Below are 72089 nucleotides of genomic sequence, written 5' to 3'. Positions count from 1 at the left end.
TTTTAGCACCAATGACTCTCACTAAAACGACGTTTTAATTCCCCAGAGAACATGGATATAAGAGAATATAATTATTAGTATATAACTCATATCTATGGTATCGTAATTGTGAAGTTAAATGACTTTTTAGTCAGCGTGTGCCACTCGGCACGTGACCAAGACCTTAATGCAAATTCCCAATTATCACAATAAAAAGGGTGAAACAGCTTGTATGATACGAGCTTTCAAACTAAATGGTAGACCCAACCCCAACATAGCAGGGTTCAAATTTTGAGTTGGAGCCGTTAGACTGCTCTATAATTTGATATAATTTGTCTCGAAAGCAGAATTACACTGCACTGTGAGTATTTGTTAAATAATCACGCGCGATTTTAATATTTAAAGGAAATGCTTTACGAAATAACTAAGATCAGTGTATTTGTACTCGTAACAAAAAGGAGAAAAGATTGGGCTGCCTCTCTTCAATTTTGTCCAGTTACCAAAGTAAAATCAAAATTAAATTCTCCGACAATGCACATAGTGATATATTGTATATGTCATTCCAACACTTACACTTGTTCTTTTATTTGTGTTGCAATTTTAATGACCATTTTAATTCAAAGCTTGGATTTGCATCCTTCATTCTCCAGTACGTTTGAATTTCTACATACATCACAGTCAGTAATTAAAGTTGTGTGTTAAACGTCAATACGAAAGCAAACAATCCATAGTAAAAAAGATATTTAGAGGGCACATATGTATCTTTCGTCTGACAGCACGTATACACCACAGTTATCGTAAATTATATAAACATATAAAAAAAATCGAAAAAAAATAATTATTTTTTTTAAGACAAAAAAAGAGAAAAGAACTGATAAGTGCGGGTAATCCATGCGCCTTGCCTCCTTTATGTTTCGATATCTTAAAAATTTATTATTCTTTTATCTATTATAACACGTGAAAACTACACCGATGAGTTCCATACATGTCATAAACTTACAGCTGGTCCTGAACATGCATGAAGTATTTGCCACTGGACTTTAAACAACAATCAATCACACTACAACTTATAGTATATATAGTTGTGAAATACAAAATGTATATTATAATGATACATTTAGATAAATAAATAGAATACAAATACACACTACTTTATAAAACTGACACAATCTAAAGGAATACTCTCTAAACTATATAAGTAGAGAAGCGAAACGTTTCTTTTGAATACTAAACAAACTTCCTAACAGTTCATGTTTTTTTAATGGTTTTACATGCGGCGCTCAAATATTTTGCATGGTCTTTTGGTATAGTGTTTAGACATATATGATATTGTAAGAACCTTTAACGTATAATAGATTCACATTCGTTACTTTGCTCAATATAAAAAAAAAACATAAGCATTAATTTATATTAAAAACTGAAGGTCAGACATCACTAATACGTGTTCATTCATTCTTTATTAAAGTTTAGACCTTTTTATAAAGAATGATGATGAGAGTAATTGTAAAATATAATAGGCATGTACTTTCTTACGTTATGGATCATTGATTTTGTTACCTGTTGACCCGGTTGATTACTAGCACGTGCCATTGAACTCGACCGTTTTAACTAAAACCAAGGATTTGTAAAGTTATACAAATCCTTGCTAAAACGCCATATATATATACTTTATAGCTTGTTGTTCGGTGTGAGCCAAGGCTCCGTGTTGAAGGCCGTACTTTAACCTATAATGGTTTACTTTTTAAATTGTTATTTGTATGGAGAGTTGTCTCATTGGCACTCACACCACATCTTCCTATATCTACAAAGTATATACAAAGTACTATATACATATTATATGGATAAGAAAATAAATATTATAAGGATATATTGTTTGAATGAAAATGTTTATACGGTGATACTTTAACACCGTCCCGACAGACTGAATGCAGTCTATGATCAGGTTTCGGGATCCGGGAAGTCTTTTTTCGAATTTCCGAATGTCGGGAATATTTTTTTCCAACTTTAATAGAGTTACTCGCACGAAAAAAAAAATAAACATACCAAAAAAGCAACAGCTTCAACGGTAAACTAGGACATATATCAACAGAAAACGAATTAAAGAAACTGTCATGCATAAAACAAAAATATGCATGACTGTGTTAATTTGCCTCCGCTGCATTTCTGTGGATTGTCTCATTGGCAATCATACCACATCTCCTTAACTTTTTTAGGTTACGTTTAGGATTTTCCGTTACTAATCTTCAAATACAAAAAAAACATTTTTACCGGTGTTCACAACATTTCAAGGTTAAATTTATGGCATACATTCTGGTGTGTATACAATTAACGTACGTCCTTGCATTTAATTATCAATATATATTTATATAAACTAACATTTATTAAAAAATAAACAACATATATATATATAGACGAATAATTTATTAGTTCCTCAACAAAACAAGAAAAGAAATAAAGAATTAACACAAGATTTAATCTTTTTTTTTAATTAATCAAAATATACTTCAAATTCTAATAATAAAATACATATATACATGTATTAATCTACAATGCATTATCGAGTAGAAGGGGCGCAACTCGTGGTATCAAACCGGTATACTGAACGGATCTAAACTGGGTCTGAAAATTTTGAAAGTTCTTTTGTATCCATGGTCTGTTTTGGTCTGACACGGTCTTAACGGGTCTAAACAACCCGCTAGACGATTCAGTCTTTTCCGTCTTGACATACCTTAACGAACTGATTTACCAGATGAGGCTATCGATCTGAACGGCGACTTAACGATCTTAAATATCTTGACGATTTTTTCTAGCGGTAAATCCAGTCAATCAAGATGTGATCAGACCAAAATGACCGTTTCAGACTGAAATCGTGCTACTAGTGAATATAATTACCAAGAAACGATCCGCAAAGAATATATAAAGAACTGTTTTGAAAAGAAAAAACAGTCAGCAAGACATCGATTGTCGATTATGGAGTAAGAGATGCTGGCCTTTGATTAAAATTTCCAGTCATTGTTTGTTTCTACTCCTCTTCAATAGTTGTTATGGACCGGATAACCTTTGTACACCATGTACACATCTAACAACTGTTACAAAAATCAAATGCATTGTGATCAATGGACAAACTTTGATGGTAGAAATAAATCAATACATATTTCCAAGTTCTATTTACGAGTAGACTTTTTGTAAATGAATTTAACACGGAATAGTTTCGTTTTTATTTCCTCAAATCATTCTTTTATTTGTTTTTGCCACATATAAAGCATCCTCCATTTTAGTAGTGTATCCTTCATGTTCAATCAACAACTGTTCTTATGTTCTTATTCTCGTAAGTACAGTTGAGCTTATAAATTAATATTTACTCTGTGTACAGACAAACCCGTGCAATTGCAAAAGCTTGCAAACCTTGCAACACCTAGATGTATAAAATGTGTAAATGCAATTTGTGTTTCATAAAGTTTCAACACTTTCCTTGAATCAGTTTTGCATTTCATTTTCAGTTTCTGCAGACGGTATAAAATAAACTTAGTGTGGTTAAATTTATGCAAACCTCACCCCTTACTAGGGTGTTAATTATAAAAGATATTGTTTTGATTAAAATTGGTAATTGAAGGTCAATTAATATGTGCACGTCAATAGATTATTTAAACCGTGTAAATTGATATTGCAGGGTGAACCGTAATAAACATATTTCAGGCGTGTGTTCATTTTCCCTATTCCTTCAGTGATTAGAAACATTATCTCATGATTCTAATTTTCTGATACACATTATTTAGTATGTGCTGCTAGACCTTGAACACAAGTGTGTCTGTTATACTAAGATGTAAACACAATATGTGTTATGCATTTGTTATACAGTCCGGTTTTTCAAAACTGTATTTTCAAAATGCACTGCATAATTAAAACAGCTTTAAAGTGTTTCATTTTATTTTATGTTTGTGTCAATGTTCATGACTTACGAGTATTATATTTCTTGTGAAATTGATAGATGAGCGGTTTTTTTTTACAACTACCGAACAAAAGAATATAGCGTAAACGTCAATTAATGGACAAGCAAAGAAAAATAAAATTTAAGAGGCATCTGCATGTACATGTATAACTAGTTTGGAGTTAGAGAAATCATTCAATGCCATATGATTCTATTCAGATTTGTGCGTTTTTCGATTTACCAATACGTCAATAAGATAAAAAAGTAATTGAAGCCAAAAAAAAAAAGGTACATGAAATAACGTAATAACATAAGTTTACATGTGTACCTAGTAGCATTTAATAAAACAACATTTGAACTTATTATTACCATTTTTTTTCAATTGTAATTTTATGTTTATGTATATTTAATGTTACCTGATATGGAGTTCTTCTAAAAATAAAAATCATTTGAATGGGTATTTCTGGTGTATATCATGTATCACACGTGCTATCTATATGTACAATATACGGAAATGACACGGCTCGGTATTGTAAAGTTACTGAAGTGTATATCCCCGGACGAAGAATTAACTGGTGTGTCAAAACGTTTAAGTGTAATTTGTCATATTGTAAAGGTTTGAATCGCGCTCGTCTCTTCTTTTTTTATAATATGAATTGCGCCAATAAATGGAATTTGACACATTCCCCATTTCCATTCTCTATTTTATTAATTGTGTTATAATAACCTCGAAACGATTAACCTATTTACACCTTCATGTAACATTAGAATACTGACTTCAACTGTTAAATAACTTTATAATTACTAAAATTACTAAAATTTGAAATTATGTACTTTAAGAAAGTCTCCTTCTGTATGCCATGTTTTTTGTGTCAATTCTATCATTCCATCAGGTCCTTAATGCACTATTTTGTTCTAAGTGCATGCACTAAGGAGGCGCTTTGCGGTATTTCTTCTTGTACCTTTAAATACCGGAAAGGACCTCCTCGGTGCACTAAGAACAAACATTTCTATAATATTTGCGCAATTAAATGATTGTTTTATTGGCGCAAATGAATGCTGCAGTTTTTACAATGAAGTGATGCAAAAAAAGAATTGGCGTAATTAAGTTGTGGCGCAAATTAATTCTTTTTTAACGAAACTGGATATCGACCTTCAAAACATTGTGTGTAAACAAACGAAACAGTATTCATCTTTAACGCAATCTAGCCGGAGAATAAAAGTTTTTGCAATTTGTGTAGGATTTCAATTTTAGAATGTAATGAACAAGTAAGAAGATCGTTAGAAACCTTAAGCGAATCGGCAAATGAGCTATGCACGATGAAAGGGAAAAGTTTGGTGCGTCGATAAAAAATTTCATAGATGCATGTGATAATTGTAAAATTTCAAGTCTTTAAATAACATCCATTTGTAGAACTGATTATTTCGATCCTTCAAATATGTGTAAAATAATAATAAAAAAATATATTATTTAGTCTCTTTCATGTAAATACTGTAGATTTGTATTTGATCATCGATTGCAAACATAACGCCCAGTGACAAATATTTCATGTATTCGTACAAAGAACAAATCAACTTCTTTTAGAATACAATTGATTGGTTGTAAATGATTTGCGACAGAATAAGTGAAACTTGGCCAGAAGCTTACCTCTATGATAAAGAAATATAAAAAAGTAGAGTTATTTTTTAATTCTGTATTTTACTCATACATGGACTTAAGCACTTTTAACAATAAAAAAAAAAACAGTTTTAACACCGACAGCAGGAATCACAAGCGACGCTGGTTCCATAGATATCTTCAACGAATTTTTATATATCCCTGGCAGTTTTCGGTATATATCAGACTCTGACATTGAGGAGAACAAATACCATGGATGTGTTGTCTTTTTTCTAATACATTTAGATATAAAACGTTTACTTCATATAACGCCTCATTTATATAACATTATATATAATTTATTGTGTCAAGGAAATATTTGGATCAGAGAAATATTTGGCGGAGGAGAGAGAAAGACATATAGACTTATATCGCGGTATTTGGTCTCTTGTTGTTCATGTCAAAATGTGATGGGAGGAAACGTTTCCCTTTCGTTTTATATATATTCCATAATGATATTAGTTAGAGATTTAATCCGATCCAAACCAACAATTGGTTTTTTTTTTTTTTTTTTTTATCTCGCATCTTTTTATATTAAATCATTTTAACTCAAAACTATAATAATTGAAATAACTTTCTGAAATAAAACCCTAACATACTTGTATATCAGACGCTTAACAAAACGATATACCATACGATTGATGAAACGCTAAACGATATTACATACCATACGATAAACGAAACGCTAAACGCTAAACGATACCATAAACCATACGACAAATAAAACATTTAACGATACCATGAAGCATACGTTATACAAAACCCTCAACGGCGACATTTACCATACGATGAACGAACGATGAACGAACGCTGACCGAACGTTGTACGGACGCTATACGAACGATGTACGGACGATGACCGATCTCTATACGAACGATTACCGAACGCTGTACGTACGGTTCCCGAACGAAAAAAGTGTTAACTTTTACGTTACAGGGACTGTAAGATCATCTTCATTCCTGTATTAAGGAACAAAAACGATTGAATGGAAGGTTACAGAAGCTTTATGTAGCATAAATGAACAACATTTTATGTAAAGAAATCATCTACATATTTTTTTCTCGATAAATGCATGCTTGAATTAAGTAGAAACATCAGATCATTTCTGAATGTCAACTCAATATATGTATACAGCTATTCAATTCAACGACAGAATCAATTAAGGAAAAGATCAAAATCAGGCTGACTAAAAGCGTTATATTTAATCGCAGTACATCAATGTGTTAATTCAATTTGCCATAAAGAGGGAGTAAAAATATGCAAACAATATTCTTGAGAAAAATTGAAATCACTGTACCACTTGTTAGAAAATAAAAAGAACGATTAACACGAATTACAAAAAAGGGTTCCGGACCCTCACGACTCGGATCAATCATTATTACCCTAAATATGGTCAGAACGAAGTGAAAAGAAATATTCTTTTACTATTTAGAGGAGAAATGACTTCAGTACCGAATTACATTGCTTATTATAATTAACAGCATTAAAGAATATTAACGAATGTATAAAAAAAAGAAAAATCACAAAAATACTAAACTCCGAGGAAAATTCAAAACGGAAAGTCCCTAATCAAATGGCAAACTCAAATGACTAAACACATCAAACGAATGGACAACAACTGTCATATTCCTGACTTGGTAAAGGCATTGTCAAATGTAGAAAATGGTGATTGAACCTGGTTTTATAGCGCTAAACCTCTCACTTGTATGACAGTCGCATCCAATTCCGTTATATTTACAACGATGCTTAAACAAAACAGACATACTAGGTAAAATAGTCAAAATATGGGTACAGCAGTAATCACTGTGTTACAATCTCAAACCAAACAAACATTTACAAAAAAGCACAAAAAGCATCTATCAAATTAAAAAAACACATTCATTGCTTCGCGTGTCTGACGTCAGAAAATGTAAACGTCACATAGGAAGATATTTTGTCGTTCAATGTATATTCCAAAAAATTATAATTTCACATGGAGATTGGTGGTATACAGGGTTAAAAAATCGCAGTTCCACGATTCCATAATTTTAACAGGAGTTAAGTTAAAGTTAAAGTGCGTATTTTCATTTTTTTTCTTTTTTGTTTTACATCCCTCTATCTGAAATTCAGAAACTATGTGTACATCCTGCTCTAGAAATGATATTCGTTTGATACGTTTTAACATTCTGGAATATGTTTATGAACATGAAATATTTGCTATTTTTTGGAACTTGAATACAGAATCTTCTTTACAGAGGTAGTACTGCACTGTTAACAAATTATATACTATTAGATTACAATCCCTATGTATTCTTACATCTAACAGCTGTTCTTATAGTTGTAAACAATATTTGTTTTAATCTCTCACTCATTAGAAGATATACGATAAAATTCAGCGATGAACCTATCAATACACTTAGAATACGGTACTGCCGGATTTCCTCAAACAGTTTATACATTGTATGGTTTAAAGAATTAACAATCAGTACGTATTGAGTAACCTGGTAAAGGGTCATTATTTCGGACAAAACAAAAATGACACATATCATAACTACTGTAGTTGCCGATGAACGGTGTCTTTTCTTGACAACTGGATTATCGATCCAAGGCAAGTTATTTCGAAGGCAGGTTAATTTACATGTGATGTAGATTGTACACACAATTACAACAACGATCGCGAGGACATTTATTACACCAAGTGCGATATAAAAGCATGAAAGTATGTTTTCCATATTGCTCTTGACTTCTCTTACCACACAGCATTTACCCTCAACCTCCGCTAGGCTAAGAATATCCATTGTGATTATTGGAGTAAAACCAAGAAAACTGATGATAAACACTATAACTGAATATATTACACTGGTCTTGTTGTTTAATCTTCTTCTGGTCCATAAAGGGAATCGGAGAGCACAAGTTTTCTGTACACACAAGAAAATTGTGATTAGAAGAGATACTGAATGAAACATATACGAACATGCTTCAAAAACAAAATAATAGATGCAAGACGGATATTGAAAGATATACCACGCTGGCATGATATCTGTGTAATCAATATGATGATAATATGACTGATACGAAATTGCAAAATGAACAGTATACATAATTGCAGCCAAGGTATCTGACACAGCCAAAGCTGACAGAAGAATAGTTACTGGTGTTTGGTATTCTTTGCGCATACGTAGAAATATATATATTACGATGAAGTTTGTAACCACAATGCTCCCTGTAATTATGACCTCCAAATATACCGTTGTTCTATCAGGGATGTAAATAAAAGGTATTCCAAACGCTTCTCCGATACATTGGTAATGAACTTCTAAACCTGAGTTATCTTTTGAGAAGTCGTTAATATTGTGTACACTTATAAGGAATTGCCGATCGTTCATTTTGTAGCCAACCATATTGATAAATTGGATGAGTTGTTGATTGAAAAAGTTATTCTTTGAACTAAACATAATGCTATTTGGATGAACATGCCCTCTTTCAGGTAAACTTTCACCGATTACTAAATTGATATCTTTATCTGAACTGTTATTTAAAGTTACCAAAAAAGACTGCTGTCTGGTAAAATACATTACTTTCCAACAATTGGTTGAATTTAGAAAATCAGCAAACATATAATTATGTAGTTGATACTGTTCTTCTTGAATGATGTTTTGGAATAATTTGGTGCAATGATGAACTTCATCAATAAAGTAAACATTTATTCCTGAGAAGTAAGGAATTGGGGTCTTGTCTATAAATGTTATGTTGTGGATGAAAGTTGGACTACACAATATTCTTTGAATTGAAGTAACGTTCGGACAAGTCTCTAGTACTTCAGTATAGTTCACAAGTGTAATCAATTTGAAAGAACACTTCTTATCATAATGAAGTAGAATAAATATATCATAGTTTAGTCTCCCGACAAACGACTGACCAGTATTATCAAGAGGAAACATTTCTTGTACAAAAACAGAAGACATCGATGTTTTCATTTCACAGACCTGTCCTGTTCCTGAAAAAATACAAAACAAAAAAGTCAGAATTAATGATCTCACTTATAGGACTGTGGACCTTCCGCTGTTCCGTGTGAAGGTAGTTAAAATGTAACAAGAGAGATATTAAAAAAACACCAAATACTTTGTAATTTAAGAATCACTTGTAGTCGGAAATTTAGCTATATGTATTTGTCCAAGATAATGATTTCATCATATGTGCTCCAGATATGTGTATTTCTGTTTCATTTGAGGTGTTGAAACACAATCTTAACACCGGGGGATTCAGTCAAAGTATCAATTTGTTAGAAAAAAAATGGCAAAGGAAAATCCTATTCAAGACGTATTAAATATGCTATGGTTTACTATTAATCTATTGCATTTACTTATATTTAGGACGATGTGGTCTGAGTGCCAATGAGACAACTCTCCATCCAAGTCAAAATTTATAAAAGTAATCGTCATTATCAAGGTACGGTCTTTAACACGGAGCCTTGGCTCACTCTGAACAGTAAGCTATACAAGGTCACAAAAAATTACAAGCGTAAAACCATTCAAACGGGAATACCAACGGTCTAATCTATATAAAAAACGAGAAACGAGAATCACTTATGAACCACATCAACAAACGACAACTACTGAATATCTAATTCCTGACTTAGGACAGGTGCAAACAATTGCAGCGGGATTAAATGTTTTAATGGTATCATACATTCACCCTTATCTGAAACAAAAGTGTAACATCACAACATAGAAAGACAGACTATAAAATATCATTTGGAATGGCTTAACTCAATCAAAAAACGTAGTCACACAAATGAACATACACTGAACGAATAAATTTAAGCTATGATCATGATGATACAATGTAAATACAAAGTAAATAAAATTAAGGGATGAATAATGTTTACTTGTCTGTTTGTGAACTGGATTTCCAAAAAGTCAACTGTAATAATCCCGAGAATCAAAGAAAGATGACTAAATAGTACCAAAAAAATTCTAAGTCTTTGAGTGAATAAACCATACGATTCAGCACGTATGAGAAGACAAAAAATGGCGAATTGGTATGTACAACACATGAATGGATTGATAGGCTGTCTTAAGTATAAGGAATTCATATAGAAACAACAAACTAGTATCTATTTGAAATACTTTTATCTTTAAGTTTAACGATCAAAATTTGGCATTTTTGTATTAAAATACATATTGTATTTATCGATGACAACCTAGGCTTTTTTAATCGTTTGTAGGTAGAGGTATTTGAAGCCTATAAGACAGTATCATTTCCATATATCTTTCGTTTTCATTGTTATTGTGCTAGATTTTTATCTTACAGGTTTGTTCTTCTCATTGGTTATCATCAACACAGTCATACTGACATGCATGTATAGCAATATAAATACCTACCATTAGTATTTTCAAACATTTTCTCTTTTGGAAACAAGATCGATCTTTCGTTCGAATTATATCCAAGAAAATAATCATTGGTTGTACTAAAATTTGCACACACAAACATATTGGAAATGATCAAACTAACAATGTAGAGTTCTAATATCATTTTCAATATCAAAACTAAAAATTCCAGCACAAAAATATGGCGCTTTACTTTTGAATCCATACAAGTTTCATCATCAGAGTAAAGCAAGGTGTTGTCCGTTATATCACCGTCTGTCAGGTTATTATTTATTATTTATTCGAAATTGAATTGACCAACATTTTATCATTAATAGATTTCCTCTCCACTTCCGTTAGTCTCATGTGATTTACTATCTTTAGCTCATCAATTGTATCTAATGAGATTAATGGGATATTGTAATGAATAGTACATGTAATTTTAATAACTTCACATACCAGGTCTTATTTACGTTTCCCTGGCTGGTAACATATAGGATATGGCATTAGTAGAGCAGGACACCATGCAAATTAAAAAAAATATGGACATAGGAATAGGACATTTAGTTTAATAATTTTAAACATTTTCTTAAAAGTAAATTTAAAATTAATATACATATCGATGGCATTTCATAAATCATATACAAAGAAAATGCATTTATTCCCTAGGTAACGGAGATGTCTTGTATTATGTGGTATTGAATGTTAAGAAAAGTTTTATCTGGCACAGAATATAACTTTAAAATACTAAAAAACAAAACAAGTGTATTAAATGAGTTGTATTGAGACGACGGTATCAATAGCAAGGAGAACGTATACTGCAATACATCCCTAGAATACATTAAAAATGTTCTTCGATTGATACGTTTATATATGCCTTGGCATTTATTTGTCTTTTTGTAAGGACGGCTTAGCCTCACATCTTACAACAAATTAGACAAACGATCAGAATTGCTTATACCTTGAAGATAAGTATGCAATCATCGAAAAGGTTTTCATAAATTCTATATAAGATCTGAAAAATAACTAGAAGTGACTTGATCTGTTGCATTCCCATTATTTTAAGTTTTTGGCATAAGAAAATCAATACAAATAAAACATTTATAGAGCAGAATAATATAATCCTTCCAGCGCTCCTGATATTAATCCTCGATTTTAGAGAGGTGTCTGTTCGCAGCCCTTCTTTTTTCTTTGTAGTGTTTTGCAAATTTTTCTTATTTTTGTTGTTGTTAACAAGTTAATGTGTTTGTCATTGCTTCGTCCGTTCTCTTCGACTTATGAGTTTGTTAAGGTCTCTCTGGCATATTTGCCCAATTTTTTCATGACTCTGTTAACAAGAGGAACAGGGGTTTTCAATAAAAATGGTTGATGGAAAAGAAAAGTTTCAAGTCAAAACTGTCTTGGTTGAAGACAAATTAACCGGTATTCTGACGTTATCACTGGTTCATGACGTTATCGAATTGCACGTTCAGTTTTTATGAAACATAACATAAAGTTTAAAAAAAATCACTTAAGGATTTATTCTTCTGACGTTTTAGTTTCGTTCAAATCTCGTTCTGGAATTATTTCCAGAATATATTACACAAATGAAAAAAAATAATGAATTTAAAAAATGTTATAATCAAATTTAACTCTGTGAAGAAAAATTGTGTAATTGCAATTAGTAATTTTTGAGTGATCAATTTTAAAATTTTATTACCAATCAAGTCAATCTTTTTAGCCAAAATTTTGAGAAAATGTGTGTGGAATACAAGAAATGAGTTTACCAGAAACATGTACATCCCATATCCCTTTTTTTCTTTTCAAATTTCTTAATTATGTATTTTTTCAATCATTTATCACAAAGAAGTTGAAAAAATATGCATTTTGTTCTTAAAACAGAGAAAAATCACAAATTTACAAAATTGACAGCATGGTAAATGTGTCACAAAAAAAGCATGAACATATGATAACACTCTCTTATACTAACACCTACCTGTATTTTTTTTTTTTTTTATTTAAATTTATTCAGATTGGCCCACTTCAACTTTATTGAAAGTATGAAAACAAGTTTAATTGTGGAACTGTGATTTTTTTCACGATAATAGCCACAAAAGAGGTAAAAATTGATGAAAAATTGGAAAATCATTAAAATTAGGTACTTTCAAAGGGCCGTAGCAAACAATTAAGTGCGCCACCATATGATTCTTTTTTTCACCAATTATTTTTTTAATGTCATATAAACACAATAATCAGGTTATGGAAAAAAGTTTAATTCTAGAAATTTTTGGCTCCTCAGAGGTGTACATACTGAAACATATCATTTTGGAAAAGGACAGATTTTTTGCCGGCATGTTATATAAAACGGATCGGAAATTTTACGTATCAACTTCCTTTTTTGCTGTATATATTAAACATGTGGTTGGTTCTGTAAACAAATTGATGAAAAAAACAGTAAAACATGTCATTTTGGAAACAGGACATATTTCTTTCCGGCATTATATATTAACCTGATCAGAGCTTTTTTTGTATATATAAAACAAGGGTTGGTTCTGTAAACAAATTTCATGAATACATGTTTAAGTATTAACCAATGCATTGCAATACATTAAATGTATAAACAATAATTGAATTACTTTCAATCACCGTTTAATACAACATCTCACTCTTGAGTAATCAAAAACATAATATAAAATCATGTATCCATCAGCAAGCATCTACAGATTTATCCTGTCCAGTCACACATTGACACATATTATTGCATGTACTGAAGTGATATAAAGTACAATAGCAATAACCGAACTTCTGCAAACATTCATAACGGAAATTTTCTTATCATATAGCAAAATCAAAAGCTCAAACACATAAAACGAAACGAAAATAACTACCAGTTGTTGACTTGTTAAGGGCATTTCTTAATGTTGAAGATAATTAAATAAACCTGGTTTATTGCTAGCTAAAACTCTCACTTGTATGACAGTCCCATATAATTGTGTTTTTTTTATTTACAAAGAGACGAATTTAAAAGTTGTCAAATTATTAATTTTCAATTTCTTTTGCCAAGACTTGTATATACAGTTACTCTCAGTTAAATATGAAATTGTTAGCCTAGTATTTTTTATTATTTTTTCATTGAAATAGCTGTGTTCCTTACTATTGGTTCGTGTGATACAGTTTTTGTATACCTTCGATAGTGTGTATTGCCATTCATGATTTCGTTGGCCTTTTTCAAATCTGTGTGACAAATGAATACCCATTTGCCTCCATTAAGCGTACTAGTGTGACGGTAAAGAAAATGCCATCATAAATAACTTAATCAAATCGAGAATGTGATGCCACGGTTACAACAAAATTAACATGAAGAAGCTGTTGCGATGGTCAGAGCTTGGATGACGCACACTGACGTCGCAATTCATTTTCATGTTGCAGGCAGACTCGATGATTCATCTTAGGCAAAACGACTAAACAAATGAATACCCATAGCGGCAAACCCTATGCGACGTCACAACGTCAAAATCGCGCAACACGTCTTTTAAACTTCCACAGTCGTTTTTGGAGGCGGAAGTTCGGTGTTATGTGGGGAATATATATCACAACGAGGCGCACACAGTTAAAATCGTTGATGGTAACTTGGACAATTTGAGATATAGGGATGAAATTCGACACCGCGGTTTCAACATTTGTTTCAACAGGATAACGCTGGATTTCGCGTGGCATGGTTTTGGATGGACCATCTTGAACAAAACCATATTCGAGTTCTCCCTTGGATCTCTCTCCTAAAGATCATTTATGGGATCGACTTGGCAAAATAAAGCGGAAACGCTACAAAGTTTCCATTTTGGCTTTTATACAGGAGTTAATTATTCCCCCCAATCCAACATTATGACTTTGGTTGGATATACGCATCGTAGGTTGGAAGCTCTGGTAGCTGCGAGAGGCGGCCATACTCGCTATTACATTCTGCAAACTGAAATTCCGGATAATGACTTTGATCTGTCCGTATCCGCTAGGAACTTTCTGGGACGTTAATTGTTGTTAGTTTGTCACGTAGAACGTTAAATTAAAATGTTTTACCTATTTGAAATTGGTTTCTACTAAACGGTAAAATATCATTTTTGATTAAAGTGTTGTATCGTTTCTTTTGTTGACTAGTATATTTGTTTAAGTGACGTTTTGATTCTTGGTCATACTTTTGTATTTTTCTTTGTGACCATTGTATCTGTTGTTTCAGTTTTGGTTTGTTTGTGTCTTTTTATTTTTTTTGGGTGGGGGGGGGGGGGGGGGAATTTAAACTGTACTTATCAACTGAAGCAGGTCGTATTTGATAAAAAAAAATAGCATGATTTCAAATACTGTGAAAGTACTTTTATTCGTGGGGTACCAATTTTCGTGGTTTTCGTGGATGACGTTATCCACGAATTTAAGTGTCCAACGAAATAAAACAACCATTGTCCAAATCGAGTCATGGAAAGATTCCCATCGGTAGGTTTGACTTTTGATATGATCTAGAGAATTATTGAATAACGCCAAATCTGAGAATACTTTAAACATGTAAATAGCAGTCACAGAATACAACCGCATGCAGGATTATACCCATTTAATCTTTAATAACCTAAACTGTACAACTTTTGATCTTTTTATTCTCACAAAAAACATTTTTGAACGACGAAAGTCAGATTTCCGGTATTGATATGCCAGTATGATAAAGTGTTCATTTTATATCTTCATAGTTCTCATACATACGGGAAATAATAATTTCATGCTGGGCTTGATTTTGATAAGAATTATTTGACTATTTAAGATACGTTAAAAGCATTTGTTTATGTTACTGTTTTCTTTAGGTGACATGTACAATTTATGGTTTAATTAACACCTTTAATTTAATGGTTTTTAATCTGTTGATCACTTTACCATGGGTTAATTAGTGTTATCACTACGATTTACACAGGTCAATGTTTACTTTGCAATTTCCTTCAATCAACACTATTTGTAATCTTCGTTTCTAAAGGCTTTAATTTTTCAATTATTTTTTTTATTAGAAAACTAAAATCCACGAATTTAAAAACCCACGAACAAGTTAATATTGATCAAACCACGAAAATTGATATCCACGAATTAAAGTACTTTCACAGTATTAAATAAAAATAACATACAAATCCGTACCAGGTGCAATTTCTTTTACCTTCAATTCTATGCTAATTAATTAATGCAATCGGGTTTTTATCATAGATATATGGAAATATGTGAAATGCATGCATGCTTCTAATGAATAAAAACTATTTTTCGATAATCGAACTTCATTTTAGGGATTTCTTATGTTTATGTCCACATCCGTACAGACATTGTCCCTTGAATCTATCCATTTGTATATCCATCCAGGAAATTAAAAAAAAAGAATGGTAATTAATGAAATAGAACATTCGAAAATAGTATATGTAGTGTGTTTGTTAATTAATAGTTCATGACATAAAACTGCAAAAGTTGATTCAAAATAGTTTAGTTAATTTGTTAAAAGTCACTTTGACGTAATCATAAGTGTGAACAACAGTAATTATAACATATTATTTCTTTCAATTTTTATATAAGTACCTATTTACACATAATTTTAATAGGTTTCAAACAATGCAAACATAGAAAAGTTAGCAAATGTCTAAACATGTAATTATAAAGGAAACTCTCATAGATTTGATAATTTAAAGTAATGTTATTGCTATAAAATTTAAGTTTATGATTTCACAATTGACATGACAGTATCATTTATTTTGTTCTGTACCTAACAAAAAGGATAGTTCGACATTCTGACTAATTTAGTATAAGTAGAATTTACTATTTCTGAATTGAGTCAATTCTATCAATTCAAGAAATTTCTTGACCAGAAAATCGTAAGATTTGTGAAGTATACAATTAAACCCAATAAAAAAACGACAAAAGTATTCGTATAGAAAACTTTTAATTAAACCAAAAAAAGTTGAATTTTTATACACAGACATATTTTGAAGACTTTTATAGGAGTATTTAAATAAAAATAGGTATGAATATCCCGTTAAGCTAGTCTTTTATGCATCCTACATCTTAATTTTCAAATGTAAAACGTTTGCATCCGTATAATATTTTATTATCAGGGAAACAAAATATACAAAATATGAACACATTTTACAGAAACTCACAGAGAATTCAAAAGAACGATGAATATGTACGTCTGTCTGATGTTAGGTTTTGCGATAGGTAAGAATCATAAAATCAATATTTGCGCTAAATTTTTATTTGTATATATAAGATTTCTTGTTTTTGGTAATATTCCATTTTACAAGTTACACGATAAATAGTTGAATATTCATTTGTTTAAAATAGTTCCGATTTGAGGCATCTAGATTTTCTGATGACGAACACATTTTGGTCGTTATTTTGCCGTTCCCGTGCGAAGTTGACATAGTGAGTACAATGGCTTGCGTCTTTTTTTTTTAAGAAAGGTTAAGTCATTGCGCATTGCATTCTCAACTGTTTTCAAAAATTGATGAATTAAGCCACATTACGTTATAGTTAATGGCATTGTTCAGTTGTTTGATCAGAGTAATTGTAAACATGCATATGTGTGACAAAGGATGTCTTTTTAGAAATGTTGGGTACAGTTTTTAACACCAATGTGATGGAAATTTTCTCTTTAACTGACGATGAAAGCTTTTTGTTTATTTCTGTTTGACGTTTTTTCATAGTGATTGACGAAAAATATATTACCTGGACTATATAAAAGGAAAATCTACTTAAAATATTTTGTACATGTGTGCTGAATATTTATGACATATGTATGTATTGACAATATGCAACATTCAGCTGTTACTCGATACATTTTTTTAATTATTTTTTCAGTCAAAATGGCTAATAAATTACTACCGGAAGACAGAAAATACGAAATACCGTAATTGATTTCAATATTTTCGTCATTCTATTATTTGTTAATTGCAGATTTAAAACCAGTGTTAAGTCGAATAAATCTGTAAGATAAATTGAATCGGTTCAGTGAGAGTACAATTAAAACATAATTTTAAAATCTCAAAAGGAACGGTTCATGTTAGAAATGACACCATTGTATTTTTATTCTATTAGTTACAACGGTTGCATTATACATTTAAATAATGCTCTTCCATCAATGGAAACATGGTTGTCCTATACTAAAATAGCGAACAACTGCAAGCAAGTGTCGATCAATGATTCCGTTGATAAATAAAAGTAAAAAAATGTAGATTTAATAACTATTGAATTTAAACATTTAGCAAGTATAATATCAAAGACAATATTGGTTTAAATTGACATTATAACACTTGTTGAGATCAATTTTTAAAAATTCAACTTTAATTGGAACATTGTAACTTTTTTTAGGCCTAAAAACGAATCTAGGAGAATAAGTACTGTGTTTGATATGAAAGACGGTGAAATAGATTTCCTGAAGAGAGATACTCAAGAAAATATAGTCACTGGAAACAAATAACTAAAGTTTCCGAAAAAATTAAATATTTCATTATCAATGTTATATTCTAACACATTCACACAGTCTAAATAGAACATTGATTGTACATATATTCATTCAAAAACAAAGAGCCACTTAACGGAATACAAATAAAATTGAAAGTAAACATACGAAAACTGAGAAAAGACTATATATATATAATTAGGATATTTTATTTGACGAAAGTTACATATATAATGTGACGGAATTAAACTAGTTTGACGGTGCCAACCCTCCCTTTACCTTGAACATAGGTGTTTGTGTACAGTATATGAAAAAGCTATAAAACGACTTACATCAGATGGATGCAGATAGAAATACAGCTAACAAAAACACAAAGTGGACATAGGAGGATACTAGTACATCCCAACAACAAAAAGTATCTAACTACAGATCTTAGACTACTCGAAGTTACTGACAGCTAGTTCAAAGACAATTACATTTGATAAAACGCATGCATCTAAGAAACAAATATCAACCAATAAGCATCAAACATTCAAAGGAATTAGTGTAAATACGTCATAAACAGTCAGAGTAAAACATAGCAATGTGCAATGCTAAGATACATGTAAATACAGATTGAAAAGTCATAAATGTGCGTTTATATTGTGAAGTCAACACGATGTTGACAATGGCGACTCAGTATCGTGTTTATATTATGTACAAAGACTTGATATTTGTGTTTTAACGCTCACATCGTAGATATTGCGATGATGACAATAGCGATTCGCCTGCATGTTTATGGTGTATACCAAGTCTATACTATGTAGTTACATCTCGTTCATACTGTAGACATCGCGGTGTTGATAATAGTAAGTCAATAGTATGTTTATATTTTATCCCGAGTCTATACCTTAATATTTACATGACATCGACATGTTGATTATATCGTGTAAACATCGTATTTATATTGTATATCTATAATTTCTGTTTTCATTGTCAGCGTCAACAATATTGTGATGATCGTGTAATTTTGGTAATATTAGAGGAATTGAGAAAAAAGGACATGGTTGTGGTCAGAACAATTAAAACGTATATTGTAACATTTCTGAAACAGATATTCTGTCACATTCATCATACTCATGAATTCTGTTAAAATTAAAACCTTCAAACTTGCAGAGACTGTACATACATCGTTTTCCTTTCTATATAAAAAGAAGTCCATGAACGACTCAGTTTTAGAATATTTGAGTAGATTAGATATGTGAATAGGGATTATATACATGTATTCATCTGTCAACGCAGTGAATTCTATTTATTGACTTATCGATCGTTGAACGTTGTCTTTGACACCTGTTATTTTTGCAATTTGGAAACACACGTTTCTGAAGTTCTATATCAAAATACATTCTTTTAAATGGATTTTCAAATTAAATATCAAGGTAAATTATTATTGACAATTTTCTGGTCTTTAACAGAGAAAAAGAATAGGAACTATTATGGATTAAAAGAATTGAACTCCGTGTCTGATATATGTTGACATAAGTGGTGAAGTATGATTAATACTAAAACTACGCCAACGTTTTCCCATTGCTTCTAAAAATGTATAGAACAAGGCCTGAAATTACACCATTGTTCGTCATCCTAAAGCTATAGGATTATTAGATCAACATAAACAAATCACAAAAAACATATGGAACGACAGAACCCCGCTAATTATAGTATGTCTGATTGTTTCTTTCACATACGGTTGTCTTTGTCGTGGAATCACTTAATATACAAAGACAACACAATTTTATATCAATAGTATGGCACCTGTCCTTGGCAGATTGGCTATAGGCTAAAGTAAAAACGAAGGTAAGGTGGAAAATAAATATTCATGCATTAGCTGAATATTTTTTCAACTTTAAACTAATTAAAAGAATTATAAAGTATTTATGCAGAACTAGTTAAGGATATGGGTTTATACAAAATCCCTTTATAAAAGACCTTAAGGACATACATACAATACAGATTCGATTTAAAATTGTTTTTTTCAACGGAAATTTGCAGACGAGCTATTTTTCACCAGGACAAAACAGATATGTTATGAAAACATATACCTTTATATGCCAAATTTAGAAATAAAGGGGCTTCAGATTTTAGACATTTTTAAAAGTTTCGGTTTCCGGGACATTTGTATCCTTTGAATAGAATTATTAAACTTTTTGTCTTAAAAATATTTGAATCGAATTTTTCTACAATGTTTTAGAATACATTCTTTGCCAAAATATTCTCTAAAACTGTGTGTTAATTAAAAAAACAAAAAACATAAGTGATTTCTTTATAAAAACAAGAATAAATTATCTTCGTACAGTATGAAATCAAATAAAATTTCAAAGGGCGGTCGATGTACTTATTTTCAGGCTCATGATTTACAAATATATACTTTTCCGATATGTCGCAGTTTGACGTCGCAACACATTACATTTTACAAAACTATGTTAGTCATCCCCTGAAACTGTTGTGTATGCACCTTAAGTTGCTGTTTCATTGATAACCTCAATTATATAGCCAAACAAGACATGGTTTGCTCAATGCATATACGTTATAGTAAATTCCGATATAAAAAAAAATAACTTAATTTTTTTTAAATAAATTGAAAAAAAAAAATATTCTAGAGTACCAGTTTTTACTTGGATTGTAGAGGAGTTCTTGAATTAATCTCATTCTTTACTTGTGTATGTCTTGATGTTCGAAATTATTATTTTGAATTATCGAACATTGATTTTGTTGTGGCCAGTTATCTATTTCTTTTATGAATAGATATTTCTCGTATCACACTAACAAAATATGCTTTGATTTGAATGGTCTATCGAGTATCACAAGACGATATTGGCTATTCGTCAGGTCATTGTTTACTTTCCACAGTTTTGACCGTATACATTTTGTCCATAGCATTTTACTTCTCTGTGATTTCAATAACATACAAAATGCTCACACATTGAACCTACAGTAATCTTTTTGTCAAAGTTTATTACATTCTGAAGCGTACAAAAAGTCTTTACATGTCTTATGTTAAAATTTGACACTGAAAAAGAACATATGACGTCATAATAAAATGCGCAAAAGATAAGATCTACATTTCGCGCAATTTTATTTTAAAACATTGAAAGTGTTGAACATAAGAGAAATAGGTTTAACAACTTGTGAACATTGGATATTGCTTGATTTCAACTTTCGTTATTTAATATAAATAGTAACAATAAACCCGCCGAAGGTTCGTTTATTATTATAATGCAATTCAATAACTCGAGTTGATATCAAGCAGAATGTCAATCCCATCGTTATGAAACCTATGCTTATTGTTATGTCCAGTATCTGCCCTGCTATACGATTTCCTCTAGTTGAGCACTCTTTCTAAATATGTCTCAAAAAATGGAATTAAATGCCCCTGTAATGTCTATATGTTTCTGCACATGCGATTTCATTCTTTAAAAAAAATATACGTATAGTGTTAAACAAGGAGTGCAGCTCATCTGATGATACTCAGATGTTTGTCTTGCTTGTATATGCCTGTCATCTAATATTTAATTTATAATATTGCTCATATTTTTTTTGCCCTATTTTCTCATGAATTTGTAAGCTTTTTAATCGCAGTACGTCTATACAAATAGTTTCATCAATTGTAGAGTAAAACTCTTTTCAACTGATTTATGGGTCAAAAACTGTCAAACATAATTGTGATAAAAATCATCACAATTACCAGAGTTTAAACTGTCGTCAGAAGCGCGTTTCGTCAATTAAAAAACGCTCGAAAAGTTCAAAGAACTAACTAAAGGACGAAGTTGAACATCATTGAAGACCCAAAATTACCACGAGTATAACTAATTACAGCTCATGGTATATATTCCTAGGGAGTATCGCATAGTATTTGGGGGAAAACATTGTATTTAAACAGTTTAGTCTATCAATGATAATTCATGTCAACTCAGAATTTAGTTTTTGCTCTGTTTTGTAACACCAGTGTCCAGAGTAACGGAAGATGTGAACTGTAGTATACTGACTATAAACGCATTTAATCCACACCAGTTGTATATGCATGTTCTTCATTTTTCGAAGAAAAACTACCGAAATGTACGTTTTAATTCGATGGTTTTTTTTTTTAACAGACAAGAAATGAATACAGAATAATACATGTCCTTATTAATATGAAGGAAGTCAAACACAGTTCTTTCGTAATTTATCATGGAAGTACGTTCAACCGCAAAACCGGATATAGGCTGTTTACTTAACATAAAACATGTAAGAGCACCTGTTAAACATGTTAAATGTCATAAACGTCATAATCGTTTGTATGAAAAATAAAAATTAGGAAGTATCTTTTCACGACTTTCATAATATAACGGATATATTTCCCTCCTCATGTTGTGTAAGTACATTTTCGAGCATACACTTGAAGAGGTTTGCAATTATAGAACTTATTTAAAGAATCATAAGGATTAGAGAGTAGAAAAGGGAATGTAAACCAAATTTAGTTGTAGTTACATGATTTTCTTGGTAAATGTTTAAAAAAAACTGTTCTTACACTTAAAAAGGTATGAAACAATTGTTTTTTCATGTGTCGTGATTTTCATTTGTTAATTTGAATGGAAAGTAAAGGAATTGCTTCTTCTGTTCATTTGCATTCAACAAGTTTCTCGATATATGTTGGCCATGATAATGAAGTCAAACATCTTTGTGTATAATGTTTGTCAAGTTAGGCAAAATGATGAAAGAACAGGGACTAACAAACATCTGACCATATAATCTTTCAGACACATAGGTTAAAGTGGGATTAGTACTTAAAATCTGTTTTATAGTTTCGAGAAATCTCGTTTATTTGGTTGAGATTTAAACAGAAAATCATACAACAACATAAATAATGAAATATAAGATACACGCGTCCCTCGTCTATGTGCACAATCAACCAGTCAAGATACTGTATAACATATTATACACAAATATAATTCATTGGGTACATTAAATAAAATAAGAGAATGTATACAAATTCAAGTTGTTGCTGTTATCACTTGTTTTCAATCTCAATTTATATTTTCTTAACTAAACCATTATGAATCTTCATACTAGAAAATAATCAAGAACAAAATAATCTTAAAATTTATTAACAAAACTATAATAAGCCAGAATACGTTAATATGTTGCAGTGTCCAGTAAAGAATAGAATACAACAATGAAGGTCCATGTGTGTATAGTGGTGTGTCTGTTGGTGGTTTTTATGAATGGTAAGAAAAAAATGATCATCTTCATAATTCGCAATCAACTTAAAATGTATGTGTAAATATGTTATCTCTTCCTGTTAATCTAAAGTAACATAATAACTGTTTCCTATACTCATTAAGTGATGTCTTTTAAATTTATGGCTATATTAGCAACCCAGATTATATTATGACATGCATGTTGTATTCTAACATGTGTGCTGTCGCGGGTGAACATTTAGGATAATTTTAACAATTGGTTTTCCCTGGGTTCTATTAAGTATATGTAAAATTATCAATTCAGATATGAGTTCTAAACAGCGTCCATTGATTTCAATAGAATGATAAGTCAATCCCATTCGGATGATTTATGAGTCAATCCAATTCAAGAAAGTTTTGAAAGGAATTAACTCATTAAGCCTAAATGAGTCAATCGCTTTTCAGCTGACTTACGAGTCAATCCATTTCAGATATTCTGATAGGTCAGTTGCTTTCCAACTGACTGAAGCGTCCATCTCTTTCAATACATTGATAAGACAATAGCTCTCGGACTGACTGATGAATCCATTTCTCTCCAACTAACCGATTAATTGATACATCCAAAGTAATTTTAGTTCAACATATGTTTCATTATATTTTCATTAGAATTAAGCATCTGTTTTAAAGTTATATTGAACTGTATAAACCTTTCATTGTAATAAGGACCATGGCATGTTGTTTCTTTTACGTTTACCATTTATATTTTTGTATTTTCGATGGAAAATTTCTCAGTTATTTTACTTTGTTTGTACAGGGGGTCTAGGTTTGTGGGTGCAATGAAAGGATTATTGTTCTTCCTGATCGATATTATAACCTACTTCCGAATGCCAGAAAGATATACGATTAGGCTTCGCACCTGTCATTTTATTTCAAGTGTATTTCACGATATTTCTCAAAAGTTTATAAATCATCGCTAGTATGCTTATGATTATGTGAAACTTCTCAAACTCCTTTTTCAAAATCTTGATCAAATACATGTTAAACATAACTTGATAATACACTCATATCTAATTAATCGATTTACAAAAAAAATGTTTTAAGTTAAAAAAAAAAAGCGATATCAGCATGTATAACCTTTAAATGGATAACTTATGTATATACTGCAGAAGACAAACAATAAAATGAAACAATTGAAATATGAAACAAAATGGTTGTAGAAATGCTTGTGTGTGTTTGGAAACGTCTTTTGTACTACAGTGTACAGTCATCAACACCGAATATTATGATACGTGAACATGGCGATAGGACGACAACGATTTTACATTGCTTTTCATCATGCTATTTATTTTGCCTAATGATATTGACATTATTATTTCTTGACATTAAGAAACAAACAACCAATACTTAAAAGAAACAAACTTATTTTTCAGTGAACATGGCTTATGAAAGACTGTAAGCAGACGACAATGGACCTACATTCTTTTAAAATTTTTCAAATGTTAAAATTCAACAGAATAATAAAATCTGTTCAGTAAAAGAACAATTTATTCATAATTATAAAATATCGAAGGAAAGTTGTTTTTAAAGAATTTATATCATTGTATAAATATCGATTCTAACACTTCATTACTTGTAATATGATATGTGTCTACTCAAGAACATTAGATCTTTTAAATATTTAAAATTTAATTGTCGAGAGTGGATAAATAGCATATTGCACTATATATGGTGGTGACAATTGTTTCTCTAAAGATTGTTACATGAAAAGAACACAATCTTCATCCTTCTTTTGAATCAATGAGAAATGTGGTATTCTAGAAAAACGAAAAAAAAATAATAAATTTAGAATTTTTTATTTGTGTACACGTAATGAACACACTCTTTTCTTTTTGATTTAAAATTTGGTTTACAATTAACATTTTTAATATTACTCATTTCGATGTTTAAAAATGCATGTATTCAAGTACAAATAATGGTCCACATACTCATATGGTTAAAACAGTTTCGTTTTCGTATAATGTATGCTTAACATATAAGCGTAAATGTTTGCTTCACTCTATGCCCTTGGACCTTTGGTGTAAATGAACGGTTGTATAAATTAATAAGTATACATAAAGGTCCCAATGTATCTACAACATCCGGTTCTCGAAAAAAAATAATTCGAAACTGTGTTAAATGTTTTAAGATATAACGATTAATTAGAAAACAATGCACTATGTTTGTAAAGATTGTCATCTGTTTCTGTATATTTGTCTCATGTTAAATCGTTTGTATCTGTTACAATTGTTCAGATATATACAAATAAAAGAAATTGTTTCAAAAGGGATATACCATTAGAATGAAATTTTGAAACCCTGCGCATTGTGATCTTGTAATTCATTATGATGACATATACCTATAGTCTAAGAAAGGTCATGAATTCCGCAGAAATAACAAAAAAGAGAACAGGATATGCAGATAAAAAACAAACAAGAAAGCTTCTGTATAGGATAATGACATTCTACACAGTTTTATTTGGTAAAATTTAATGATTAGATGTATTGTCCAAACTTCAATAAATCGGGGAAGGTCATGTAAAAGATTGTTCAAAGAAAGAGTTAGCTATAGAAAGGTTTGGGAGGAACCATAACGAAAGGTTTTGTCTTTAAGAAACACAATGTTGTTCTTGTCTTGAATTAATAATTTTGTAAACCTCATTTTAAAAATATAACTTAAAATGCCACGTTATCACTTGTTTTCATGTTTAGGCCAGAAGGTGGGACAAGTGGATCAGCAAGAAGTAGAAAAGTCCGGAAAATGCCCAATTGGCATTTAGTGCTGCTCGGGTCTTCACTGTCATCTAAACGTTTTCACATATCCCGTTAACTATTACGTTCACGGGCTAGCATACCTGAGGGGTCAGACTTGTGAAAATTTAAAACAGGAAGAGGAGGACTAAAATTTCAGCAAAAAATATATATTAATATTGCTGATTTATTTTCTAATATACTTTATGAGAGGAGATAAATTAACAAGTCTTATCTTGTTGGAATAACTTTTTACAGATTCTTGTATTATGTATTGCAAACGCAAAAGTACTGATAGATACAAACAAAAATACATAAAAGATGTTGACAAATGACTTACTATAATAAATGCAATAGTGTATGGCTTGCAACTCAAAAAAGATTTTTCAAAATGTCATTATATAAAAAAAATAATCACTAGATTACCGAAACGAAGACGTGAAAAAAACAATAAATAACTCTTGTGAAACTATTTAAACTAAGTCGTGACATGAAGCCACTAAGTAGAACAGACAATCTGAAAGCGTCAATTACAAATAACCATGTACGTTCTATGAACTGGTACATTGTAACCTATATACCATATCGCGTAAACACATGTTTTTTTTTAAATCCCATTTTATACTCACGTCTAGCGTTTCAAACTTAAAGCTAGTTGTCTTCTATGAGTTGTTTTATCATCAAGAACTCGTGATCCATCAGCTGTCTAAATTATACTGGCATAGCCAAATAGCAGAAAGGAGACCGATTAGTGAAATGGTTAACATTCTCATGTTAGTAAAAGAAAGCAGATGCGGTATGATTGTCAATGAGACAACTGTCCACTAGATATCAAATGACAATGACGTAACCAACTATACGTCACCTTTCGGATTTATAATACGCAAAGCCATTACCATATCTCTGCATCAACGGCCATGTAGGTGCATCGTAAGTCAGAATGGTATAATTGGATTGAATATAGATTCGACTTCCATCCTGGTATCCAAAATTTGGGAAGTGATTTGAACAAACATATCGTATGGGTCATAAAAGTTGTAATACTGACTGTAAATATGATGCAATGTCGTTGATAGTCGTTCTTCCGCCTAACTCTGTTTTAGTTTGATAAACGAAACCAATACCATAGTGTTATCATGAACTATTGTGATGCATTTTTTTTTATACATGTAAACGTACAATATTTTTCGGCTGCAGAAAGTGAACAATTTGAATGTTTTACGTAGATTATAAGTTGGTGTTTATCAATCCGTGTTGATGGCAATGACTATATTAAGATTAAATCAGACCTTCGAATGTCGGTTGTATAATATTACTGCATCCTAACAGGTCACTAGCATATATGCAATGTTATGGATTACTGGAATGTAGGTATTGCGTTATCAATTACTGATCTGTAGGTATAATATCACCAATGATGTCCCCCTATTAGTCTTTGTTACATTTGCACTTTTCAAAAAATTGTGCAAAATTTATCATTGTTTCAAATAAAGAAATACTTGGCATGAGTAAAGTTTTATCCTGTCCTGTACTATAGAAAAAAAAATTCACATAACAGTTCATTGCATATAAGATAATAACCAGCACTGGAAGTTAAACAATCAAATTTCCTCCCTAAATTAACCTGTTTACAAGTTTTAGTAACAATATGGGCTCAACATGCTCAAGTTGCCAAAATATTCATTAAAAAAAACAGATAAAAAAAATTGGTGCTCTGAAATACCCAAGGCATATGTTTATGACACAGAAAATGTTTTACTGCAATAAATTTAGGATTAATTACCTACAACTGTAAAATTCATGGGAATAATTTTTTCCGACCTATTTTCGTATACAACCGGATGTGACGTACCATGATTTGGTGGTATTACACCTAAAGTAAGACATTATTGTTTACTACACTGAATGTGACTAGTTTTCCTTTGTAATACTGGTAATTTTAAGAATTCCTATCAAGTGTTGTCATAATCAGTTCAATAGTTTTAGAAACATGTAGAATAATGAAAGACGACATCTACAGCGATTCGAGCAAAATTTCTTCGACAAATCCAATCAAAGCCTCATTATGATAGTATATAGTGTGGACCAAAAATGATCAAATATTTATATCATCCACCGACAAACAGTTGAATATAATACATAAGATGCTTTTAGGAAGATGATTACCACTAATACGATCACTTTTGGTCCATTTATACCTCTCATTTCCTCAAAATTTAAACTTTGCAGGGAAATAAATAAAAATAATTGGGTAACTTTAAATCATGTATGATAGAATTGTTATAAGATATGAGTAATTAAAGTATTCAGGCAGAATGAACAATCCATATAAAAGTTTACTGTCTCCAAAGAGGTTGCAATAAGTCCTTACGTAAAAAATAAATTTACGCCGCGTTACAGAGAGGGACATAAAAGGTTTCTCTTTTAGTGAATAATTTATTGTTACAGCAATAAAAAAAAATCATTTACTTATAACTATATATTTATCAAAGTGTTTCTTAGGAAAATGATCTATCATAGCAGAATATAAGAAATAAGGAGAAAAAGCTCCCCAAAACAATAAGTATGGCTTATTCTGTCAACTGAATATTCATGGTAGAGTCCTATTTCAAGGAAATTTTCTAATAAAAAGTGTTTTGGAGACTCAATCCGCTCAGAATATTTCATTTTTTGTAATATTTCACTTAAGTAGCAAGAAATTTTAACACATGAGGGTACTCACAAGGTCAAAGGTGCATGTACAGCTTCCCATATTAGGTGTAATACCACCACTCATTTCCTCTATTAGTCTTTGGTAAATTTGCATTTTTCAAAAAATTGTGCAGAATTTATCTTTGTTTCAAATAAAGGAATACCTTGCATGAGTAAAGTTTTATCTTGCCAAGTACTATAGAAAATAAAATCACATAACATTTCATTGCATATAAGAAAAAAGCCATCACTGGAAGTTAACCAATCAAATTTCCTCCCATATTTAACCTGTGTACAAGTTTTAATAACCATGTACATGTAACCTCAAGTTTCTAAAATATTCCCCAGATAAAAAAATAATGGTGCTCTGATAAACTAAAGACATTTGTTTATGACACAGAAAATGTGTTACTGCAATAAAATGTAGGAATAATTATCTACAACTGTCAAATTCATGGGAATATTTTGTTTTCGACCTATTTTCGTATACAACCGGATGTGACGTACCATGATTTGGTGGTATTACACCTTAATCATTAAAATATCTCAAAGTGAAATAAAGAAACAAAATTCATGTTTTATCTTTTCGTCTATTTGAATGGTTGTACACTAGTAATATTTTTGGTACTTCATAAATTGCTGCTAGTTGTGAGCTAATGCCCAGTGTTGTAGACCGTACTTTGACCTATAATGGTTAACTTTTACAAATTGTGCCTTGCCTGGAGAGTTGTATCATTAGCACTCATGCCACATGTTATATCTATTTGATATATGTCATGAACAAAAACCACTTTCATACTTTTTAGTAAATATTTATACAATGAATACATTGTGTTACAATTTGCAATTGTCATATTTAATCTAAATGCACAATGTTCACGATGGCTGTTCAAAAGTTCTTCCTCTGAAAACCTGTCGTATACTTGTTTAGGATTACGATGCCATCTGCACGAACAATACCGTTACAAATTTGACTAAACGAAGATCACAGTGAACAACTATATAGATTAAAGACTATCACGTACAATTACATTATTTAGTTCAATGTATGATTTAACCTTTGGCATTTTTGGCATTCTTTTGTCAATAGAATATAAAATCGCAAAGAGAAGTGACAGTTATTGGACATGTTGGAGTGATATTCAAGCTCACTAAACATAACAAAGCAAAAAATAGACTGAGTAACACAAACCCTATCAAAAATATGACAAGATATCAAGTGCTGCGGAAGGGTAAGCAGAATCTGCTCCACAATTAGCATCCGTTGTGTTCCTCTTGTAGTTACAAAATCGTTGATTAATCTAATTGAAAGGTCACATCCGGGGAAAGGATAATGTGATTGTGTACACGACGACTGACACATTTCATCTGTCAGTCGTTTAACAGATATTCCATAACGATCAACCAACTCAGGATGGCGTCATTGTGACAGTTATGGTTTTGAAATATTTTTGTACACTATTAATCAATATTAAACTCACAACAATGCGGTGTTGGACATACATCCATTAATTTTCGGCTGGGTTATGATAATGACTTTTCTTCAACAGATGCGATTAATACATTGTATAGGGATAGCTGGGAAGTATCCGTATTGAAATTGCAAAGAATATCTCACCTTCAGTAAGATAAGCAATTATGTCGGCTAGAAACTTGAACTATTCCGTTTTGTTGTCATCTTCATAGAGACTACTCCGTCTAGCACCAGCATCATGCCTTTTCTCGGTCCACCATTTAAATTATTAATTTAGTAAACATCAAATACAATTCCTACTCTTAAATACTTATCGGTACAAGAGTTTATGTTAGGCAGTATGACATCATTTGCATGATCATCAAATATTTTCGCACGTGGTTGCCTGGAATTAACCATTGCTGGCCAACCAACGATAAACGCGTCAGAATGTGGATCAGTTCACGGCAAATCACACAATGTTACAAGCAAACCAATTTGCTGCGATCTAATAACACTGTTAAAACTGACATCCTTAGACAAGGACAGAGGAGTAATTTAGTTTTCGTGGATAAAGAAATCTTCCAAGTCAAACTGTCAATTTTGACAAAAAATGAAAAGTCTTGAAAAAGAATCGCAATCCCTTTTCACGTTCTTCAGCTTTGTTTTTTGACAAAGACATTTCCAGTTTCATTTTACGGATTTATTCAGAAATAGTTCTTTTTTATCTGGTTATAAAAAACAGATTCTCCGTCGTTTTGCTTTTGCTTCAAACGATTTTCGTATTTTCGGACCCAATATCTAGGAGTTTATATACATATCTCACCGGCCTCCGAGTCAACTATTTCCTTAAAAGAGCCAATGTTATACAAATCTGACGACTGTTCTAGAAAAAGAAAAAAATGATTTCTAACTCGTTCATCACTTTAGAAAGCCTTTAATACTGTTCAAAGAAATCCTTTTTTGTTTCGTAGAATCTTCATGCTGTCCATCAATGTGTTAGAATGACTCCAACCACTAGATCTTTCAAATTCATCTACCAGTCTACTGACTAACATCCATCCATCGTCTCAAAGGGATCTTCGGTGGTACCAACATTGCCCTTTACAATTGCATTATTCTGTTTTAGTGCCTAATCAATTGTGATATAAGAAAACAACTTGCTGGTCTTACGTACCGTGGAATTACAATTTGAAACCAGGTTCGATTCACCATTTTCTACATTTCAAAAATGCCTGTGCCAATTCAGGAATATGACAGTTGTTGTCCATTCGTTTGATGTTATTTTGTCATTTGATTTTGCCATGTGATTAGGGACTTTCCGATTGAATTTTCCTCAAAGTTCAGTATTTTTGTGATTTTATTTTTTGCAAATTCCATTGCCACTTTGTGAGTGATGTTCATGAGGGGAATCCAGATCTCGGAGATGGACCAATTACCATCGAGCATAATCCATACAATGTGGACCAAAATAATACGGTATCATGCTTGATATGCACTGATTGTGAGGTACGATATCTGACTCATAACATGAGCGTCCGACCGAAAGCACAAGAAGTTCTTATAGATTCATAATTGAACGCCAAAAATTAAACTGTGTTCGAGATGACTCTCTTTCTTTACACCAGTCTATCAAATAATCGAACGAGTCATGAGCTATATTTTCTGCGTTAAGACATTAAATATTCAAGCAAAACACGAAGTTATTGATACGCATGTCTAGTTCCAGGTAAATTAGAATATACATGAAAGTAATATGACGTTCTAGATGTTGCAATATCGGTTCAGTGAGGGCACAAGGCAATCCACTTTCATGCAATATATCACCAATTGTTTTTAAAACAAGCCATTTCAATGTACTATCAACCAAACATAAACTTATCTTCTCCGTACAAATCTGGCAATTCCCACGGAATTTGCTTAGCCAATACCAAAAGTGGGTGATCTGCAGCTATTATTGTATTTGGTCATAATTTTGAAAGTTAACCACTTTTTTCACCTTATCAATCGAATGCTTGATCAATTAAACTGAATAGGCGTATTTTCAGACAGTGGCATCACAGAAGTTACACTTTCTTGAATAGAAAAGCATAGATTTTTAGAGGAATTAAATGACGAACAAGATATGTTTACGAAATTCAAATCCTCGTTTGTTAGATGAACTACGATTTGCATCATTGTGCGCTCTTGTAGTGAGTGCAAATCACTATGTATGTCTATAAATAGTTTGCGCATGCGCAAAATTGATTAACGCATTTGTTTCATAACCTTTAAAATGTTATCAAACCAATTCATAATATCATTAAAAATCCTAAAGCACCAAGTAAATAGTAAATAGTTCAAATCTTTATGTGTGAATTTTGTTACATTTTCGCGCATGCGCAAAACCTGAAAAGTCAAATATTCATTTCTATTAATTACGTCACATGCAAAAAATATAGCCACTAAACCTGATAATGTTGTTCACATAAAGAAGGGCAAAGAAAAAGTTTTCCAAAAGCATTTTCAAACTGGAAAAAACAGCCATTTTTGAAAAAGGCCGTGGCCATCTTGAAAGTTTTTTTTCTTAAAAAGTATATGATAATGATGCTTCGTGCTATTTTTCATGCTTGTATCATCATTTGCACAATTCTCTCGATTTCGCTTACTAATATCTTCCACTAATACTTGTATTCCGATTACACGCTTTTAAAAAAAGCACAGGTTCTTATGTAAAATGTATCTTTTATAGAGTAGATAACACATCGATGGAAACCAAATGCGTATTCTAACGATTGATGCTCAGCTTATTTTCAAAATGTTGAATCTATTCAACAACTGTTTATTTAAAACTAAAATTTGAAGGTCATTATAATTATTTATTAATTTGAATCTGCTTACCTTTCAAGGAGACCGGGGTTTTTGGTGGAGTTCGTATTGCTAAGTCTTTAGTTTTCTGATGTTGTATTTTGTTTACTATTATTTGTCTACTTGTTGTCTGCTTGGTTTTTTTCTTCTTCTTTTGTAGCCAAGGCGTTCTCAATTTACCGTTGATCAATGAATTTTAATGTCTCTGTGGTATATTTCGCCTCTCTTGTATGAATTAGCCTTTCGCAGGATCAAACAAAACCCGATCATTGAAGGTCAATGATATATATAAACTCATAGATACCAGGATTAGTTTTTTTATTTACACCAGACGCGCGTGTCGGCCAAAGAAATTTAAAAGTTGAACAGCATTAAGGACCAACATTTCTAAACGTTCCAAGTTCAAAAGTTTTATAAAAAGTTGATTTATAAAAATGACCATATCAATGATAATTCATGCCAGCATAGAAGTGCTGATTACTGGTTAAAATCACATTACACACATTGATTGATAGGATTAAATTTTATATTTACGCCAGTCGCGCGTTTCGTCTACAAAAGACTCATCAGTGTCGCTTAAACTCAAAAAATTAAAACGGTCAAATAAATAACGAGGTTGAAGAGCCTTTAGGACAAAAGTCCCTAAAAGTAAGACGTAAACATTGAAAGAGGTAAATGACTAACAAAGACATAAATAGTTTGTCGCTATGATGTCGTAATTTGTAAAAAATCCTAATAAGAAAAGATTGTTAACAAGCAAGTCAGTACAAAACCACTGAGTTAGTAAGTCCTTAAGGTTTAAACTCATAATTTTACACGTCACTTCATATCACAACAGTTACGCTTCCTGCTCTTTTATCGGTTGTGCTTCAAATCAAACTTTGAAAAATAACTTATATCCCTCTATAATAAATGTGGTTTTGCCCTTGCAGATAAAGCCCGAGATGAAATTGTGTTCGTGTTCAAATCACATTACACACATTGATTGATAAATACGTAAGATAATGACAATTCACATGGAAACTACAATATGCTTCATACCACTAACCAAGGAAAAAATCCTCGATAATCGTGTATCATACAAACAGCGTTACATTGCAAACAGAAACAGAATTCAATGGTCGTTGTTGGCGTGCCGATGTCATAACGCAGGTTGTTACGTTTTTTTTAGGTGAGATCCAAATGTTGTTTTACCCGTATCAATTCAAAAGGTTTGATAATATATCTCTGACACTTGTTCAAACCGTACATAAAAGTGGTGCCCCATGATGTGTTATAAAAAATTGAGGCAGAATATACAAAAGGGTAAACATACTCACAAGTCAATTCAAAACAACGAACACACAATAGATCATTTAAACTTCAATCAATGCCAAACTTTTTTTATTGAATTTGAGTCACAACTGTAAAATTTGTAAGCAAAACAAACAAATCTTTCTTATGTAAAAGAGGGACGAAAGACACCAGAGGGACATTGACACTCATAGATCGAAAGTAAACTGACAAAATAATGGCTAAAAAAAGACAAATAATTGTAAACAAGACAGAACATAGAAACTGTAGACTAAGCAACACGAACCCCACCAAAAACTGAGAGTGATCTCAGGTGCTCCGGAAGGGTAGGCAGATCCTACTCCAAATTAGACACCCGTCGTGATATTCACCAATGAGATATTGTACTGTCAAGAGATGTGAATAAGACAGCCAACCAACACCATAAAATAAAAGGCATCAAGCTGGTAACGTACAGTATTCAACAATAGATCGGTGTTTATTTAACACACCTAGCAATTCTCAATTGTAAAATCAGAAGACCATTGTGTGTGTCTAAGAAAGTGCACTAACACCTGTTAAGAGTGCTAAACAGAAATAATAAAAACATTATGATAATTTTTATTTTTGTATCAGTCTTACATCTAACGTTATATTACTGCCGTGAGTCTGCTGCTTTAGTTTTTCTATTACTGGGACTCATTTGCCGTGTATTATGTCGCAATATCCATTAGAACACCTGTGTTTGTGGCAACACGAATTGGTAAAACTGCATGGTCTACCAATACACCCTCGATGAACACCAACACCAACACTTCTTTTAACAAGCCTACAACAGGTCATTTGTAGAAATATATGTTTGCTGTAAACGTTTATTATCATTTATACTGCACTCGTTCTATTTCAGCAGTCAAAATGCGTTGACTTTATATTTCTATGTCATATACAGTCACTGACCCGATATCACTTTTCCTCATGAATATTTAAATAGAAGTTGCCAAAATCATGTTTAATTATTCATACGACCTCTTCATCCTGTTCTTGTTTTCAATGCATACAACGATGCGTGGAACGACTCATACTTGTTTCTTTTACAATTATTGGAAAAACATAATTTATTTGTTAATATATTTTGTTTGCAACCTATAAATCATTACGTTTTCTGCTTATTGTTGATATTTTAGTCCATACTCAAACGATTTCGTTCACCATCGATTGTGGGTTTCATTGTGTTGTATATTTCTCCGCCAGCATGGTATGAGGCCTTTTTAAAGGGGGAATTTTCGCCAATATTTAAATCAAATAAATAACATTAACGCATTAAACAACAATTAAAAATGTGTTTTTTTAGATTGCAGTATAAAGACAATAATAGTGCATTGACTTGACATATCAACGATATAAGGATTCGGCTCGAAACGAGGAAATAGCTCGGCACAACCTCGCATTTCCCCGTTTCTAAGCCTCGTCCTTATATCGTTGATATGTCAAGTCATTGCACTATTACTGTCTATACATTGTTTTAATTGATCTTTCGATATATATCTCAAAATTCAGTTTTACCATTGGAAATAGAATAGACTACTTTTCATTCATTTCATTTGCAAGCATTACCCTTAAAACGGTACGAATTACTTTGAATAAAATAAACTATGCATAATTATGGCACTACATGCATAAAAATTAAGGAATACAGATTTTAGTACGTGAATAACTTCAGTTTAAGTTATGATGTGTTCTAGTTAGATGATAAAAGTATTGTTTGACATGTTTATTTAGCCACTGCTTTCTCTGTGAGGAGCAACATACCTAGAACCAATATGTAAGGAACGTATTATGCTACATATTCCCTTTTCATGTTTTTGTGTAAATCAGTTTAATGTTTCTGCAAGCTAAGTAAACCCTATCCATTAAAGCATCGGATGTTAAGTGTATGCGTACTGTTACAATATCTTGTTACTGTTACTAATACATTATCTACAATAATACTTTTTTTCGACCTAAAATCTAGAACCAATTAACCACAATATTTATTTGTTAAACTTACTTCTCAAGGAATCTATTGCCATCTTGCATTTCATCATTAGCCATGTTGACTGGAAATATTAGAATCAAATGTTTTAATAAATAATTGTTGGTTGTTTCACTACTAATATTCCATTTTTCAATTACAATTAGAACGAATAAGATACATATATATTTGCTGATTGTTTCACAACTAATAATAATTATCAAAGGTACCAGTCTTATAATTTGATACACCAGACTCATCAGTGACGCTTAGATCAGAATAGTTAGAAAGACAAACGGAAGGAAGAATAGTATTAAAGTATTCCAAAAGGTTGTGCCAAGTACGGCTATGGTAATCTATACCTGGGATACACAAATCCATAGTTTTTAAAAAAAATTATACTTTGGCAAATAGTTAATTTGAAAACAAATTACCATATCATTGATATTAAGTCAACACCAAAGTGCTGTCTATTGTGCTGGTGATACCCTCTGGGACGAAACGTCCAATAGCTGTGGTGGCGACCCAGTTGTGTAAACAACTCTCAAAGGTACCAGGCTATATTTTTATACGCCAGACGAGCGTTTCGTCTGTAAAAAAAACCATCAGTGACATTCAGATCAAAATAGTTAGAAAGCCAAACAATAATAGTGTTTAAACGCATCGAGGAACCAAAATTCCCAAACGTTGTGTCTAATACGACAAAGATAATATATGCCTAGATAAGAATATTTCCTACTTTTGCAAAGTAAGAAAAATTACTATAAATGGATATTCATGTCAACACCGAAGGCCTGGCTACTGTGCTTGTGATACCCTCTGTGATAAAACATCCGTCAACAGTGGCATGAACACAGTGGTGTGAAAAATTATCAAAAGTATCAAGAAGCTATTAATCTGATACGCTAGACTAGCGCTTCAGCGACGCTCAGATCAAAATAGTTAGAACAGCAATCAAGTAATAAATCATGTTTTAATAACAATCAGAACAAATAGAAATCAATGAATAATTGTTTGTTGTTTCACAACTAATAAAAAATGACTCCATTACAATCAGAACGAATAGAATATGTTAAGTAACGTTTACGTTTAGTATCTTGACTAGGTTATACAGTAATTATATTCCATGCATGTTTAAATTTGACTTATATTGTAAAATTCTGTAATGATCTGCAATTTTGCTTTAATATTAAAACAGATTTTCCCTCTAAACGACTTAACCTACAAAAAAATCATGACATCATATATACGTTTCGGTAGTTATAGAGCAAACAAATATTTTCCATTTCGTATTTGAAAATAAAATCCCCATTATTCTTCATGTTTCTTTTGAAACTTTAAATATTTTCTCAATATTAAGGAATTTTGCTGCTATTTTCATGATAAGAGTTTTGTCCATTCTTAAGTTTGCCCACTGCTGCTTTTATTGCTTTTTGTTCAGTCTTTGGTGAATAGTTGTTTCCCTTGCAACCGTATACGCCACATGCATGTTTGTATTTGAAATACATAAATGTATATATTTTTTATCAATGCCATGAATGCACTTTAGGTCTGATTAGTTGATGTACAGTAATCACTATTGACACTAATGTTATGAGTTCCTGTCAAGGTTCATTCTTATCGGAAAATGATTGATCATTATAGAGTCTAATGGGGACGAAGCGCTAGCCATGCGTACAAAATTTCAAATTTGGTTTCTATGATGAGATTATTTGAACCCCCCTACCAAGACCTAAATCGCTGCAATAATATTGCCATTCATGCAAACAGTTGTATTACACACACTAAACATAACTCACTAAATCCATTTGACAATAGATTGACTGTACTTTAATTAGTGAAATCATTCAGGTCACCAACTTCAGTTTTTAAAACTTTTTTATTGGGTTGCTGTTTGTGCAAATCATTCCAAAATTAAATATAACTTACACGAATCGGTTAGTTGATTTCATCTTGTAATTGTCTTACCTTCAGAATAGACCAACAACAGAGAGACAAATAACCAAACAGAGATGTTCATTTTTCTATATTATTATTTTCGAGAAACTGAAAAGAAGGAAGGCAAATGTGTTCAACTTGCATGCAAAGACACATTAATTCAGATACAGAAGTTTTAGCTTATCAAATACATATGTCAAGTATAAACGACAGTTTATAAGTTTATTCCATTCTTTTTGACAATTATGTATGCTAGGATGTATATTGTTTTCTTGAACATATTCGCCCTTTTCCCCGTCTCAAACTTTTTGAAACATTTTTTTTTTATCTCAATCATAAATCCATAGACTAATTCTTCACAAAACAAATCTTTTCGAAAACAATTTGTCTAGAGTTCACAGAAATTAAAGTTATGACTTTGTACGTGTTTAGCTGTGTTAAAGACCCACTGTTGTCTCTATGACATTCCCCATTTCCATTCTCAATTTTATCATCATGTTTAATACATGTTGAAATTTAAATTATTGAAATGATATTATCCGAATTTGTTGTCCACGATTAAGTTACTGTTGATATTTTCATGTAATAAAAGTATTAGAAATATTAAAAGTCTTACAATTTATAATCATGCATCACTTCAACTTTATTTCCTTTTTTTACAAAACTCAAATCCGATAATATATTCTCTTGTTTTGTTTATTATACTGTCATTTGTGACTGTAATTGTACTTTTTATATGTGCATTTAAATACAGAATTTTGCAGTTGGTATATTATCGCGAAAATAAATGCAACATTTCAACTGAAAACTTAATGTTCATTTACGCATGCAGACTTGACCTAACATCGATTACATGACGTTTTTACAACTGTTTACAATCCGTGGAAGAAACAAAATAGATTGGTGTATACAGGTTACAGATAGAAACGAATTAAAGATCACATACACAGTAATATCATGAATACCTAGAACCATATGACTTTTCTTCTGTAGTAGTTATCGATAGACTTACACACATGTGTGAATAAAAGGAGACAGTGTTTTTTTAATTAAGATTCTATTCGTGTGGATTTGTCATACTCGAAATGTAAATGGACAAATATTAAAACTAACAGAGAATTTTATTTTATGAACCATATTGTCGGTATCATAAGATTCATTATTTTTACAAGAATGTTCATTGTGAGTTATTGTTTTATTTTAAAAAATAAACCGGAATGAGATGTTGTCATACATTAAACAGTTAAAGATAACCACAGTCGTAGTTAAGTAATTTTTAAAATTATATAACAACATTTACCTCGAAAGCACGTAAAATCACATAACAAGATACTTACTATTTAATTAGTCTACTTTGAACATATGTTTGGTGTCACTTTTCTTTAAACCGTACATAAAAGTTAGAAAACATTAAAAATGTGTAAAAACATTTTCATAAGGTGACGGTTGCACTAGCTTATGTAAGTATTTTTCCTACATTTATATAAATAATGAATATTTTAATGTAGATTATATAATTTTAAACACCATGAAAGCAGATGACGTAGAACAGTTTTGACCAACACGCAAATCTTAACATATTGTATATCTTCATTAACTATCACATGTATCACTATGAACAAAAAAGAGAAGCAATGATCAGTTATCATCATTAGTATCACATTTCAACTTGTTTACACTATTACTTGTACCTACATGACATATTCCTGGTAAGACAGTTCACGCAGTGATAACCGGTAGTCTAACACTATGAAAATTTGCGTTTACATCACTATAGACATTGTTATTTGTGCTCATGAACAAATAAAAACTAAAAAAAAAGTGGAGACACTAGAAGAAAAGACCAGATGGCAAACTGATATTTAAACTCTAAAGTCGAAACCAAAGTAACGATGGCAAAAACCAGTACAACTAACAGACTATCGACACAAATTATAAAGAAAACAAACGGGTAGGTTCAGGAACGTATTTATGCATGCACTTATTTAGTGTTGCTACATATAAATGGAAAGTTCACAATCATGAACCTGCATCTTTTTTGTTGCATACATTTTGTTCTTAACCGATCGTGACACTCAACATCAATTTATATGTCGAATTCAAGATATGAGACAGACTAAAGTATCTGATGAATCTTTATTTCAAGCTCATTTGGATAGTTGGGATTTTAACAGTCCTCGAATTTTAAATTATGAATTGAAAAGGTATCATCTCTACGTTCATGCTAGCTTCGTTCCATTCTTCATAAGCAAATCTCGTTTTCTAGATTTACGTTTATAAATAAAATATGGCAATTTGAGTCCAATCTCTGAACATGAATATGATAGCTAGTGTCCCTTTTGATAAATGCAAAATATGCATAATTACAATTAAAACTGTATCAACCTTTTAATTTAACGCTATTTTGAAATGATAAATATATTTCTCTAATAATTTTTACCCTCATATTTTACTATATATGAATAGCTGCTTTCAAGAATATATTAGCCATTACAGTGAAGACTTACATAATAACCAATGATGTTCGAAGTTATGTTGTTTTATACGAAAACATAAGGTTTTTTACACCGAGCACTATATGTAACGCTGGCCGTAATAGTGAAGACATTCATATTTACCAATGATGTTCGAAATTATGACCTTACACTGTTGAAAATTACAAATCACACATCGGAAAATTGTCCGACTCGGCTCGACGCAAGTGTCTACATTTCGACCCTCTTTTTTGATGGCTGATAATGGACAAATTATATACAACATACTAACATATTTTGTAGTGTCAAGCAGAAAAGACGAAATTGCAATGAACATTGTTTAAAGTTTAGTTGTCTGTCTAGTGTTACTTTTTGTAAAAGGTAAGAAACATAACATGCATACCGACCTCCTTTGTTATTCATAATAGTTTTTTATTTATAAAGATTTATTTCTTTTATTAAGAATATCCTCATACACTGTAATACTATACACAGTTTCAAATAAACAGCTAGTAGTAAGTTTAAGTCATAATTGACCTTGTTCCTGTATGTGGCCATTCTGTTTATAGCGCATAATTATATATGGGTTTTGATCATTGTTGAAAGTCAATTTTGACCAGTTATAAAATTATTTATTGATGCCATGAAAATCAGTTTCATTGAAAACTAAACCACATCTCCTTGTCTTTTTTATAAACACCAGAGTACGAGTTTATCGGCAATATTACAGCAAATAACATGATTAAGCAAAACACAAACTTGTAGACATGTCCAGTTGATATGCCCAGTTAACTTTCAATTCTCATTACTTTTTTTTATCATTTTGGCTTTGTTAAATCTCAAATTCATTATGTCATTCCCGCCATGTTGTGCACGTGCTGATTGTTGATCTTAAATGGTGTCTGTGCGACGTATTCACAATGTGTTAAATAAATAAACTCATCATAGATATCAGGGTTGAAATTTTATGTTTAGGCCAGACGCGTGTTTCGTCTTCAAAAGACTCATCAGTAACGCTAGAATAAAAAAAAGTTAAAAAGTTCAAATAAAGTACGAAGTTGAAGAGCATTGAAGAGCGTAAAATTCCTGAAAGTTTTGCCAAATACATCTAAGGTTAACTATTCATGAGGTAGAAAAGCTTTGGTATTTCAAACATTTTGTTGACAGTTACTATTTATGCAAAGAAACTATTTTCTGTTGTGTTTAAGAATATTATTGTTTGACCTTTATATGTTTTTGTATTAAAATCTTCGGTTTACGATACATGTTAAACAAATGTTCATTTGAAATTAAGTCATGTCGCAGTTTATGTTCCTCACTTGGAATGAGAGTGTCTGATTAGAATAGATGGAGAACTGCACTGTTACTTCTATCCAGCACAAAATCTATTGAGAGTGTCTGATTAGAATAGAGGTATGACTGTTACTTCTATCAAACAGAAAAATTATAATGAGAGGAGAATCACATCAAAATATACCAGACTTGTGGTAGACATCCTTTGTTTACTAGGAAGAGTTTTTTTTTCTTATGATGTTCATAAATCATCTTCTTTTTTGAAGTGTCTACACAAAACATGCTTACACTTTTTCCTATTAAACCTCATCATAACAACGTTGTTTAAATTTGTTGTTGAAATGTCTTGTTAGCATATAATTATATAACCTTGTCATCAACAAATACTTGAACTATTTTTTTTTATATTTACTGGTTGTTCAAATCACATATTTGTTTTTGGACAGGACACAAGCAAAACCCTTTACTTAACATATTTCTTTTATTTTCCAGTCAAAATGGCATATACAGAAATATCTTAAGACGGAAAAGAACCCCTTGTTGAGTAAATTGATTTTGTATATTCTTATTTATTCTCTGATTAAACTGCAGATCTATGGAAATGTACATGTATATTTTTAAAATTATTTGTCAGATAATAATGTTCTTTTTTGGAAGAATATGTACAAACTTATAAGATATCATAAGACAAATGATTTGTTCAAGAATATTAACCGTTTATACATGTCATAATCTTTTCACTCACAAAATTTGTGAATAGAACAGAAAATAAAACATAATCTTAAGCATGTTAAGTAACACACGCTTTATCTTTCTAATTTCAGCTTACTTGTGAAAAGGTCTACAAGATGTATAAGAATGTCTCAGAGGTGTCATTTAAAAACCAATTGCTGTCGTGGTCTTACATGCTTCCACAAAGTTTGCATACGTTCTCTCATTGCTAAAAATGAGAGAATTTAATCATTGGTGATATCGTTAGTATGTCTGACAATGTCTGACGACTTACTCGAAAAACTATTTTTCGGAAATAAATGACTCATATGTACCCGAAAAAATCAGAAATAAAATTAGTCATGTTTTATTTTTATGTTTTGTATTTTTTCATACATTTTTAAGATTTGTTTGCACTTGGAGGAACAAGAAGAAATAGTTGACCCAATCAATAGACACTGAAGTAATATATGAGTATGCTCAAAGATTCCACTAACACTGTTACGATAATATTCCCTAAGAATGAATGGCTTATAAAGAATTACATAAGTTATAATGGATTTGATTTGAATGTAAGTGCTTTAAAAACAATAGGATGAGATATCCCGTCTTACGTACGAATTGTACAGGTAAAGTCCAATTTCAAATCAAAATCCTGCTACCGTGCCATACTAAAAAAATACATACTTTTATATATCTTACATCAATCAGAAAATCAAAACATATCAAGTAAAGTTTAATGTGTCATCAAAAACAATAACGACCATTATTTTTTAAGAAAAAAATGAGAGGTGCATAATTCTTAAAAACTGTATTGATAATCGTCGATAAAGAAAGTGGATCTAGTCAAATATTTCTTATTGCAATTGATTTAAAGTCTATTGGTGCACTATAAAGACCGATATCTTATTGTCTAACTTATCGTTAAATGAATACCATAACACAATTTCAGGTATATAAATATACCTTTAATATATATAAAAGAGGGCCATAAATCGAAAATAAACTGACAACATCATGGCTAAATATGAAAAAGACAAACATACAAACAATAGTACACATGACACAAGTTGAATATAGAAAACTTTAGAATAAGCAACAAGAACCCACCCAAAAACTAGGGGTGATCTCAGGTGTTCCAAAAGGGTAAGCAAATCCTGCTCCACATGTGGCACCCGTTGTGTTGTTCATGTTATAAAAAAGCCGGTAAATAGTCACATTCGGTAGGTCACATTCATGAAAAGGAAGGGGATTGTAGGTACGACGTAAGGAACATATCCGATATCATTTGTGAAACAGATATTCCATAACGGTCAACCAACTCGTGATGGCGTCCGTAAAAACTATTTACACAACTGGGTCGATGCCACTGCTGGTGGAAGTTTCGTCCCCGAGGGTATCACCAGCCCAGTAGTCAACACTTCGGTGTTGACATCAATATCAATAGTTTGGTCATTTTTATAAATTTCCTGTTTACAAAACTTGAATTTTTCGAAAAAAGGGTTTTCTTATTCCAGGCATAGATTACCTTAGCCGTATTTGGCACAATTTTTCGGAATTCTGGATCCTCAATGCTCTTCAACTTTGTACTTGTTTGGCTTTATAAATATTTTGAAATAAGCGTTACTGATGAGTCTTATGTACACGAATCGCGCGTCTGGCGTACTAAATCATAATCCTAGTACATTTGATAACAATTTACACCACTGGGTCGATACTACTTCTGGTGGACGTTACGTCCACGAGGGTATCACAAGCTCAGTAGTCAACACTTCGGTGATGACATGAATATCAATAATATGGTCATTTTTATAAATTTCCTGTTTACAAAACTTTGAATTTTCGAAAAAATAAGGGTTTTCTTATCCCAGGCATAGATTACCTTAGCCGTATTCGGCACAACTTTTTGGAATTCTGGATCCTCAATGCTCTTCAACTTTGCACTTGTTTGGATTTAAAAATATTTTGATATGAGCGTCACTGATGAGTCTTATGTAGACGAATCGCGTGTCTGGCGTACTAAATCATAATCCTGGTACCGTTGATAAATATTTACGAAGGGATGATTTCAATTTCACCATTTGAAACTCTTGCGTTAATAGCTTCCTTGTGAGCAGCAACCATCTATCAAGAAAATCATTATAAGAAATGCATGCACTGGAATATCGTATCAATTTGGAGAAATATACCCCGTATGCAGGTGGTGCTGGAATGTTGCTACTTAGAAATAGAAAGTTTGAAATTGGAAAGCTGAATCATCTCTTTTGTCGTAAAGTTTTGTTTTTTAAACCGACCCTCAATGTCAATTTATAGATGTAAGTCAACATATGAGGCCAACTTAACTGTATTTGGTGTATCCTTTATCTCTAGATCGAGGCGATAGATGCGTTCAACATATTCACCAAATTAAATTGAACTAATTAGTGAAAGGACATCATTTATATATTTCTTACTAATAAGATCCTGTATGAAGTCAGCCTATAATCTGCATGTAGATACTTTTGTGTACATTTGTATTTTATTTGTCAGGTTGCTTCAAACTTTAATTGAAAAGAATCTACGTCGTTTTCAACATTTATAAATTAAAAGAAGTATTGGAGTAAAGGAAATACATATTGGTTATATATTGCATATTAAACACACAATATGTTTCTTTTCTAAGACAGGATGAACCACAACCATAAACTCATTCCAAAACAATGAACTTTCCAAATATGCATTTTTTGAAGGAATGATAATAAAAAAATCAAGTTTTTTTTAAATATTTTAATACAATCATGACCATTGCTTATATGCAGTATGTACTTTAGATACTGATATCAACTTCAATTGAAAGATATTTGACTAAGTGGCAATCATATCACATCTCATTATTTTTAATTTTAAACACACCCAATTATTATGTTTTGGTTGCCATTTTATAATTTACCATACGAAATTTCAAACATGTTCAAAGATCACAATTGCCAAATCTATAACCAAAGTCCGTAATCAACAAGGTTTTCACTTCTTCGAAACTCAGTTTGCAGTAAAAGCCAGTAGAACTGAAACCACATATATGCTTAACTGATTTCATCTATGAGTTATGGTATCGTTTTTTTTTGTTTAGGTTAATCATTGGTAAAAAGAATAAGTACAAAATAAACTGAATTCATAAAAGAAAACTCCTTAATCAAATGACAACATCAAAAGCTCAACCACACCAAACAAATGGATAACAAATGTCATATTTCTGGTCCATTTGTCAACGATAAGTTTTGGCTGGTTTTGTCTTTTTTATCAATTATCATATGCAAAATGTCTCAACTATATTTGGGGTATGGAATAATGGTTAACTGTACATGAAATGGAGAATGGAAATGGGGAATGTGTCAAAGAGACAACACCCCGACCATAGAACAGACAAAAGCAGAAGGTCACCAATAGGTCTTCAATGTAGCAAGAAACTCCCGTACCCGGAGGCGTCCTTCAGCTGGTCCCAAAACAAATATCTGTACAGGTCATACTTAACTCCGATTTATACACAATACACTAAATTAAAAATCATACAAGACAAACAAAGACCAAAGGCTCCTGACTTGGGTCAGGCGCAAAAATGCGGTGGGGTTAAACATTTTTTTATATATATATCAGCCCTCCCCTCTAGCCAATGTAGGAAAGAAAACGCAGAACAATACGCACAGTTAAGTTCAGTTCAAGAGAGGTCCGAGTCCGATGTCAGAAGATGTAACCAAAAAAAATCAACAAAATGACAACAATATATAAATAACAACAGACTACTAGCAGTAACTGACATGCAAGCTCCATACCTCAATTAAACTGATTGCTAGACTATGTCGTCATCATATGAATATCAGGCACAATCCCTCCCATTAGAGGTTTATTATTATACCATCATAAAATATATGGGAAGAACATAACCCGTGTCATGCCAACAACTGGTTTTAAAATAAATTTGTTTAATTCCGATGCAAAGACCCTATACGTGAATCAATATTACACGCAAAATATGCAATTTTTCATGACCTGACAACAGTATCGTAACTATATCCCTTATCAATAAGTCTTTTTAAAGGTTTTGTTAGCTTCTGAGGTAAATACTGATAGTTTTGTGCTTTGTAAAGAATATTACTATAAAAGATTGGATGTGAAATACCCGAACGTATAACATATATAAGATGTCTGCTGATTTATATTTGCGAACGATATCTTTGTACCCATGATAAAATTTAGTAAATGTTTTGACTAGTTTGTGATATCGATAAACCCTGGTTGAAAACCTGTTCACTAATACATGAATTGCTCTCGCTAAAATCTAAAACGCTGTTACATACACGAGCGAATCGTACAAGTTGAGATATATAAACACCGTAAGATGGTGACAGGTGAACGTTACCATCTAAAAATGGATAATTAACGATAGGAAGTGAAAAATCATCTCTTATGTCATTAATTTTTCTATTAAGCTTTCCGTTAATGATATAGATATCAAGATCGAGGAAAGGACAGCGGTCATTGTTAGTATTAGCTTTATTTAAAGTAAGTTCAACAGGATAAATATCTTAAGTATACATACTGAAGTCGTCATTATTGAGAACAAATATTCCATCCAAATATCTAAAAGTATTATTAAATACTTGTATCAGATGTTGTTTCGATGGTTCTTTGCAGATTTTAGTCATAAATTGTAACTCATAGCATTACAAAAGCAGGTCCGCAATAAGTGGTGCACAATTAGTCCACTAAAAAAAACCTAAAAGAGTTTGAACATATGTATTCGCATTCTGACTTAAATGCCCATTTAATCAGGTGTGTTATTTTTTTAATGAGAATATGAGGCAAAGTAGAAAAATAAAAACTTTGAACAGATTCAAAATCACCAATATAAGCATGCAATTTATTAAGTACCTCCAACGAGTTTTTGACACTCCAAAAGTAATTAATTCCAATGGCCTTATTTAAACAGTTTATTATCAGATTTTTTATTATACCAAGTGTACTAGTACGAAGTTGGTTTGTGTAGCTTCGGAAGTCAGGACATAGTTGGGATTTTCATTGTATTTGGTTCTACTTGTAAGATAGTAGCTAAAAGTTACGTCTTTCAGATACAGGCAAAACCAAGACATTTAAAGTGAAAACAAAAAAAAGGGCAAACAGATACATTTGTTCATAGAAACTAAAGACTAAGCAACACGAACCAAGCAAAATTAAACGAGAATATTATTAGTGCCAGAGTAAGGAAAACAGGTCCCGCTCTACCTGTCGAGTTGATCATGGTAAGTTCACATCCTAACTTTGCCATGCAGGACTATTGACTTAATTTATTTTTAAACACAAGTTTATCAATTTTATTGAACTATGCTGTTGACAATTTCTAAATCTACAGCTTGAATTGAGTATTCCTTTAAATTAGTTATTGAATATCTCGTAAAATTATTCAATGAAGTACTGTTATATCTACAAAGTAAGTCATATTCATAAATGAGAACATTTCTACAAACTATTTATATTTACATAAAAACGGTACGCTTCTTTACCTATACTGTAAATGATATGTTACTAAAGACTCACTGAACTGTGCAATTGATGATGATCCCTGGTAGCATGACTCTTTACCTGTTGATTTTTACCTACATTCGCATCTTTTTTTTTAATTTGTTTTGGTTTGTTTACACAACCGGACCGGAACCTTACTTATATTTGTTTTATAACTCATCATGGTTAACTCATATACCAAAAAATCAGCCCAATATCTGAAGGCGTTTAGAAAAAAGTCTGTATGACTGTGATTTATAACAATTCATCAAAGTCCAAAACCCGTAATTTCGGCAAAAATTAGCAGAGCGGAAAGAAAGCTAAACTTGATATGTAACTCATGATTGTTAACTCAAATACCAACATATAAGCCCAATATCTGAAGGCATTTGGAAAGAAGTTCGTATAATGGTTTGTTGCGGAATGACGGAATGACGAAATGACGGACAAGGGTGAAACTATATAGCCCCGACAACTTCGTTGCAGTGCCATAAAAAACCGAATAAATGTTCCCCTGATAGCTCTAACAATTATGTTTATCTAATATAATTCACACTAAGGCTTGAAAACAATAATAACTGCTCTGTTTTGATTTTCAGATTCTTCGGTCACATTGCTAGTATCAAAATATGACATAATATAAAAACATTTGCAGGAAATCTTTCTAACTCTGCAGATTGGCAGACACGCATTTTGTCTCGGTCCTCGCTTCGTTTATCTGTGGTGAAAAAAAAAACAGGAGGTCCTCACAAAGTAGGATTATATTTTCAATTTTGTGTTCATGCATGTCTCACATAGCGTTAGGATGATACAAATTTGATAAATTACAAATAAAAAAGTCTGCGATGGTAAAATGTTCTACTTCACAAAATATTTAAAGCTTTTAACACAAGGCAATAATTAGAATATACAGATTGATATAAATTTCCAATAAACATGAACATAAATTGCAAATAAACATGGATATATACAAATGAAGTAATAAGCTGTTACTATTTTTGTCAATATATATTGTATTTGAAGTTGTATTTGTATAACATAGACGCATGCGTGATTGCAATATTAATGTTTCACTCAGGACACATATGCTGAAAATTATTATTGCTATACAAATGATAAGCTGCATTTAGGCCAGATTCAATTGCTCCTTGTATCCATCCGTTGGTGTATGACATAGCCTCTCCAGCTAAGTATATAGGGTGATCTGGAGTCATCAGGGTTTTCATGCCTTCATTATACTGAAATGGAAGAAGACACGCATAAGCACCTTGTGCAGCATCGTCGCTAAACCAAGCTTGGACCATACCGACTTCAAACTGCTTACTAATTTCTGGATGAATTTTGCTTACTTCTCTCACAGCGCTTTCGATTGCCTCGCTTTTAGTTTGTGAACCAAAGATAAGTGCATCTTGTTCCCATGTATAAGACACTAATATCCCTCGTTCATTTGGTAGTCGTGGGTCATCCCTGCTAGGATAATGCAACTGGCCAATTGGTAGATTTGTTTTCGTAAATCCACCCTGTCCAACTTCTTTCTCCCAAAACCGTGTTCTGCACTGAAGAGCTACCTTAGTAGAAGGTTGATAATGAATATAACCAATAGCTCTACGATATTCTTCGCCAAGGTCAATATCAATTTGCCGGAGAATGTTTAATGGAACCGTTACAATTACGGCGTCTGCAAGAAACATTTTATCTTCGCCTGTCACGACATTTTTTCCAACTACTTCAACCTTATTTCTGTAGATTTTTCTAATTTTATTTATCCTGACACCATAGCTGATATTTCTTGATAAATCAATAGTTTTCAGTTCGAACGTATGTGGTTTAATAAAATGTTTGGCTATTGTATCCATCCCATCGACCGGAGTTTTAAGCAAATGTGTCCACCATTGTCCTAAGTCATCTCGTAAAAATTCCACCAAACTTGTGTCGAAACCAGGAGAGTAACTGGCAATCTTAAAATGTTAATGTTAATAATTAAACGGAGAAAAACAGAAAACTTTGTACTAAACTCAATGGCGTAGCTTACGTTGAGGCAACGAGGCAGTTGCCTCGGTGAAAAAAAAAAAAAAAAAAAAAAAAAAAAAAAATTATTAACTTATTCGTTTACACAATAATTTCAACCTGAAGCAGCAGAGAAACAAGTAAACGCTTATAACCCGACTTGTTTAAATACTATCTGACGTTTTTGTGTCGGTATCGATTCGTAGACAGATTGACGGTATTCTTTGTGAATTAAAGCCTGTTTGAAACATTTCCCTCCCCTAATTGGAAGTCCCCGTTTGCGGTGGTTTTCAGTATTCTAAATATGTCCGAGTCAAAGAAATCGACCCAATTGAAGCTAACAGATTTATTCAATCCTACTGCAAGCAAAGTCAGCAGAATAGATCATGATGAAGATGCTGATCATCCAACTCACGAGACTTCAAGTTCTCCGATCGATTCTACACTTGCCCATTCAGGTAAAACATTAAAATTATTATTAGTCCGAAAATATTGAAATTTCTTGTAAATGAGGGTGTGGATGAGGTTAATAGACTTGCAATGAATGAAAAGCTAAAACAATAGAAATTTAGATTGGTGCCAAAATATAAAAGGAAAATAAAATTATGGGCAAAAAGAATTATAAATGAAGGTTCAAACCCTCATATATAACCGGCAGTATGTTACTAACAAATACAACTGAAACATCGACTCGTTGTGTGTTAACCCTCCCCTTGGTCTTCAACCCTAATTACACAGAGTTTCATTGACTTTGATACTAATAAAAAAAATATACAAATTTATAGATATCAATCAACATGCAGACTTGCACAATTTAAATTTTTGCACCAAATATATTATTACGATATAGTCAGCTGCGTTTTGGTGAAGACAGTATGGTGACCTGAAGATGTTGTATAGTAATTTGTGTCGTTTAAATGGTTGCTGTCTCATGCACGTATACAGTGTCTCATATTTCCTTTTACTCACTGCATGTTATTTGAGTATACCTTCAATTTATATCATTCCTAGCGTAAGCCATTTAATCGTTATCCACTCGTCAATCGTTTCAAGACATTAAAGGTTTTGCCAGAAACTAGCGGTTTAAACCTCTCCACAAGAGACCAATATGACACAGAAACTAACAACTATAGGTCACCGTACGTCCTTCAACAATCAGAAAAGCCCTGGCCCCATACCGCATAGTCATCTATAAAAGTCTAATTCATCCCGACTCGCGAGCGTCCGTTAGTCCACAATCGAAATTAGGGAACTGATATAATCCAACGTTACAATGCAATCATATGTAATGAGTGTAAACTTTAGATTCTTGGTTCATAAATCTTTATACTGAGAATAAATATCTTTACAGAATCTCTTCCAAAACAGTCTGATCCTACAAACAGTGATCCTTGCTACTTTTCTGAGAAATCTTTGAACGACAGTGATAGGACACAACTACTGTTTGATATTAAAATGTCATCCTCTAAAATTGTATTTCCGGCAACAGACGGACGAATATACTCCTCAAAGTGGGAAGAGAAGTTTCCTTGGTTGAGATATTCAATACAAAAAGATGCCGCGTTTTGTATAAATTGTTTAGCGTTTTGTAATTACAAAGACGGAGATGTTTTTTACAGACAAAGGGTTTAATGATTGGAAAAATGCCATTGGGTCCAAAAGAGGAGTATTACTTTCCCACAACGAGTCAAAAACCCACCAACAAGCAACAAATAAAACTATAAATTATAAACAAATAGTTTCTAAAGAAGAAAAGGATATATATGTTTCTATCTCAAAAAGTTAGGAAGAAAAGGTTAAACGTAACAGAGAAATACTATTTCGAATTAATAGACACCATAGTAGTTTTAGGACAACAAAATATTCCTTTACGGGGACACAGTTGGAATAAGGAAAAAAAAGATAGAAGATGGTAACTTTTCTCGCATTTTACAATGAAAAGCCGATGATGTGCCGATTCTAAAATCTCATTTGGAGAATGCTCCCTATAATGCACAATACACAAGCCCAGACATTCAAAATGAACTGATAAGCTTGTGTGGAAGGCAAATTAAAAATGAAATTATTAAAATAGTACAAGAGGCAAAATGGTTTTCCATCATGGCTGATGAATCCACGGATGTAGGTACAAAAGAGCAGATGACACTTTGCATTAGATATGTCGATAGAACTGCTACTGTGTTTGAAGATTTTATAGGTTTTATCGAGATGGAAAAGGTCGACGCAGAGTCAATTGCAACAGCAATAGTCAATTATGTTCAAGAATGTGGGCTAAATATGGACAATTTACGTGGTCAAGGATATGATGTGCTAGCGTGATGTCTGGTAATTTTTCTGGTGTTAAAGCACGCATACAGCAAATACAACCAAAAACATATTATCATCATTGCAGAGCACATGTTTTGAATCTTGTTATTGCAACATCTTGTAAAGCACTACCTGAGATTCGGAATTTGTTTGATTCTGTTAGTCAGCTGACATGGTTTCTTGGTGGAAGTGCCAAACGAATGGCTATTGTTTCAAGATACCTGTCTGGTGACGACACTGATAAACTTGTAATATCGGGAAACAACGATGATGAACCAATGCTCAGTGACACATTAATAGAAAAAGCTGGAAAAAAACATTCAATTCAAAAACTGTGCGAAACACGTTGGACAGCAAGAGTTGATACGCTGTCGTCTTTAATAGCTAAATACAAATCTATAACTCAGTCTCTTCAGGACATTCTAGATGAAAGCAGTGCTTCCGATGCGAGGATTAAGGCAAGTGCCCATTTGCTAATGCTGCAAAGTAGTCAATTCATTGTTGCTCTTGTTGTCACGCAACACATACTGAGTTTCACAAGACCTCTGACTCAGGTTCTACAAAAAACTGACTGTGATATCATTAAAGCATACCAAGATGCAAACACATGCAAAACAGTCATTAATGAGCAAAGGAACGATACCGTATTCGAGAGCATTTGGGAAAAGATGAAAGTTTTGGTCACATGTGTCAATATCCAATTAGAAAAACCGAGAACAGCTAAGAGAATGACACAGCGCTCAACTGCAGGAGACGCCTCAGACACAGCCAGTAAGTACTTCAAAATAAATGTATTTTTCCCTTTCATTGATCATTGCGTTGCTCAACTGGAAGAGAGATTTCCAGAGGACAAATCGGCCATGTTTCTTGCATCTAAACTAATGCCTTTGAAGGTCCGTACAATGTCGCAAATTGAAACAGAAAAGATATATGAATGGTACGGTTCAGATTTACCAGATCGGGATACGTATTATATGGAAATTCAGCGATGGATGGCTTTCTGTAATCAGCTTAAGGATCCACCTACATCGCTTTCTGAATCGTTCATTCTAGCTGATTCAGACTACTACCCTAATATAAATACAATATTTCATCTGTTACTTACGATGCCAGTAGGTTCCGTTCCGTGCGAAAGGTCCTTTTCTGCACTTAGAAGACTTAAACTATGGAACCGGACAACAATGACCGATCATCGATTGAACGGACTTGCCTTAATGCACATACATACGGATAAAGAAATTGACCGAAACCTTGTATTGGACAAGTTTGACGCTAGTGGAAATAGAAGAATTGGTGCTTTGCACCTGTAGAGGATTTTTAGTATCAAAATTTAAAACATATTACAGAATTTAACTTTCATAAATAAATCTAAAGCACACATCATTATGGTATTTTAAAACACTAGTATTATTCAATATCTCTTACAAACAAAGTGAAAGGTAAAAAGTAACATCGGAGCTTGACATATTGTAATACATGTAGCTATTGTTTGAACATATTAGCATTATTATGTTGAATAAAGTAAAACCTACTATAACTTTAATGGGATTTTATCCTTTTTCAAATGCTAAAACCTGTATAGCTTCTGGGGGGGCTGCGCCCCCAGACCCCCTGCCTCGGTATAATCAGACGGCAAGCTACGCCCCTGAAACTATGATTGTACATACAGACTTACTTTTGCTTTGATCGTTATTCATTGTTGTATTGTGTTTTCCCTTTTAAATACTCACTGAATAATACAAAATACCCCAACGGCTTTTACAAAAACGTTAAAGAAACCCGAACTTAATCAAATTTGATGCATTTGTGTCAGTTGCTTGAATAATTAATTGGATGCGACCCTTAACACAAGTGAGAGGTTTAGATAGCATTAACACCAGATTCAATACAATATTTGCGGCATAAGAAAAAGCCTAAACCAATTCAGAAATATGACAGTTGCATTGTTATCCATTCGTTTGATGTGTTTGAGCTTATGCTTTTGCCATTTGATAAGGGTATTTCCAGTTTGAATTTTCCTCGGAGTTCAGTATTTTTGTGAATTTCCTTTTTTTGTTTGATTAATAGTTTAAATAAACCGTTTGTAAAACGTAAATAATCTTATTAGATATTAAATCTGAAATTCACATTTTCCATAATAAAACGTTTGTTCTTAATTAAACACAAATTAAGGCCACAAGCAGTAATCAATTCAATTGTAAAATATACCTGAAATCCTCTAATAGCAATTTCTGGCCAAGGTCTGTAAATGCAGATGGGTTCAGCTCCAATTCTAGATCTCAAAAAATCATTCACTGAGAGCTTACTCCATTTTTCTACCCATTTGATCCATCCAGTTTGAGGGCCATTTGAATCAATCATAGCAAAAAGATCAGCTTTAACGGGGTTGAAGGTAAGGTTGTATAAATGCACTAGTATATAAAAAAATCCAATAATTATAATATTTCAGAATCTTTAACATGTTTAATACTCGTTTTTTATTCTTGGTTCAGAAAGACATTTCAAAAAGTATTATAATATTACATTATCAAAGAAATCCATTAAACTTATTACAGATTACAAATTATGATATTGAATAATGCTGCAAAGAATGTGATATATCATTAGAATATCACCATCAAACTAAATGACTGACACAAAATGAGCCTTCAAACTATTTCTTATTAGAAGCATTCAAACACACTCGAAATATCAATGTAATAAAGGTCTAATAGAACATGTAGAAACAAAAAAGCAAATTGAGTAAAAATCATTGAAGTGGTCTAAATGCGGAAGTTAAATCCGATGATATGTTTAAGGAGAGTGTCATGTTCTCTACACGTTAAGAACCCTTTCAATAATTCTTTAAGATGACCGTATGTTGTTTGCCGCAAGGCCGAATTTCTGTCAATATTCAAAACACCCGTATTTTCTGTTACAAATTAAATTTCCCGACCTTCGACACTGGCAGCTTCTTTTACAAAACCGACAATTGTATGTATTGTTAATTAGTTCTAACCCCAAACATGAACAACATATTTGTAATACCATTAAACAATCAACTATCTAGCATGATTTCAATGATATGGGCCTTTCAAATGAATTCGGATCTTGAAAAAAAATTATATTTTTCAACATTTCACTAGCCTTGTATTTGAAATGAACACTTAAAAATATTCATTAAAATAGTTCACTATGTTTCGATATATCCAAATGCTACATGGTCGTCTTTAGTCCAGCGTTTTCTTTTTATTTGTACGACGCATAAAGTACACAGGAACTTCTGATGGCAATGATACTACTAGAACTAATGCCTACTGTTCTGAAATGCCCACGTTTTCTTCCTTCGAATGGCTAAGTCAACTACATGTCACATAACTAACTTATTTCAAAATTACAATCTGGTTTCCCCTTTCACCCCAAGGACATCCTTTAGGAAATATTTTAAAGTTTTTGTTGTTAATATGTTATGTAAATATACGATTTGTCTCTTCAAATGTATTCGTCTTTTTTTTTTTTAAAGTCAAAGCTTAATTGGTATCACTATACAAATCTTACATATTCCATCTACCTTATCCCGTTGGTATGCTGGTATGTTGGCATCCCATCCTAAATAGAACTTGTCTGAGTAATATTTGTTATTGGTTTCCCAGTCTGAAATGTAAGGTTTCTTGCTTACTTGGCTTACAGCAAAATGTGTAAAAAGTAAAAAAGATAATGTGTGATTCATCTCTGATTAATACATTCGCGTATAAATAAATTCTGAAAAAGAATTTTTGTATTTATTCCTTCTTGCATTTGACTCTTAATTTTTGGCTTTGAACATTAATGATGAATTAAATCGAGAAAAGCACATCAGACGTATACAATTTATATGTGTCCAGTTATCTTCATCAGTATAACGGATTACCCTTTCAACAGCGTCCTGGGATCAACTTAACTAGATGGCGCTAGGTATTCTATTCGATACAATAGTCCTGTAAGCCAAAAATACTGTTAAGAACCATGTTACAACCGTTCTTTTTAGGTTGAATTTTAACTTCATTTGTTTCGCTCTTTGTGACGGATATGTTACTTGTTCATGTTAGGTTTGTTCAAGATTAGGAAATAAAAATATATTTGGAAAAATCCTCTTATTTGTACTTTCTTTCATCTTTAATATAACGCAACTTTGTTACTTTTTTCTTATCTTTTAAATTCAGTGACATCTGTGGTGTCTGCGCGCCCGATGATATTGTGCATTACCAGCGTATTAGCAATTTTATAAACATATAATCGGTCTTAATATTGTTTTAGTCTTCCGAAGGGACAGAAAAGATAATAATTTCTTCATAAGTTCCAGAATAAATTTAAAATTGCAATTCCATGATTTAGCATATTGAGTCATTTATCTATAAAACAATTCCACCATCAGGTTCATATTCAGTAAAATTTTATCAAAATGAAAAAAGTTTTGCTCCGCATCCTTTGCTGTCTGTTTCCTTTAAACTCGTATATTTCTAATTATAAAATATTTCCATTAATCAAAATTAGCTATTTGTAGACATTTGCGAAATCACCAATCATTTGCAGAACTGTCAAAATTGCGGTTTCCCTTGGGTTCGACAAACATTATGCTCTTCAAATTTCTACGTGCTTGGCTTTATAACTATTTTGATCTGAGCGTCACTGATGAGTCGTATATAGACAAAACGCGCGTCTGGCGTTTTAAATTATTATCCTGGTACCTTTAATAACTATTTACATACAATCACAATATAAGAGTTAATCAATGTATAAGGAAAATTTTAAGAAAAAAGCATATTATGAATTTATGCATACAGTATTATCCGAGTATTGCTTTCTTGAGTTTACCATTGACAGGGAAGCAAAAAAAAAAAATAGGTGCGCGTATACATCTGACTCTACCGTAAGTTATAATTTGATATTGAAAAAAACGGCATTTTTCTTTGGAATTTGATTTTGTAATTGTATTACACAACTGTTAATCCGTCGTAATGGTTTAACATATTGAAATTGATAAAAAAAATATATATATAATACACACAAATGGATTCAACAAAAGATAATAAAATCTTGGTTCCATAAAACTGAAATACATCAAATATTTATAAATATTGTATTTTTTCTGTAATTTTTTTTTATAATCTGTTTAACTATTTTGTGACCTAATATAGGTGCAGTGAAAGTATTGCACAATTTTATAAGGCAGTATGGTAACCTTAATATGCCAATATTGTTACCCTCTTACTAATAAAAACGTACTTAAACTTTGTTAAACAATTTGCCAGCCTTAAACTAAACACAGAGATTTTGTCTGTATATTATGTTACAAAAGCCATAAAATTATTTCAAATTCAATACACACGGTTCGGAATTCAATCTGCAAAATATGCATTTGTGAAATAAACCCTCCTTCAATAAAAGTCGAGAAAAATAATTCATCAAGCTTGATCCATTAAATGTTTCGAGGATTTGCCCGTGGTTATAAAACAGATGTGAAACGAAAAGCTGTCATTGGAAGTTGAAAGTGCTACTTTTTTAAGTTGAATTATAAATCAGATTATTATTTTGTGCTTTTAACCTTTCCAATATTTCTGAAGGAAAAAATATAGGAGTAAACAATAAAATATCATACAGTTTTACCTTTTGTTCTAATTTTACCAATACCATCAAGGTACAACCAAGTGTCGCCGTTGTAATTTTGAAAATTTCTCAGATCAATGTCAAATTTTTTGATGTATCCATTAGTGCAGTAATGATTTTTAGGAATTCGCATGGCACCACCTGTAAAGCAACAAACTAAACATATGATAGACAGTAAGCATGTTATATACTTATGACCTTTTGAATATGATAAAAAATTGTCTTCATCATCATTTGAGTTTGTTAAAAATTGCAAAAATGCAAAAGACATATGGCCTAGTTGAATCTTTAATATTGTTTTGACAAGATTTCAAAACTTACCAAGTAATGCAGAAATACTGAACGTTTATTGATGAAAAGTCAAACAGTAAAATGTGTTTATATTTATTCTGTTCTGTTAGTTTTTTTTTAATTGTGATGTATATCCTCGAACGCACAGCATTAACCATGTTTATGAAATACCTTCAGCATGGAGTCCATCACAAAATCCAGCTTTAAGTGTTTTCGTTCGACCACCAACTCTGTGTTGAAGCTCAACAATTTGAGTCTAAAATAAATATCGAATCAGTTCATTTTACGGAAATCATGAATATATTACAAACATAGCACTAACAATGAAACTTCTTCCTGATTACAACCAATCAATATATCATTTGATCCTTTACAATATTCTGAGTTTGTAAGAGAAAGATTATCCTGATCTTCATTATACATATATACATATTTAAAAACAAATCAAGATTTTTTTTTTTAATTTTGGTGTTTTCCATGGAAATACCAAAAACAAATGATAAATTGATCCTTCATGGTTTATTAAAAAAAACTGACATATATACATAACATTTTTTTTTTCATTTTACATTGATATGCTCCAGATCCGGACGATGTGAGATAACCTATGACATAAAATTAATGAAAAATTGTTCAGAAAACAATTTACCATGTTTGCACATGCATTTTCTAAATAATTGGTAAGAAGCTACTTCCCGTTTGGTTAAAGTCTCTTTTGACTCCCAATCGTATGTTTCGTCACAATGATTCAATAAGTATATGTTTTTTATATACTTTTGACTGAAATAAGGAATATGATTGCAAAGTTCCGGTAAATAATGTCCCTTCTGGGATCTCCTGATAGTTTTATTTATACTGATTACGAAAATATATGGTTTCTATATACTTTTTTAGAAATGCATATTACTTTTATCAGATGGGAATTATCTTATACGAAGTCTCCAAAAAAAGTCTATCAAAACCAAACTCAACATCCTGAAGAAGTAGCCAGCAATTTTGTAAATTAAATTGGTCGGTTTCTTTAACGGTTGCGAAGGAGTAAAGTGGCCACAATAAAAGAGTGTTTGGAACAGGGTAAGTTTTAAAAGCAATTAACCGGTAAATATATAATTTCAATCCTGGTATCTATGATGAGTTTATTTACCACCACTGGGTCGATGCCACTGCTGGTGAAGATTTATGTCCCAGAGGGTATCACCAGCCAGGTAGTTAGTACTTCTGTGTTGACTTGAGTTATCATTCATATGTTTATATTTATAATTTAACTGTTAACAAAACTTTGAATTTTTGAAATATATAAAGGCTTTTCTACTTCATGAATAGATAACATTAACTGTATTTGACAGAACTTTTAAGGAATCTGGGTCGTCGATGTTCTTCAACTTTGTACTTTTGTTGGCTTTTCAAACATTTATGATTCGAGCGTCACTGAATAGTCTTTTTTAGACGAAACGCGCGTCTGACAAGCATATAAAATTTCAATCTTGGTATCTATGATGAGTTTATTTACAGCCATTGGGTCGATGCCAATACTGGTGGAGATTTATTTCCCGAGGGTATCACCAGCCCAGTAGTCAGCACTTCGGTGTTGACTTGAGATATCATTCATATGTTCATAATTATAATTTAACTGTTAACAAAACTTTGAATTTTTGAAATATATTAAGGCTTTTCTATCTCATGAATAGATAACCTTAGCTATATTTTGGCAGAACGTTTTAGGAATTTTTGGTCGTCAATGCTCTTCAACTTTGTACTATTTTTCGCCTTTCAAACATTTGTTGATTCGAGCGTCACTGATAAGTCTTTTGTAGACGAAACGCGCGTCTGGCGTAAATATAAAAATCCAATCCTGGTATGATGAGTTTATTTTCGATATCATTTACAAAATACAAAATCGACATATTTCGGAACAATAATACTACGCAAGAAAAAATAACAGGCGGAACAAAAACATTAATCAGAATAAAAGCGATTGCTCTTTCCACGAACAGGACCTAAATGTAATTTGTTGATACAACTTAGATTCGTAATTACTATACAACACGTTCTTACAGGACTGTGTTTAGTATATAAATATGTGTAGGTTCAATAATTTCGATAACATTGACATTATATTAAATATGATATGTCATATGACTCTACAGTCTAAGACTCAGACAGTAATTAACCGACAATTTAATTTCGCTTTATAACAACATTTCTTACCCTGCATATAAAATCCAACTTAAAATTTCTAAACGAAAAATAAACTAATATTTTAAAAAGCATGATATTTTGACTCAACTCCGCTCAAAATACAGCAAGTTTTAGCAAGAGCATAACGGTGGAACACTGTTATTAGAGCTAATTGAATAACTAAAAGAAAAAAATAAATATTTATAAATATACATATCAAGTTATAAATTACATGTATCTTTATATATTTGCTAAATATAGGAGTTCATACAGAGGTAATAGCAATATATCTTACATGGTATCCTACTTTTTCTAATTCAAAAGCAGCAGATAATCCAGAAACACCGGCTCCCACAATAACAACTGATTTGTCTCCTGTTGTATTACCACTTCCCGTACATATACTTGGCCCATATTTCTCGAATGTAGACCTTAAGCTGCCATTAATTATATTCATATAAAATTCTTTACCACAATCATCTTGCTGCACAGGTTCCGGCTCTGGTGGTGAAGGGTTATCTTTTACGTCAGTCGAAATCGGACTTTGCATTTGTTTCAAAGTCAAACTTCCAATGTAAGGACAGCTGAACGTTGGGTGTGCTGTATTCACAAAGTGTCTATCTGTTTAAGTAGTAACGTTAAGAAGAAACAATACACACACATGTACAAAGGGATATTACAGGCTATATTAGACTTTAATGAAAGTAATCTATGTGTTTATGGAAAGTTATTGAGTCATGTATTTCGATTCCACAATTTATTAAAAATTATACTAAATTAAGATTTGGTTGGAGAGTATTGCTATTCACGAAAAAGACTTTCTACAAACGGGATAGCACATCCTGTATTGATAACCATGCTATTGATAACATAAATTAAGATCATGGTAAACTTAACGATCCTTTATAAAATCGCATTCTAAAAGGTAACAAATTCAACACTGTAATAAGGTCTTAGAATATTGTTTTTTATCTGGTAAAAAACATATACAATTTCCGGCCGGTATTTTGGGTAGATGCTAGTACGTATCAAAGGTACCAGGGTTATATTTCGATACGCCAGACGCGCAATTCGTCTCCATACGACTCACCAGAGTTGCTCAGATCAACATAAATAAAAGGCAAACACGTCTAATATTGAAGAGCATTGAGGACCCAGCATTCCAAAAAACGTTTTACCAAATACGGTTAAGGATATATATATATGCCTGGGATGAAAAATCCTTAGTATTGCTAATAATGTATACTTTTGCAAACAGTAAATTTAGAAAAATGACCATATAATCTTGCTTTTTATCAATCTCATGAGTTTAACCAGCTTCAATTGTTTTTCAATTTCTGTAGAGTGTCTTACATTGTACGGTTACGCTTTGCTTAAAGTTAAAGTTAAAGGAAGGAATTGAGGCCTTAATGTGGGATAATTTTTTTTTAATTGATGAACATGCGGTTACGTTAAATTGTAATATCGTATTGACGACTGCTGCATCTCCGGTTACATGAAGATTTTTTTTGTATTGATAATCACACAGTAACTTTGAGGTGATATATCTTGTGATTGATGATCACGTGATAACCGTCATGTGATATATCATGATGATGATTGATGATCTTGCGGTAACCCCAAAATGTGATATTTTGTTGGTGATTGATGAGCGTACGATAACCTTAAGGGATGTAAAAAATAATATGATTGTTAAGCATAATACGTTAAGGTCTGATATCTTGATGATGTTCATGCGATTATCTTAAGATGTAATATCTATGTTGGTGATTGGTGATCAGACGTTAACCTTGAGGGGAGTTATTTTGTTGATTGATTATTTATGACCATGCGGTTCAACTAAGATGAGATATATTGATGATGATTGATGAGTAAAAGTTTACCTACTTTAGATGTAATATCTCGATGTTAAATCGCTTTGGGGATTAGTGAACAAACAGTTACCTTAAGGTGGGATATATATTTTTAATGAAGAATTGTCGTTTAATAATCTAAAGTGTGGTCATTTAAAAATGCATTTATACATGAGATAATGCCAGATTACATATATCATTGGGTCAATCACAGCAACAACTTTCCATTCCATATCACATATGTACTGTAACAATATAAATGAGTAAAAAATAACTTTAAATATCGAATTAACATATGGCAGTAAATCAACCTGATATACGATAAGGATGTACAATGTATAAAGTAAGGATGCGTATTTTATAAACAGATATTTAAACTATGGGATTTAAGAATCGATTGAATTATATTTGCTGGTTAGTGTAGGTTTAAAAAAAACATGATCCCTGAGTATGAAAGCTAGACTGCTTGAAATGAATATATCAAGAATTGCATGCATAAACATATTTTATCAATTAGATGAAAATTAAAAAATCAAGAAGGCGAACATTGTAAAACTTCAAAATAAAACAACTACATTGAATTCGAGGTTAGTATTTAATAATTCTATAGGTATAGTACACCAGTATTGGTGATTATTACCTATGTGCATGTACAACCGTAAAAGTTTGATCCTTTATTACATATTATACGAATGGGTTTTTTTTGTATTAAAGACACACTGATCATACTCAATTAGCTTTTATGTATGTTCGAAATATGATACCCATACGTTAATTTTAATTCTCCTTAATGTTAAAAAGACTTCGTATATTATTTATTTACCCTTCTCTTTCTCAAGTTCCGTTTGTTTTCTTTGTAATTCGTCCTGAAGTTTTCTCTTCTCATTTTCTATTCTCTGTTTTCTCAAATTCTCATCTGTAATTTTAAGTGATTGCTTTAGGTTAAAGAGCTCCTCATCCTCTTCGTGTGACTCGTAATTGATTGACCGATCTAAACTGATAGCATCGTCTAGTTTTGTCCTTGCGCTGAGTTGCCTCTTCGCCTCCATTTCTTTTGCACGTTTACATAAGACCTTCAAGATACATGGTTAAGCAGTTTGTTGTGAATACTCTTAATAAAAAAATATTGAAAGGTGTTTATTGTAAAACGATGTGCGAATCGCTCAGAGTGATCAAAGGGTTTTTCAGGGTTGTTTTACTTACTTGAAACATAAAATGGATATTCTTTGCTAGACCTAACAAAAAATTTAAGTTCAATATTATTGTTATTTAAAAAGAAACGGAATGAAAGTTGTATAAAAGATTGGCACAAAATACCAGAGCGACATTCACACTCAATATTAAATAATAACTGCATGTTGACAAATAAAACATATCGCCTTTTAAGCTACATTAAACAAAGCATTTAAAAAAAGATAATCTGACATATGGAAATAATTTTCCCAATTTACAAATAATTTGTTTTTGCATGAAGAAAAAAAGAAAAGCAGTTCAGTTCCAAACCATCCGACAGTTGAACGTTTAGTACGAGTTATCATAAATTCTGGCATTAAACTCGTAATGAAACCAGTAAAATCTCAGTAAAATAAACTGACAACGTCAAGGCAAAACAAATGCAACAAAAAACTAAACACACAAAACAAAAAAGGTAAAGAACAATAAAGAACACACAGAACAGACTACACTACATACTTGGGTGATTTATTGTGTTCCTGAATGGAAAGCAGATTCTGCTTCACATGTAACACCCGCCTCGAAAACAACCAACAGAAATCCTATAACAAAATGATATTTCTTATGAAAAAGTAAAACAACTTACCTTATCAGTTTTTACTATGTTTTCTGCTGTGTTTATTCGAAACAATTCTGATTTTAGTCAATGTAACATTTTGTTCAAATATACACAGTACTACATTTCTATTTCTGTTATATAGCAATAGCCTTAACTTTTTTCTTTGACGCATGCCATTAGATAGTTGAACTTACCTATACATTTGTGAAAGAATATGCTACATCACAAGAAAACAACATGTATATGGCATTGGGATTGTTTAGATTGTTGCATGGAAATAACAAAATTAATATGTTAAAGTAGTTGAACACAATATACAAGCGATTTATTAAACGTAGATACTAAAGTTTTGTATTTTTTCTGTTTTTTATTGAAAGAGAAAACAATAAATATTACTTGTTGCTATCATTTGACATCCTTGGCGATTTTCTATTTTTCACGAATGTTTTCTTCGGCCATTGTTCGAAATAACATTTAATTATAATATACGGTTTACTTCCTCCTATTGGACAATTAATACATTATCATGATTACAAAAGAGAAATTCGGTTACGCTTAAAATATCTACATAAACATGTCAAAGTTAAATATTTAAAGTCCAAATTTCAATCTTTATAAACATACAGTTTAACACATAAAGATCAAATTTCGCATAATGTTTTTGAAATATGTTGTATCGCCGATTATACTAGTATCTTATATCATTCAAGGCAATTTAATTTGACAATGAACCGGATTTGAAATACGAAATCAATGTGAAAGTCGATACTATTTTTTTAAAGCAACTTTTTAGTAAACATATATAATGTGAATAATTTGAAACGTAACTTTAAAATAATTTTAATTATATTTGAACATAAGTAATACCGTGGTTAAAATCCGTTTTCATATTGAAAATAAAACGTCAGTAAAAACCCAAGACACCCTTTAATATACGAGAGATGCACTCATATACATTTATAAATGAATCAATTCAACGCAACTGGCAAAGTGAATTTCAAATTTGAAAATTGATACCATTGAGAGAGGATCTAGAGTTATACAAAAGTCTCCTCCTCCTAATCCAACATGTCCATTATGACTAAGTTTATAAATAGATCTTATCTTATGTGACCAATCGGCAAATTGTGGCACCCTCATCGACGTTTCTGTTTCTTTTTCTTTTTCCCCCCACCTTTTTTTGTCCTATTATTTCTTGGTATCGAATGAACCAATGATAATAGAATTTTCAAAATAGCCACCGTTACCATGGAAATAGAAAAAAATGTCCAAATTTCAAAACGCTCCAACATTAATGAAATTTTACAAAAATGTTTAATTGCCTTTGGCATTTTAAAAAATGTCTGCCGTTACCCTGTTAATTGGGGAAGAGGGTGCAATCTGTTATTGCTCGCAATTATAAATCTAGATTTGAGTGTTCTTTAACACACAGAGATACTTCATTTAAGATTTACATATTCAATTAACAATTTTATTCATTATTTCATACATTGTTTAGTTACGGCGACACTATGAGTGTTACAAAAATGTACAAGGCTTTTCATTTAACAAGTTAAAGGAACTTTATTGACACTATCAAATATTTTAATAGTAAATTTTTCCTATATATTTGCATACTTTCAAGATGGAAAATGTTATCTATTCTAACGGCACTTCCTTTCATAGTTTATAACACCCTCCCCGAGGTAATAGATATTTGTTTTCCCTTTTACATTTCACGTCTATTAAATTATTCGTGCATACATGTGTGGCTATCTGATTCTGTTTTATCTTGAGACCGAAAAGAACAATGACATCAATTTGGTAGATCCCATGTTATTATTCGGGGAAAATGATTACGAAAAGATTTAAACAGAAGAAAATATATTAAAATATTTGATTTCCCTGTGTCAAGACTGTAATATTATTTATACTTTATAAAGAAAATCGATTAGGTTCTCTTTTGATAAAGTAGATTTTTTTTTCAATTTCTGTAAGTATGTATATGTTCAGTATAAAATGTCTTCAAGATCATATATTTGGTATCCTGCGCACATGATGAATGATATTCCAATTTCAACATAGAAAAAATGTATGTGCCAAAACATAACAGTACTTTCATGTAATACGGTGCAAAATCCTGATCAAAATAAGTAGTCATATGATATAAACATTGGGGTCAACTTTTACAAATCAACTTACATCCTGGTAGTTAAGTATACAAATACAAACAACCACTATTGTTTATAATCATGCCACGAACGGCCATTAACTTGTATTAAAAACTTTCCCGAGCAACTCTGTCGGCTCTTGACCAACCTTCATTGTGCTCTTTGAGAATTATGGTCATTTTTTTTTTAGATCAGATGGCCAGGTGTTCTTAAATGACGACTTACGGGTATGTCAGGCTTGCAGTTGAAGCATATGTAACAACTTGTGATTTTACGGCAAATATATTCTAACCAATTATGAGCAACCAAAAAAACGTCAATCGTCTTTCTTCTATCAGAAATAAATAAAGTGGAAAAAGGATGATCGTCTATGAATATAAAACATCTAACTCAAACTGTAGAGTGCATCATATTAGGAATGCTATCTTCACAATTGGTTTGGGAATATTCTTTTGCATTGCGTTATTTTGTTTTAATCAACTAAAATCGTGGACTATTTAGCTTTTGGCAGGATATATAGTCACGATAGATCATGTGAAATATAATGGCAATCCGATGGTAAAAAGTGGATATTAGGCATGTTGGGCATTGCGACAATTAACACACATATACACCTTCACAACCATTTCGGATTTAAATGTTTAATTAGATAGAGTTAAACTGTCCACGAAACAACAGCCAACCCAAAATAGATAATGATTATCATCATCACTGAAAATAAAGTTGTATATGAAATTTGCATAGTTCACACTGTATAACAAGCATCAAATGGTAAAACAAATAAGTAACAATCAAAGAAAAAAATGTAAACATGGGTTTCTGACTAAGCTGTATATAATAGACGAGTCGAATATTTATAATAGGAAGCTAAAAGACATAGACAAACTAATTACATAGGTTTATTGGACACTTTAAAACAGTGAAAATGTAACTTGAATATTTATGACAAAACGCAATCATACGTGGAATGAACGGTTCCGTATGTGAGCCTATCTCGGGGGTTTTGACACATCACAAGGAGACAATGGGTAGGGAGAAGCGGAGTATTACAGTAAGCTATAATTCGAGCCCCGGCATACTGGGATTTTGAGGTCTTATTTTTTATTTTACTTTTGTTGGGGTTGCAAAATTTTGATTTTTAGGGAAAAAAATATGAGATAAAAAAAAAATGCATACGGCTTGGTATTTTATAACGTTAAATAATGCAAATATGCTTTTTTTCATTTTGTTGGGGTGGGATGGATGATAAAAGGGAGGGGACAACAATGTTGATGTATATGTTTTCCTCTGACGATACTTTTATTCAGGAAATTTAAGAGTGGTATATTTTTCCTCAAAGTTGTAAAATATTTTCTTCAGTCTATAGTTTTATATTTATTTTTCTTTTTTAAGCCAAGGCATTGTCAGTTTAAATTCAATTGACGAGTATGAATGTCACTCTTGTATCTTTCTTTCGTCTGTTTTTTTAAAAGCAATATGATTGATTGTAAAAGAGGATGTATCAGCTGATTTGTATAATGTCATATGAAATAATGCACTGGAAGAGAACTTGGAAACACGGAATGCTGACCCCTATCCGGAACCTCATTATTTGGTAATTTGTGTTGATCGATCTATATTTTTGGGAAGTGTTTTGTGTTGCGTATTTTTCTGTTATCAATGGTACGGTGCAATCAAATTTTCCAAGCAGTATAATGCATGTTTTCTATACTCCTCCATTGTGTTGATGATCAAAGTAACAAGTTGATGCGATACACTTGAATGATTTTTGTTAACTCGGCTATGTTCTAAATTCTAATAAGATTTATTTTTAAATCATTCTGTCATTGGTTGGATAAATGGATATTATGTTTACATTTATCAAATATTTAAGTCGCTGTCAGTGTTTATATCTCCTAAGTTTATCTTAAAATTTCCATGCGGTGCTGATTTATGAAATTTTATAATATCAATAATGCAAGTTTATAACGAATACTTTAAATGTACATCAACTGGTACGAAAAACAAATGGATTTAATTCAAATTCTACTCTGGATTAAAGCAAGAGATGCTTTTTTACTTATTTACACACCAACCTACTTTGTACCTTCATCGCATTGAAGAATAAAAAAAAAACATCAAATCAGAGACAAAATTTTAGATCTAATGATATCCAAATGAGTTAAATACATTGTTTAAGTTTTGTTTTCATTTGTTCCCATTTGATTAGTCGAGTATTTGATTTTGAAAGATTTTATGGGACTCCCGTTTACCATGATGCATGGTATTTCTATTCATCAAGTGTCTTACAAGTATATTCAGACTGATTGGTGGTCAGTAAGAACAAACTAGCTAACTGATATAATATTTATTCCATGATCGATAGGAAATAAGTGAAACAAGAAAGTTTGACAAATATTAAAAATTTCAGTGAACACAATGGGTCAAAAAGTTATTTCGTTTAGAAGAGAAATCTAATGGTACAGATTGTAACCGGGCAAATCGAAAAAAAAAGTAGAGTTTTGAAGAATTCAAGCATAATGTTTACATGATGTATGTAGCACTTTCTGAAAACATATTTCTGAATTTACAGTACTTTTTTTTCTAATCAATTCAGACACAGATCAATACCTAACATAGTATGATATCATCCATTTACATTTTATGATTTGATATCATATATTAAAGATTGGCTTATAACTCAAATTTATCTCTATCAACAATTTCAGTGCTATTGTTTACATAGTTCGGTGGTCATTGTTTACTCCTAAAGTGTTTAGAAATATTAATTAGCTAGAAATTATCATATATACACGGAGACAGATTATGTTCCTAAACATAGTAAATCAATTATCAGTTAACATGAAAGTTAGATGACACATCAATAATACTTGACGGTACACCTGAATCTCTAGATGCATCTCTTCGCTTACTCCAAAAATATGCTGAAATGTCTGGTCTCCATATGAACTTGGACAAAACAAAGGTGGTGTGGATAGGCAAAAAAAAATATAGTCAAGACACAATGTGTGTAAAATGGGGATTGGAATGGGGTTCCAGTAGGTTTACATTACTAGGAATAAACTTTTCTGTCAATTTGCATGAAATGGAACTGTTGAATTATGGTCCAAGAATTAAAGAAATTGAAAATATAATAAAAATTTGGTCTAAACAAACATTAACACCAGTTGGAAAAATAATTATCATTAAGACACTAATTATTTCAAAATTGAACCATCTGTTTTTAACATTACAAGCACCATGCAAAAATACTTTAAAACAACTAACTGACAAAATTTATTCATTTATTTGGGAAAACAAACCTGACAAGATAAAAAGAGAAATATTATGTTCTGAACACAAATTAGGAGGGCTGAAAATGATAGATATTGACAAATATATAAAAGGATTGAAACTAACTTGGATAAGACGGTTGTTGAAAAACAACCCAAAACTAAATAAGCTATTAGAAAGTACTGAAAAAATTAGTATTGAAAACCTTGTTTATTTAGGCCCAACAAAAAGATGTAAAAACCCTTTTTGGGAAGAAGTTTTTAAAGCTTGGACAGATTTACAAAATAAATTCATACCAAAAAATGAAGAGGAGTTTTTATCAGATTCGCTCTGGAATAATGAAAACATAAAAATAGGAACAACATCAATTTTCTATAAAGACTGGATAGATAAAGGGATCTTTTTGATAAATGATTTATTAAACGATGAGGGAAAACTAATGACTTTTCAACAATTCCAAAACATTTATAAAATTAAGTCAAACTTTCTTACTTATAATGGGGTCATTTCATCAATAAAATCATATAAAAAGGCTTTAAAAAACTATATATCCATAAACAATTGTTATAAAACACTAGGACCAATTATGCCAAATAATATAAGAATATTTTTTTTATCAAGAAAAGGCTCGAAAGATATGTATAATGTTTTATTTGAAAAAAGCAGTACTAAACTTAGATGTGAAGAAAAATGGTCCTTAACACTCAACAAAAATTTTGATTGGAAAACTGTGCATAATATGTCTTTTTACTCCACAAAAAGCTCAAAACTCCACTGGTTCCAATATAGAATAATACACAGAATATTGGGCACAAATAAATTTTTATTTAAGATAAAAATAAAACAAAGCGATAAATGTACTTTCTGCAGTGAAGTTACTGAAGATATTGAACACATATTTTGGACATGCCATAAAATAGCAGATCTGTGGATAAGACTCATGGACTGGATTTATAACCAAACACAAATAATTATTCCATTTAACATGGATATAATTTTATTCGGAAATTTAGGAAAAACAGAAAATAATAAAATAAAAAACTTAATAATACTTTTATCAAAATTCTTTATCTATAGAACAAAACTGTGTGAAAATCAAGTAAATTTTGCAGGGCTGAAAAACTATCTAAAAGAAAATCTAATACCAGAAAAGAATATATTTTTTAAAACAAAGCCTCTTCACATTGCCAACCTCTACTGGGACCCCTGGCTTCCATTATTAGAATAATTTACACTTAAGCAACTTAATTAGCATTACCCTATGTAATGTTATTGTGCATTTTATTTTAGCCTTCTCACACCAACATATATGTTTTTATTTAATATACTGTTAAATGTTGTTTATTGTTTATTGTCTTTTGTTCTTGTTTTGTGCCTAAAATGCATATACATTCTCCAATATCTATTTTGTGTTTGTATGAATTATTTACAATGGAAAACCAACTTTGCCAAATTTATTTAATGTTGTATCTTAAGAAAAAAATACTGCTGCCAAATTCCAAATTTCAAGGACTTTCTATTTTTTATTTTTATTTTTTTTTTCTCTAGTTTTTATTTTTTGTTTTTTGTTTTGTATTTGTGTTTTAATTATTTATTATTTTCTCTTCTCTTCTCACATTCTCTCTTAAATAAAATTCTCACTTTATTGATCAGTATTGAAATAATTGATACACAATAATATACTGTATATATATTTTGTAATTTTGAGTACTAACAATTACTAACAATTTTTCTAAATATACAATCTAATGTTTAACGAGGCCGGGATAAGGTACCGGTACTTTCTGTATCAAACTAACAAATGTGAAATTTTTCAATAAAGTATGTATAATTTAAAAAAAAAAACAAAAAAAAACATGAAAGTTAAATTACCTTAAGTAAATACTAAATAGTTATTTTCTACAATTAACATGTGAAGTCAAACACAATTCCCGATTAATACATGTACATGTAGGTCTCGCCATAAAACCATGTTAAACCCAATATTTTCTGTCTTAAAATGCCCTGTACTAAGCCTAGAATGTGGCAAATGTTACTAAAAAGTTCGTTTC

General features: G+C 31.5%; 2 protein-coding genes and 2 long non-coding RNA genes across 5 annotated transcripts; 2 read left to right on the top strand and 2 right to left on the bottom strand.

Annotated features, from left to right (window-relative positions):
• The first annotated feature begins 22618 nt into the window (after positions 1-22618).
• LOC139481848 (uncharacterized) lies at positions 22619-26237 on the top strand. The gene is made up of 3 exons (XR_011654712.1): positions 22619-22746; positions 23522-23599; positions 24982-26237. It is a non-coding gene; the product is annotated as an uncharacterized lncRNA (long non-coding RNA).
• A 9016-nt stretch (positions 26238-35253) lies between these two features.
• Positions 35254-38657, bottom strand: LOC139481847 (uncharacterized). The gene is made up of 3 exons (XM_071265365.1): positions 38580-38657; positions 36648-36696; positions 35254-35429 (listed from the first exon to the last, which is right to left on the bottom strand). Exons 1-3 carry the CDS (start codon positions 38629-38631, stop codon positions 35300-35302), a joined length of 231 nt encoding a protein of 76 aa, XP_071121466.1. The 5' UTR covers positions 38632-38657; the 3' UTR covers positions 35254-35299.
• A 2666-nt stretch (positions 38658-41323) lies between these two features.
• Positions 41324-43185, top strand: LOC139481846 (uncharacterized). The gene is made up of 3 exons (XR_011654711.1): positions 41324-41404; positions 42809-42860; positions 43141-43185. It is a non-coding gene; the product is annotated as an uncharacterized lncRNA (long non-coding RNA).
• A 5176-nt stretch (positions 43186-48361) lies between these two features.
• Positions 48362-64930, bottom strand: LOC139481845 (putative L-amino-acid oxidase YobN). 2 transcript variants are annotated; one of them, XM_071265362.1, is made up of 8 exons: positions 64810-64930; positions 63647-63896; positions 61266-61591; positions 58964-59048; positions 58502-58642; positions 56414-56509; positions 55085-55287; positions 48362-50520 (listed from the first exon to the last, which is right to left on the bottom strand). In XM_071265362.1, exons 2-8 carry the CDS (start codon positions 63870-63872, stop codon positions 49633-49635), a joined length of 1965 nt encoding a protein of 654 aa, XP_071121463.1. In that variant the 5' UTR covers positions 63873-63896; positions 64810-64930; the 3' UTR covers positions 48362-49632. The 2 variants fall into 2 exon arrangements, with proteins under 2 accessions (XP_071121463.1, XP_071121464.1); XM_071265363.1 differs by lacking the exon at positions 64810-64930 and adding an exon at positions 64516-64603.
• Positions 64931-72089: the final 7159 nt, after the last annotated feature.

Source organism: Mytilus edulis, chromosome 7 (assembly GCF_963676685.1).
Source record: "Mytilus edulis chromosome 7, xbMytEdul2.2, whole genome shotgun sequence".
NCBI lineage: Eukaryota > Metazoa > Mollusca > Bivalvia > Mytilida > Mytilidae > Mytilus > Mytilus edulis.
Note: the sequence above shows the minus strand (reverse complement) of the source record. Positions and strands in the feature narration are given on the sequence as shown.

Coding starts and splice junctions, on each gene's coding strand:
- LOC139481845 (XM_071265362.1), bottom strand. CDS start 63,872: ATGGAGGCGAAGAGGCAACTCAGCGCAAGGACAAAACTAGACGATGCT. Junction 61,592..63,646: donor GGAACTTGAGAAAGAGAAGG/GTAAATAAATAA, acceptor CTACTTAAACAG/ATAGACACTTTGTGAATACA. Junction 55,288..56,413: donor GGATAAGGTAGATGGAATAT/GTAAGATTTGTA, acceptor TTTATATACTAG/TGCATTTATACAACCTTACC.
- LOC139481847 (XM_071265365.1), bottom strand. CDS start 38,631: ATGAACATCTCTGTTTGGTTATTTGTCTCTCTGTTGTTGGTCTATTCT. Junction 36,697..38,579: donor GTTGTTGGTCTATTCTGAAG/GTAAGACAATTA, acceptor TAATATTTCCAG/TCAACATGGCTAATGATGAA. Junction 35,430..36,647: donor GGCAATAGATTCCTTGAGAA/GTAAGTTTAACA, acceptor GACCTGTTGTAG/GCTTGTTAAAAGAAGTGTTG.